Source organism: Sarcophilus harrisii, chromosome 3 (assembly GCF_902635505.1).
Source record: "Sarcophilus harrisii chromosome 3, mSarHar1.11, whole genome shotgun sequence".
NCBI lineage: Eukaryota > Metazoa > Chordata > Mammalia > Dasyuromorphia > Dasyuridae > Sarcophilus > Sarcophilus harrisii.
The window spans coordinates 534,566,544-534,638,632 of record NC_045428.1 but is presented as its reverse complement, the minus strand read 5'-3'; the positions used below and the strand labels follow the sequence as shown (position 1 = coordinate 534,638,632).

The following is a 72,089-nucleotide window of genomic DNA, read 5'->3' as shown; positions in this document are numbered from 1 at the left end:
TTTTGGTCTATTTCCCCCTAACTTTTGGTTGAATGTAGTTTTATTGCATCTTGATCTGAAAAGAAAGCATTTACTATTTCTGCTTTCTTGCATTTAATTTTGAGGTCTTTATGTCCTAATATATGGTCAATTTTTGAATAGGTTCCATTAACTGCTGAGAAGAAAGTATATTCCCTTCTATCTCCATTCAATTTTCTCCAAAGATTCAACATACCTAATTTTTCTAATATTCTATTTACTTCTTTAATTTCTTTCTTATTTGTTTTGTGGTTTGATTTGTCTAATTCTGAGAGTGCAAGGTTGAGATCTCCTACTATTACAGTTTTGTTGTCTATTTCTTCTTGCAACTCTCTTAACTTCTCCTTTAGGAAGTTGAGTGCCATACCACTTGGTGCATATATGTTTAATATTGATATTGCTTCGTTGTTTATGCTACCCTTTAGCAGGATGTAGTTTCCTTCCTTATCTCTTTTAATTAGATCAATTTTACTTTTGCTTGATCTGAGATAAGGATGGCTTCCCTAACTTTTGACTTCACCTGAAGCATAATAGATTTTGCTTCAGCCTTTTACTTTACTCTATATGCATCCCCTGCTTTAAATGTGTTTCTTGTAAACAACATATTGTAGGGTTCTGACTTTGATCCAGTCTGCTATCTGCCTCCTCTTTATGGGGGAGTTCATCCCATTTACATTTACAGTTAGAATTACTAAATCTGTATTTCCTGCCATCCTAATAACCCCAGAGTGTGCTTTACTTATTCTTGCCTCCCCCAACCCTCTTTCCCCTTTTAAACTTATGTACCCCTCTTGTATCACGATGCTTATCCTCTTTATAATCCTTCCCTCCCCCTTTGAGTCTTTCCCCTTCCTTCCCTTATTACTCTTTTTCTTTTCCCTTTTCCTCTCCCCGTTTTTAATGAGGCGAGAGAATTTTCTCTAAAACAAATGTCCATTATTTTTCTTTGAGCCAACTCTGATGAGAGTAAGATTCACACAATGTTCCTCCCCTCTCTAAATTCCCTCAGATATGATAAGTTTCCTTAGCCTCTTTGTGGGATGTGGTTTCCCTCTTTTTATCCCTCCTTCCACCTTATTCTGCCATCATCCCTTTTCCATATCTACTTCCCTTTTTACGTTATATCAGTACTATCAAATTATACATGTATTCTTTTGTATATCCACAACAGAAATACAATTCTCAAGAGTTATTTTACCTTTTCTGCATCTCTTGAGTTCTATTCTTGGAGATCAAATTTTTTGTTTAGTTCTGGTTTTCTTCAGAAACAAATGGAATTCATTTGTTTCATTAAATGTCCATCTTCTTCCCTGGAAGAAAATGCTCAGTTAGCTGGGTAGTTTATTCTTGGCTGCATCTCAAGTTCTTGTGCCTTTCGGAATATCATATTCCAGGCCCTTCTTTCCTTTAATGTAGAGGCAGCCAGATCTTGGAGTGATCCTTATTGTGGCACTTCGGTATTTAAATGGTTTTTGGCTGCTTGTAAAATTTTTCCTTAATCTTATAGTTCTGAAATTTTTGCCACAATATTCCTTGGGGTTTTTATTTTAGGGTTTCTTTCAGAAGGTGTTCGATGAATTCTTTCAATGCCTATTTTACCTTCTGATTCTATTACATCTAGGAGCAGTTCTCTTTGATGATTTCTTGTAAAATAGTATCTAGGCTCTTTTTTTCATCATAGTTTTCAGAAAGTCCAATAATCCTCAGATTATCTCTCCTAGATCTATTTTCCAAGTCTGTCGTTTTTGCAAGTAGATAATTCGTGGTTTTTCCAGTTTGTCATTTTTTGTTTTGCTTGACTGATTCTTTGCTGTCTCAATGAATCATTAGTTTCAATTTGTTCAGTTCTAATTTTTAAAGAATTATTTTCTTCAATAGCTTTTTTACTTCTTTCTGTATATGTCAATTGAGTTTTTGAATGTATTGTTTTGGTCTGTGGAATTTTTTTCCATTTCACTAATTTTTTTTAGTGAATTATTTTCTTTTCAATTCACAGATCCTACTTTCTTGCGTGTTCTTTGTCTTTTCCAATTCACGGATCCTACTTTCTTGCGAGTTCTTTGTCTTTTCAATTCACAAATCCTACTTTGTAGTGAATTCTTTATTTTTCAATTCGTATTTCAGGAAGTTGTTGCTCTCTTGTAAGGCTTCTCTTTCCTTTCCCCATTTATCTTCTAACTCTCTTTTGAGACTTTTAATGGTCTCTTCTATGAGAGCATTATGTAAGGAGGACAGTCTGATGCATTTTTGCTGTTTGAGGTCTCTTCAGGTTTGCTGACCTGCTCTTTTCTGCATAGAAGCTGTCGATTGTTCTTTTCATCTTTTTATTCATGTTTTCAAAGCCTTTAGGGTAGGTCTCCTAGGCAAGGGGTTACCAGCTTCCTCTGCAGAGCAGGGAAAGATGTAAACCGATTTCCGGCTCCGAGGTATGGCAGTGCTCTGGGTGAGAGTTTTCCCTTCCCCAGCAGGAAGTGGATTCAGCACTGGCCGAGCTATCAAACTGCTTAGTAGGCCTGAGTGGATTATCGATTGCCTCGGCTAGAAACTAAGTGGTGAAAGTGTCACTGCCCCAGGCCTGAGCCTCTTGTGGGACTGTGAGTATTAGCAGCTGACCGCAGAATGCAGACCACCACAAACTCTGCCCAGCGTCTCTGCCCGATGCAAATCGGCCCTGGAAAAGCTCTATGGCCCCAAGCCGAGCTCCCCACTGCGCAGATTGGAGGCTAACCCGGGCTGCGTCCTCCTGCCGTGCAGGATCACAACTGCCCCAAGGAGAAGCCCCGTACTGCGGGTTGGGGCTGCGCGCTTGTGCTGAGATCTGTGCTTTCACCCTCCGTTTGAGACTCTCCTCGGAACCTAATTTCTCTCCCCGTCTGTGCCGATCTCCCCCCTGGCCCCGGAACCAACCTTTTTTGGCGAGACTGCAGATTTTCTTCGGCCAGTGAGTTGTTCTACTTCTTATCTTTACGAATTGTAGCAGTCAAGACTATTTTTGAGGCTCGATATAATATTGATAAAGAGGGTAAGAGAAGAGCTTAGAAAGTCAAGTGTGTCTTCTCCACCATCTTGGCTCCGCCCCCGGATTTAATCTTCTTGATGCAGGATCATCCTGTCGGTGGTCCTTTTCTCTTCTGAAAATCACACTATTAAGGAAAATTTTTTCCTGAATAGGAAGGAAAGAAAAGGAATCATTAAACTGATATGTTCATTATATAACTTGTATCTTGTTCCTAGTCCTAACATCCAAGACAAATTGATTGTGTTTCAAAATACAAATACATCCCTGCTCATGTGGGTGTGTGCAAATAGAAATATAAGTGAATGTATGTATATAAGTATACATCTATTCATATATGTACTTAGATAAGCAAATATACATATGTGTCTGAAATATGTCTATATCTAAATGTTTATATTTCTATTTCTTAATCAAGGCATATTCCACTGTCCAAATGATTATATTTCTGTTGTTGTTTGTTTTTTTTTTAGTACTCAAAGGAAGAATTTTACACTTATTTCAATTCAGTTAAGCTTTAATTTAACTGATTTCATTTAAATTGCCACACTTTAAATGTCTTAACTGATTCCAACCATATTTCTAGTTAAACAAGAAATTTTGAAATCCAATATAATAATAATAACAAAATGACAATTATAACACTACTAGTATATATATTTAGTGCTTTAAAATTCATGAAGCATTTTATAAACATAAACTCATCTAAGCCATGTAACAACCCTGTCAGTTAAGTCTTAGGGTATTATTAGCATCATATCAATCATGAGGCAACAGATTCAGGAAAATTAAACAATTTATCAGTGCTCACATGGCTAGTAAATGACAACAGAGACTACCTGTCTCTAAGTTTAGAACTTTATTATAAGAACTAACTAATCTGAAAAAATTCATAATTTATCATTTCAAATATTTTTCCACCATTGTGGCATATGCAAATTTTATAACTGAGTCATTATATTTCCATCTAATTCATAGTTTAAAATGTTGGATTGAATAGAGTAAAAAATGTCTTTAGTCACTCCACTAAACATCTTAATTTAAAAAATAATAGCTTTTACTTTTCAAAATACATGCAAAGAAAGTTTCCAACATTCACTCTTGCAAAACCTTGTCTTCCAAATTTTTCTCCCTCTCATTCTTCTCTCCATCTCCTCTCTCCTAGACAGTTAGCAATCCAATATAAGTTAAACATATTCAGTTCTTCTAAACATATTTCCACATTTATCATGAAAAATCTCATCTTTAGCTTAATGCAGATCCATTAGTCATACTTTGGGCGAAGTAAGAATATGAAGGAAGTAAAACTCCTAAGAGTGAAATTCCGAAAACAAATAAGGAAGAATCTTCCAACAAGAGTAAAAAAAAAGATTATCTAAAGTTTTTGATGTCTAAAAAGAAAATCTGCATCAGGAAATCAATAATCAACTTATTAAATTCATGCATAATAGATGTAAGGAAATAAGTGATAGTAGATAAACAAAAAACCAGGATATGGTGCTAGAAGAATACAATCAAAAGATCTAAAAGGTATAGTGAGATAGCTGAAGCTAGAAAGAAATGCTAAGAACAGCTAAGTGGTGGAGAAAAAGATAGATAGATAAAGAGATGAATAGAGATTAAATAGCTGTTAAAACTAGATTGGATGATGATGACTATTAACAAACAAAAATGTCTCTGTTTAAGTATTATATTATGTTCATTTGCTCTGCCAAAGAGTATTATCTTTGGATAAGAAAGGAGTGAACAAATATGGATAAAAAAGAACGAAAGAGTATCTAACTATCTGACTCAGAAAATGATGAATTAATTATTAATTTGGTTCTGAATGAATGAATAAATATAATTGCTATGTCCATGCCAGTAGGTGATTTTTGAAAGTTAACTATAAATGAAAGATATAAAAATGATAAAACTAGGTAAATTGCTCAATTTTCAAAATCAGAATCCATATATGATGCATTGAGTTTGATTTTCATTTTTGGCAAATTTTTAAATTGTATTAATTAAAAAATGGTCAAGGAACATCTAGAAAAAGAAGCATCAATAAAAAAATAACCAGTATGTTCTTTCTCAAGAAAGAGTCACACTAAGAGCATCAGCCTTGAAGTCAGGAGGACCTGAGTTCAAATCCGGTCTCAGACTCTTAACACTTCTTAGCTATGTCACCCTGGGCAAGTCACTTAACCCCAATTGCCTCAGAGGGAAAAAATAAATAAAAAAGTAAGAATCACACTAAACTAATAATATTAGTCTTTGTTTTTTGACTCGATTACGAAACAGAGGGATAGGGGGATTGCAATATATATAATTAATTCAGATTTTAACAAACATTTAAGTTTTTTCTTCTAATTTTGGAAAGATTGAAAAAAATATGGATCACCCAATCTCATAACTAGATAAGGTACATTGATTAACTTGAATTAGGAAGACTCAAGTTGAAAGGGCTTCTACACTGGAGTAAGCCAGGTAATTGAACTAAATGTTCTACCATTTAATAATTTTATGTAGAGAGAAAATTGAGATTCAAGAATGTGATTTTTTTTTTCCTGGAGGGAAATAGTATAAAAGTCTTATTTTTAGTCTTCTCCAACTTGCATAAGCATTGATATTTGGAAAGAAGGACCATAATGGATAAGGTAAAAAGCAATTGCTTAACATTTTCATCCAGATTTTATAATAAGTGTGTATGAAAAGGTCTAAGGACTAAGAAGAATTAGTCAGACTGGAGCAGAACTGAGGAAGTCAAAAGAAATAGTAGAAGAAAAAGGAGTTCAAAAAATAGGATGTGGCCTTAGTGTGTTTATCTATTACATTTTCCCTAGCAAATTGCTTAAGAAGAGTATTAATAGCTGTTGGCTATAAGAAATTATTAAAGAGATATGTATTCTTTCTCTCAGTGGAGAGAGGATTATTAACTATAACAATTCCATAGTGGATAAGTAGAGAGAGAAGTAAGTGGTACTCAAAATCTCAGTGCAGTTAAAGATTGTAGTTTAGGTACAGTAAGAAACTAAAAGATCTTATAGAAAAGAATTGAAACTCTTCCCTGAAGGGTAGAAATATCTTAAAATCATAAACTTAAAAACAGAACTCCTCAGTGAATGAAGGAAGTGATTGGAACTAGTTGACAAATGGATCTATCGTTTTTCTCCCAAGAGAGTGGTGGAAATTGGATGATATGTTAGACAAACCTGAAAATAATAGGATAGCTGAGTAGCAACTATAGTCATAATGTGATATCCAATAAGAACAACAGAGAGGGAGCATACTAGCAATCAATAGAAGATCTTAATCAGTTGCTTTGCAATGTGAGAAATAAGAATTTTCTATCCATTCATATGCTTAGCGCTTCTCTCTGTATACCCTTACTACCTCCTTATGGCTTTCCAGGGCATCTATTTTACTCTCTTCTCAGTAGATGCATCTATATTTGTGAAAGCATGAGGTCATGGCTGATAAGAAATAGTTTCTTTTATTTTATTACTATAATATCTCATCAAATAACTGTTTTATTCTCTGAGCTGAAGGGAATATATAATTATCTGGCCTCTCTCAAAGAGATTACCTTGACAATTGCCCTGCGGATTTGTTGGGTCTTAATGCTGTAGATGACAGGATTCATTAGTGGTGGGAAGAGGATGTACACATTTCCCATCACAATGTGTATTATGGGTGAGGAATACTTAGCAAACCGGTGCACGATGGACAGGCCCAGGACCGGGACATAGAAACATAGGACAGCCAGGATGTGAGACACACATGTGTTAAGGGCCTTGAGCTGTTCCTTATGGGAAGCAATGGCCAAAACTGAGCAAAAGATCATGGCATAGGAGAGCAGAATGAAGAGGAAGTCTGAGCCCATGGAGAGTAAGATCACGGTCAAGGCATACAAACTGTTGAATTTTGTATTGGAACAGGAAAGGCGGATCATATCCTGATGCAAGCAGTAAGAGTGGGAAAGGGTATTATGGTGGCAGTAGGAGAACCAGAGCAATCGTAGGCCTGGAGGTACGGTAACTATGATGCTCCGGAACCCTAGTACTCCTATGATCTTCACCACCCAGGAGCTGATGAGCTTGGTGGAATACCTCAGTGGGTTGGTGATGGCAACAAAATGGTCATAGGCCATGGCAAAGAGCATGGATGATTCCATGAAGGAGAAGGAGTGGACAACATAGAGCTGGAAGACACAGGCATAGAGGTGGATGCCACGGAAATCAAGCCACAGAACCCCCAGCACCGTGGGCATGGTAGACACACACAGGCCCAGGTCTGTACTTGCCAGCATTGCCAGGAAGTACTACATTGGCTGGTGCAGGGAGGGGTCAGTGCGGACAATGTGGAGTATTGTGACATTGCCCAATATGGCAGCCAGGTAACTGAGAAGACTGGGATAGAGATCCAGTGGTGGGCCCACTCCAGGCCAGGAAAACCTGTCAGCAGAAAGTTAGAACTCGAATTGATAGCCAATGCAATGGACATGATGTCAGGTTTGTAGAGGAAATGAGCATATATCCACTCAATAACAAAACGTAAAATAATTCAAAATTAAAGGTACTTCAGAGGTCATTCAACCTCTTGCACTATAGTAAGGATGATTTCTATTGTATAGGTGACAAATGACTGTCCAACCTCTTATAGAACCCTCAGGAGAACCTACCACTCTTTGAAGCAATTTCTTCCATCTTTAGATGATCTTTCTTGCTAGCCAATTCATCCTGTGTCAAAATGAAACCTGTCTCTCTGCAATTTCTGTTCTTAGCTCCTTGTTCTAACCTCTGAGCTTAGGAAGAATAAATCCAATGTTTATACCCATTACAATCCTTCAAATACTTGAAGGTAAATGAACATTTTTTTCAAAGAATGATTTCTCTGACTTAATACTTCTAATAGAAGTGAAATAAAGTAGAGGAGAAGTAAAAGTGCTTAAAAAATTAAATGCCTGGAATCCTGAAGGCAAAGTTCCTGATACTAAAATGAAGATGTAAAGTTAACTCTGCTACAGATACTGGTTGTTCTCATCTTCATCTTCCTGCTCCCTGCAGATGTCCCTGAGACTACAGTGGTATGAAGGCAGTCATCACAGCTACATGAAAACTAGGAATTATGCAGATATTGGTGTAGTACACTGACTGGAATGGATATAAAATAGTTGGGGCTATAGACTTTGGCTATTTATGCCTATTCATGAAATTGCCAGTCAGAGTCACATTACAACAAAGTAATATTGTTGTTTCTTTCTCTTTGGTCTTTTTTTTTTTTTTTTTTTTTTTTAATACAAGACTCAAAGTTAAATCTCTTTGTCCATAGAGTAATAATGCAGTTCCATTAGTCCACAGATCCCAAGGGAAGAATTTAAGCATGAAAATGAGTCATGAAAGAAATCTTAGTCACAGAATCCATGAAGTTTCTTGAAAGAAGATTGGGAGAAAATTTAAACTAGGAAGTCATGAAGAGAAGCATTTCTACAGTCACTGTCTTGATGACTTGAAGGACAGGACACGCAGCTCTGATAGAAAATTCATCCAATAACACCCTCTTCTAATTGGAGTTTATCAGTTATGCCTTCTCAGATAGCTCCTGTTGGTAGAGAGAGAGATTTGTACTTTTATTTTTGCAAAACATTAGCTTATGCCCTCTTCTGTTGTCTTACATGAAGTAAATTCTGTTTCTAACAAGCCCTTCTTTACCTTATTACCATTATGAAAAATCAATTAATCCTTAGCAATTAAGCTTAATTTTACTAATCCCCTTCAGAAACATTCTATGGAGCCAAGATGGCTGAGTAAAGGTAAGAACTTGACTTAGTTTTCCCAAATTCTCTTCCAGATAACTTTTAAATAAAGCATTGAAACTAATTCTAGAGAGTCTAAACTCACAATAGGATTGAATGAAACAATTTTTAAGCCTAGGGCATCTTAAAACATAGGTAGGAAAAATCTGTCCCACTAGAGAGTAGTAGAGCACAACTCAGTATAGACTGTGTCATAACAGCTCTAGCAGCAAACCAGCAGCAGAAATTGGGGATGATTGAATCAGAAACTGCATCTTGGTTTCCAAAGCTCTCAGCTCACAGATGGATTCCAACTACTGGTCACAAGGAGATTACAAGGGTCCATTTGCTAGTATTGGGTGAAGGACTTTGTTGCATTGCCTGTATGCATATATGGGTTAAAGTCTTGGCTTAACCTCCCAGGAGGAATGGCCAAATGAAAAAGGATATACAAAAGCTCATTGAAGAAAAGGACCCTTTAATAAGTCAAATGGGCCAAAAGGAAAAGGAGGTACAAAAGCTCAGTAATGAAATACATTTGTAAACTATTATTCTATGAGATATACTGAGCAGTAAGATTTTGGAAAAAACTAGAAACACTTATATGAACTGATGCTAAATGAAATGAACAGAATCAGGAGAATATTTTCCACAGTAACAGGAAAGATTATGGGATGATCAACTATAACAGACTTAACTCTTTTCAACAATACAGTGATCCAATGCTATTCCAATAGACTTGTGATGGAAAATGTCATCCACATTCAGTGAAATATGGAGACTAAATTCAGATGAAGACATACTACTTTCATTTTATTCTTGTAGTTTTTTCTTTAGTTCTTATTTTTCTTTCACAACATGAGTGATATGGAAATATGTTTAAAGTGATAGTACATGTATAAGCTGCATCAGATTACTTGTTTTCTTGCAGAGGAAGGAGGTAATGGTACTAGGGAGAAGAAAATTTGGAACTCAAAATACAAAAATGAATGTTTAAAACTATGTTAACATGCAATTGGGAAAAATAAAATACTATAAAGTGGGGAGGGGGAATAAAATTGAGTTACCCACGATACATTTGCCACCGGCTTCAGGGAAAGACTGTCTTCAGAAAAAAGCTTCAAATGGTAAATGTGTAATTTGTGATTATTTTTAGGGGATACACTCACAAATTCCAATTAACTAATCAAATATCCTGAAGTAGTAGAATTTTATTCAAAGTAATGTTAACTGTTAAAATCTGGAGAAAAAAATAATATAAATGTGGGTACTTGATTTACTCTTCCATGGTCTGGAATAGGAAAAATGATATAGTATAAAGTATATCAAATGAGACATTAAGAAACTTGGGAGTTTAAAACCCAAGATTAAGAGGAAGAGAGTAAAGGAGCAGCATCTCACTAGGACAAGACCAGTTACATCCTAGAATGCGGAAATGGTTGAAAATTCTGGAAAACAATGAAGAAGTTTTCAACTGGAATGAAAAAAAAAACTGGAAGGGATTGAACAAATATGGATACAAATGAGATGACTTTTCAGATAAATAAAAAGAGTGAGAGATTATCTAGCTATCTTATACTAGAAATAGTATATATATGTGTGTGTATGTATAATTTTTGTCCTTACTAAATAAATACAAATGCTATGTGACTGTCAGTGCTTTTTTAAAAGCTGATTATAAATGGGAGGTGTAAAAATGATTGAATTTGGCAAATTACTTCATTTTCAAAATCAGAATCCACGTTCCATGCATCAGTGATCTTGACTGTGATTTTTGGCAAAATTCTAAAACATATTAATAAAAGAATGGTTAGTGAACATCTAGAAAAGTAAGCAAGAACCATCTTTAATGGTCCTGATCTATATCTGGCCACTGGTCTCAGATTGCTCTGGAAGGGAAAGTAAGATGGGTAATCTTGTATATCCTTTCTCACTTAAATCCAAATCACTTGCAAGTCATGGTATCCCTTCCCTAATGACATGATCCTCTTTAAGAATGAAAGATAAATAAGAAAAACAACAACAGCAGCAGCAGTAACAGCAGCAACAAGAAAACAAAACATTAATCAAAAATAACTAGTGTCTCTCAAGAAAGGGCCATAAAAGATTAGCAATGTAAATCTTTGTTTTTTGATCAGGTTTCAAAATTGAGGGATTAGAGGATTGCTGTAGATGTAGCTAATCCAAATTTTAACAAAGCATTTAATAGTTTTTCCTAATAGTTTTGGGAAGATGGGGAAAAAAAGTGGGTCATACAATCAGAAAACTATATAAGATATAGAACTAGTTGACTAGCTGGAATTAGGAGGAATGAACTTAAAAGGATTTTTACATTGGAATGATGTCCTTATTATTCCGCTGCTTAACAGTTTTATGTAGAGATACCATTGAAAGAGACCAGACTATGATTGATTGACTGATTTTTAGGGGGTAGGGAAACAGGATAAAAGTCTTCTTTTTAATATTCTACAACTTGTATAAGTCTTACCATTTGGAATGAAAACAGGACTCAGATAAAAAAGTAGATGCCAAAAAGATCAAACCACAGAACTCCCAGAACTGCAGTCATGGTAGATATATACAGAACTAGGTTAGCACTTGCCAACACCAGTATTCTGTAGAGAATTTTGGAATCATATTCAAAGGGCAATAAAATCCTTTTGACCAAAAAACATCAATACTAGATATGCCAAAAACATTTAAAATAGTGAGGAACAGAGAAAGAGAGAGAAAAAGACAAAGAGACACACAGAGAGGTGTCAATTTTTTTTTTTACATTCAATTATGGAAAAAATGAAAATTTAAACACATTTAGAGAGGGCAAAAAGAAACATTCAGCACACTACTGTGTTCCCAGACTTGTTATTAGCTATTCTTTTGGAGTGTTTTTTGTCCAGTCTGCAATTATCTTGCTGCTTTCTTCTTTGAACCACCTTCAAAAATCCACTTTTCATCAAATTTCCATACTTGACCCTTAAGCCTCAGTGTAGTAGGCTTTTAGTGCCTGAAACAAAGACAGAGAAAGGCAAGAGAGGTACCTAAAGAGAGAATAATGATGAAAGGCAGCTAATTAAAGTGGAATTGCTTTTTAAAAAATACTAACTATTCAGAAAACTCACTGAGATTCCTGGACAGCATCTTTTCCTGCTTTGTGCTTAGAATGGAAGAGATGTCTATCTGAAGAGCAACAGGGACTATTTATATAAAAGTTCTCTGAGACTAGTGTTGCTCCCAGGAGAAAACTTTCATCACAGGCACTGAATTTCTAGAATATAAGGGTGTCAAGGGAGAATTTGAGGAGTGGTTCTGATCTCTGATTCTCTCAGTGGTCCACATTGCTTGTTTTTCTTCTTTCCTAAACAATGGCCACCTTTTAAAGCATGATGCCAAGAGGGCAACCCACTGATTCCCACTAGAATGCATTTTTGGCTGAGTTTCTTTGACCTGGCTTAGTTTGTAACTATCAAAAGGCAACTGGGTGATTTAGTGAATAGGTCCTAGCTTAGACCTTAATTAGGAAGCCCTGCATTAAAATTCTTTCCCAGACTCTTACTAGCTGAACCATCTTAGACAAGTTACTTAACTACTCTCATCCTGTGTTACCTCATTTGTAAAATGTAGATAATTGTGGGCCTGCCTCATTGGACTATTTTGAGGATAAAATAAGAAAATATATATTTTACCTTGCAAACTTTAAAATCCTGTATAAATGTTATCCATGTCACTAGGTAGGGACAAGGTGAGGAATGAAGTAGAGAGAGACCTAAAGTAATTTCCAATTTATTTATTCCCATCACCACCCTCTTCTCCCCATGACTTTCCCACCCAGTCATTGTCTCAGCTGTTACAGAATTCCCTATATTATTTGGGGAACAGGAAGAGTTGAAGGAAAATGTTCATCTTTATCAAACAGATTGAGCTTATAAACCTGAAAGGTTCACCTAGACTTTCACAACAAGGAAATTCATTGAAGTTTCTAACTTCAGTCTCTCCTGCTGTTACATAAATGCATGTTCTAGTGGACACAGAGTGACTGTTCATGCTTTGTACAACAACTATTCTTCAAAGTTTTTAGGTCACAACCAGCCTTCCATTCTCTGTACTTAATTCTAGTTGTTTATGAACTCACCTAAATAAAGAAGTTTGTTTCTCTCGTTAGTGGATTGTCTTCATTGCTCAGACTATATACTTGTATGTGTGTAAGTAAGTGTGTATTGTGAGAAGAGCAAGTCTCATTAGCCTTAGAGGGCCTATCAGAGATAGGGGAGAGAAAAGAGGGTTGTTGTGAGGACCAAAAAGAGATAGCATATGGTATCACTTTGCTTTAATCTAAAAGTACTATGTAATTATTAATGAAAATCATGACAATGGGAGTGATGGCGATGATGATGATGTAAGTAATAGGGATGACCTAAATCTAAGAAGGCAAACTTCAGGTTAAGAGGATAAGGATATGATTTAGGAATTTGTCTGTGTCAGGGGTTGGATGCGGAAGGCTGACCAAGACTTCCAAACTTGTCTTAGTTATCTTTTTTTTGTTGTTCCAGGTATTCCATTTATAAACCTGGAAGGTGCACTTAGACTAGATGCTCTAAGGTGCCATGAAGTTTCAGTGAACCATGAGCTCTACAGAATCACAAAATACTATATTTGGAAGGGAACTTAAAAGTCATATAGATATTGAACAGGAGTTACCTGATAGAGACCACAAGTGATTATTCTCCCTTGGGTTAATTCTTTGAGGGATATCTCTAAAACAGACAATGCTCTTTTTTTTCCCAGAGCTGTGGAAGAAAGATCTAATTGTTAGGTGTAACAAAAATCTTTAATTCTGCATTTCCTGTCTACTGTTTCTCTATCTATTCTCAGAGCTAAGCAAGATAAATCTAATTCTTCTTTTCTCCTTCTTATACCTAAGGAAAATTTATCTTATTCTCCCAATTCTTGTCTCTAGGATTAGTACCCTGTCTCCTCGACAAATGCTCATATGGCATAGACTCAAGTCCCCTTGTCCAGTTTCCAAGTTCTACTCCACAGCTTATCCACATTCTTCATAAAATTTGGTGTCTAGGATTGAACAAAACACTCCAGGTGTTGTTAAACCAATTCAGTGCAGCTGTGTTGTAAAGAACATCCTCAGTTCCTTAGAGATGATGCCTTGGAAGCTCTATACCACCCCCTTATGGTCAAGGTCTGACACTGAATAGTGTTCATTCAAATTTCAGATATGCAAGGAAATGATTAAATTGAAGATTCATAATTGTTGAGGGAGATTAAGTACTCACATTCCCTCTCTATAAGATAATCCTATCACATGTTTTGCCAATAGTTTTAAGGCCTTAGGGAAAATTTGAAGCTTACTGAAGTTATCATCACATTGGGGAAGGAGGCAGTGAGGGAAGACAAGTGATTTGCCCACAATCACATAACTAGTTAAATACCAAATACTGAAGGTTACATTTGAACTCAGGTTCTCCTGACTCAGGACTGGTATTATATCCACTGTGCTACCTAGCTATTGCCACATTAGCATACTTTTTCCCCCCCTGAAGCAATTGGAGTTATGTGACTTGCCCATGGTCACACAGCCAGAAAGTGTTAAGTGTCTGAGGTCAGATTTGAATTCAGGTCCTCCTGACTTCACAGCTAGTTCACTATCCACTAGTGAACTTCTAGCTGCTCCCATAACAGCTTAATATTAAATGAACTATAAATAACAATTTTAAAATTTCATATATAAAATGATGAAATTGTCATTTGTGCATTATAATGTTTATTTTTTGTTATTGGTCATTAAATATACATTTTTAAAATAAAAAAGGAAATGGAAAACTAAGCCATTATTGTCATTTCCACTAGAAATTTTACTCCAGAAAAGGGAAAACTTTTATGTGACTAAGAACTTGAAAGCTGCCTACTTGTATTTAAAGAGGAGGACCATGGGCATTAAGAGAGGACATCAGGCACTTCACAGATATGCAAAGGGGCTACATAGTCTTGTAGTAAAGAAAAAGTAGGTGGGGAGAATTATTGAGACAAAAATATGAAGATCCAAAAGTAGTGATCACTTTTACTTTATGCAATAACAATTTTTGACAATCTAGGCATTATGACACTCACCTATGAATCCCAGTTCTACTACTACCATGTAATCAACGCTATAATGTTGAACAAATCTGTTGTTTTTTGGAGCTTTGTTCTGCTTGTTTTGTAAAATGAAGTAAAGTTATTGTAATGGAAGCCTGGTTAAGGAGTCCTTAAAGCATGCTTAAATCTTCCCTTTCCTAGTGGGTTAAATAGAGCATATGTAAATATTTCTTTTTTTTTCCTTTCCCTTTTTTATTATAGTTTTTTATTGACAAAACATATGCATGGGTAATTTTCCAACATTGACCCTTGCAAAAACTTCTGTTCCAACGTTTCCCCTCCTTCCCTCTACCCCTTCCCCTAGAAGGCAGGTAGTCCTATACATGTTAAATATGTCAAAGTATATGTTAAATACAACATATGATTCATATTTATACACTAATCTTGCTGCCCCCAAAAAATTGGATTTAGAAAGGTTAAAAAAAAACCCTGAGAATAAAAATAAAAATGCAAACAAACAACAACAGAAAGAGAGAAATGCAATGTTATGGTCCACACTCATTTCCCAGTGTTCTTTTGCTGGGGTTAGCTGGTTCTGTTCATCACTGATCAGTAGGAACTGATCTGCATCCTCTCATTGTTGAAGATATCTACTTCCATCAGAATTGATCCTCATATAGTAAATATTGTTTTAGTGTATAATGATCTCCTGGTTACGCTCATTTCACTTAGCATCAGTTCATTTAAATCTTTCCAAGCCTCTGTGCATTCATCTTGCTGGTAATTTTTTTACAGAACAATACTATTCCATGACATTCATATGCCAGAATTTACTCAGCCATTCTCCAATTGATGGGCATCCATTCAATTTCCAGTTTCTAGCTACTACGAAAAGGGCTGCTTTTTGCACATACAGGTCCCTTTCCCTTCATTAATATTTCTTGGAGATATAAGCCAGTAGTAACATTTCTGGATCAAAGGATATGCATAATTTGATAACTTTTTAACTGTAGTTCAGAATTCCTTTCCAGAATGTTGGATCCGTTCACAACTCCACCAATGATGCATCAGTGTTCCAGTTTTTCCACATCACCTCCAAGATTCGTCATCTTTTCCTGTTATCTTAGCCAATCTGATAGATGTGTAGTGGTATCTCAAAGTTGTCTTGATTTGCATTTCACTACAAATTTTGATTTTGAACAGCTTTTCATATGAGTAGAAATAGTTTCAATTACTTAATCTGAAAATTGTCTCTTCATATCCTTTGATCATTTATCAATTGGAGAATGGCTTGATTTCTTATAAATTAAAGTCAATTCTCTATGTATTTTGGAAATGAGGCCTTTATCAGAATCTTTTAACTGTAAAAATGTTTTCCCAGTTTATTGATTCCCTTCTAATCTTGCCTGCATTAATTTTGTTTGTACAAAAGCTTTTTAACATGATATAATCAAAATTTTCTATTTTGTGATCAATAATAATTTCTAGTTTTCTTTGGTCATAAATTCCTTCCTCCTCCACAGGTCTGAGTGGTAAACTATCCTATGTTCTTCTAATTTATTTATAATCTCAATCTTTATGCCTAGATCATGAACCCATTTTGGTCTTATCTTGGTGTACAGTGTTAAGTGTGGGTCAAGGCCTAGTTTCTGCCATACTAATTTCGAATTTTCCCAACAGTTTTTGTCAAATAGTAAATTCTTATCCCAAAAGTTGGGGTCTTTGGGTTTGTCAAACACTAGATTGCTATAGTTATTGACTATTTTGTCTTGTGAACCTAACCTATGATCAACTAGTCTATTTCATAGCCAATACCAAATGGTTTTGGTGACTGCTACTTTATAATACAATTTTAGATCAAATACAGCTAGGCCACCTTCATTCGATTTTTTTTTTCATTAATTCCTTTGAAATTCTTGATCTTTTGTTCTTCCAGATGAATTTTGTTATTATGTTTTCTAGGTTATTAATTAGTTTCTTGGAAGTTTGATTGGTATAGCACTAAATAAATAGATTAGTTTAGTTAGTATTGTACTCTTTACTATATTCCCTTGACCTATCCAGGAGCACTTAATATTTTTCCAGTTGTTTAGATTTGACCTTATTTGTGTAGAAAGTGTTTTGTAGTTTTGCTCATATAGTTGCTGACTTTCCTTTGGTAGATAGATTCAAATTTGATGAGAATAAGGTTCATACAATGTTCCTCCCCCGTCTTAATTCCCTCAGATATGTTAAGTTTCCTTTGTCTCTTTGTGAGATGTAATTTCCTTCTTTTTACCTCCATTTGTCACTTTTTTCTGATACAATCCCCTTTCCACTTCTAATTCCCTTTTTTTGTATTATAACAGTAAAATTAAATTATACACACACTCTTTATATATACCTGTAACAGAAATACAGTTCTTGAGAATTCTTTTTACCTCTTTATGCTTCTCTTGAGTCCTATATTTGGAGGTCATTTTTTTTAAACTGTGGCTTTTTCATCAGAAATAAATGGAATTCACCTATTTTGTTGAATGTCCATCTTCTTTCCTGGAAGAAAATGCTCAGCTTAGCTAGGTATTTTATTCTTGGCTGAATTCCAAGTATTTTGCCTTTCAGAATATCAGATTCTAGATTCTCCAGTCCTTTAATGGGAAGCTGCTAGATCCTTAGTGATCCTTATTGTGGCTCCTCGGTATTTGTATTTTTTTTCCTGACTCCTTTTAATATTTTTTCCTTAGTCTGATAGTTCTGAAATTTAGCCACAATATTCCTTGGAGTTTTTATTTTGGGGTTTTTTAGATGGTGTTCCATAATTCTTTCAATGCCTATTTTACCTTCTGATTCTATTACATCTGGGCAGTTCTCTTTGATGATTTCCTGAAAAATAGTGTCTAGGCTTTTTTTTTCATCATGGTTTTTGGGGAGCCCAATAATCCTTAGATTATCTCTTCTACATCTGTTTTCCAAGTCTGTTGTTTTTCCAAGTAGATATTTAACATTTTTTTTTCTAATTTTTCATTTTTTTTTTTTTAGTTTTGCTTGACTGATTCTTGATGTTTCAACAAATCATTCATTTCCATTTGTTCCATTTTGATTTTAATGAATTATTTTCTTCATTAACTTTTTTTTAACTTCTTTTTATATATGTCCAATTGAGGTTTTATATGAGTTGTTTTGTTCTATGGAATTTTTCTTCCATTTCACTAATTTTTTAAAATGAGTTATTTTCTTTTTCCAATTCACAAATCTTATTTTCCTGGGAATTTTTTATCTTTTCCAATTCACATTTCAGAGAGTTGTCTTCTTTTTCAAATCTTTCTTTCAGTGAATTTTATGCCTTTTCCATTAAAGGCATTCCACTCTCTTGCAGAGCTTCTCTTTCCTTCCCTCATTTTTCTTCTAGCTTTCTTTTAAGATCTTTTATAATTACTTCTACGAAAGCCTTGTGTGAGGAGACCAGGTTATATCCCCTTTTGTGGTTTTTGTCTGGAGACTGTCTACTATTAGTCTCCTCAGGGTTGGAAATTGCTTTATTTCTGTACAGAAGCTATCTATAGTTAGAGCTCACTTTGCTTTTTTTTGCTCATTTTTATAAAAGCCATTGTGGCTTGCCTTCAGGGCAAGGAGGTTTCCAGCTTCCTTTACAGAACAGGGACAGATGGACAGTAGCTGTCCTGTGAATGGGCTGCAAAGAGAGGATGAGCTGCAGAAGTGCTGCTACCCTGGGAAGATCCCTTTCATGCTGAAGTGTGACTGTGCTGGTCAGAACCCTGTGCTACAGAATGGCTGTGCAACTGTACTGTGAAAGTGCTGAATCACTCCCGGTGCTGGGAATGGCCAGATCCTGTAAAACGCTGGTGTTTTGGGATACACTCTACCTTTGGTGTTTGTGTAACTTCTCTGCTGATCTACTGCTTTGCATGCAAAGCAGAGTAGCCAACCTGTGGTAGAGTCCTCCCTTCAAATTCTCCACCAGTGGAGACCACACCCTGCCCCCCTCACCCCCTCTGCTCAGCCTGAGCTCAGCCAGCACAAGCAGGGAGGCAGAAAATGGAGGCTAGCTCAGGCTGAGCCTCCTCCCACTGATCAACACAGACCTTTTCTGGCAATCTTCCAAGTTATCTTTGGCTGGTAATTTGTTGTGCTCCCAATATTCATGGATTCTACCAGTCAAGCACTATTTCAGAGGCCGAATTTGGTAATCAGTAGGGAGAGTAGAAGGGAGCCCAGAATGAAGTGTGTGTCCTCTCTGCCATCTTGGCTCCACCCCACTAAATTTTTTCTTAGGGAATTGATTAATATCTTGTTCTATTTCTTTTTCTAAAATGGGATTATTTAACCAATTTACTTCTTCCTCTGTTAATCTAGGCAAGCTATATTTTTGAAGGTATTCATCCATTTCATTTAAATTATCAAATTTTCTGGCATAAAGTTGGGCAAAGTAACTCCTAATTATTGCTCTATTTTCCTCTAATTTCCTCTTCATTAGTGGAAAGTTCTCCCTTTTTATTTTTAAGACTAATAATTTGATTTTCCTCTTTCCTTTTTCTAATCAAATTTACCAAGAGTTTACCTATTTTGTTGGTTTTTTTCATAGAACCAACTCTTAGTTTTATTTATTAATTCAAAAGCTTTTTTATTACTTTTCATTCTATTAATCTTTCTTTTAATTTTTAGAATTTCAAGTTTAGTGTTTGATTGGGGGTTCTTAATTTGCTCTTTTTCTAGGTTTTTTAGTTGCAAGCTTAATTCATTGATTTTCTCTTTCTCTATAATGCAAGTAGGCTTCTAGAGATACAAAATTTCCCCTTATTACCACTTTGGCTGAATCCCACACAGTTTGGTATATCATCTAATCATTGTTATTCTTTTGGGTGAAATTATTAATTGTGTCTATGATTTACTTTTTCACCCATTCATTCTTTAGGATGAGATTATATAGTTTCCAATTACTTTTTGGTCTATTTTCCCTTGGCTTTTTATTGAATGTAATTTTTATTGCATTGTGATCTGAAAAGGATGCATTTACTATTTCTGCTTTTCTGCATTTGAATTTGAGGTCTTTATGTCCTAATATGTGGTCAAATTTTGTATAGATTTCATGAACTGCCAAGAAGAAAGTGTACTCCTTTCTGTCTCCATTTAGTTTTCCAAAGATCTATCATACCTAACTTTTCTAGTGTTCTATTTACCTCTTTAACTTCTTATTTATTTGTGGTTTGCTTTACCTAGTTCTGAGAGTGCAAGCTTGAGATCTTCCACTATTATAGTTTTGCTGTTTATTTCTTCTTACAGATCTCTTAACTTCTCCTTTAGAAATTTAGATGATATACCACTTGGTACATATATGTTTAGTATTGATATTGCTTCATTATGTATGCTACCATTTAGCAAGATATAATGCCTTTCCTTATCTCTTTTAATTAGATTAATTTTTGCTTGATCTGAGATCAGGATAGTTACCTTTGATTTTTTGATTTCACCTGAAACATTGTAGATTCTGTGCCAGCCTTTTACTTTTACTGTGTATGTATCACCCTGCTTCAAGTGTGTTTCCTGTAAACAACATATTGTAGGATTCTGGTTTTTAATGCAGTCTGCTATATGCCTCTACTTTATGTGAGAGGTGACACCATTATCATTTATGGTTAAAACTACTACTTCTGTATTTCCTGCCTTCTTGTTATCCCCAGATTATGCTTTTCTCTTTCCATTCTCCCTCACTCCCCTCCCCAGTATTAAACTTGTGAACACCACTTGCCTCACTCACACAGCTCTCTCTCTTTAGAATCCATCCCTCCCCTTAGAGTCCCTCCCCTTTTCTTATTTTTTTTTAATAGCCTTTTATTTACAGGTTATATGTATGGGTAACTTTGCAGCATTGACAATTGCCAAATGTCTTGTTCCAATTTTTCCCCTCCATCCCCTCACCTCCTCCCCTAGATGGAAGGATGATCAGTGGATGTTAAATATATTAAAATATAAATTAGATACACAATAAGTATACATGACCAAACCGTTATTTTGCTGTATAAAAAGAATCAGACTCTGAAATATTGTACAATTAGCCTGGGAAGGAAATCCAAAATGCAGGTGGGCAAAAATATAGGGATTGGGAATTCAATGTAATGGTTTTTAGTCATCTCCCAGAGTTCTTTTGCTGGGCGTAGCTGGTTCAATTCATTACTGCTCCATTGGAAATGATTTGGTTGATCTCATTGCTGAGGATGGCCAAGTCCATCAGAATTGGTCATCATATAGTATTGTTGTTGAAGTATATAGTGATCTCTTGGCCCTGCTTGTTTCACTCAGCATCAGTTCGTGTAAGTCTCTCTAGGCCTTTCTGAAATCATCCTGTTGGTCATTTCTTACAGAACAATAATATTCCATAATATTAATATACCACAATTTATTCAGCCATTCTCCAATTGATGGGCATCTATTCAGTTTCCATAAACTTGAAATTCTAAAAATAAAAAGAGAGATTAATAAAATTGAAATTAAAAAAAAAACTATTGAATTAATAAATAAAACTAAGAGTTGGAATATTAGTTTCTATTTGTTCATTTCTGATTTTTAATGAATTATTTTCTTCATTAGCTTTTTTTTACATCTTTCTGTATATGTCCAATTGAGTTTTTAAATGAATTGTTTTGCTCTAAGTAATTTTTTTCTATTTCACTAATTTTTCTTTTTAGTGAATTATTTTCTTTTTCCAATTCACAGATCCTACTTTCTTGTGAATTCTTTGTGTTTTCCAATTCACAAATCTTACTTTCCTGAGATTTTTTTACTTTTTTCAATTCACAAATTTTGTTTCCCTGCACTTCCTGGGAATTTTTTATCTTTTCCAATTCATATTTCAGGAAGTTGTTGCTCTCTTGTAAAGCTTCTCTTTCCTTTCCCCAATTTTTCTTCTAACTCTTTTTTGAGACTTTTAATGCTCTCTTCTATGAGAGCATTATGTAAAAGGAGACAGGTAACATTCCCCTTTGGGGTATTGTCTGGTGCCTGTTTGCTGTTAGTTTCTTCAGATTTGCAGACCTGCTCTTTTTTCTGTATAGAAGCTGTGGATCTTTCTTTTCATTTTTTAATTCATTTTTTAAAGCCTTTTGGGTATGCCTTCTAGCCAAGGGGCTTACCAGCTTCCTCTGCAGAGCAGGGAGAGATATAAACAGGCTTCTGGCTCCGAGATACGGGAGTGCTCTGGGTGAAAGTTTCCCCTTCCCCCAGCCTGAGGTGATTTAGGACTGGCCCAGCAATCGAAGTGCCCAGCTGGCTGTGTGGCTTAGCGACTGCCCTAAGACTAGAGACTAAGCCGTGAAAGTGTCACTGCCCCAGGACAGAGCCCCTTATGGGGCTGTGGGTATTAGCAGCTGACCACAGATAGCCGGCTCTACTGGAAGTCTGCCTGGAAGCCTCTGCCCCATGCAAATCACCCTGGGAAAGCTCTATTGCCCCAAGCCAAGCCCCACACTGTGCATATTAGAGGCTAACCTGGGCTGTGCCCTCCTGTTGTGCAGTTTCGCAACTGCCCAAAGGAAAAGCCCTGTACTGTGGGTTGGGGCTGCGGGCTTGTGCTGCGATCTGTGCTCTCACTTCCAGTTTGGGGCTCTGCTTGGAGCCTTAGTTCTCTCCCTGCCTGAGCTGATCTCCCCCCTCCCCCAGCTCCGAGGACAAACCTTTTCTGGTGAGACTCCAAAATATCTTCCGCTGGTGAGTTGTTATACTTCTAATCTTTATGAATTGTAGCAGTCAAGACTATTTTTGAGGCTTGATATAATATTGATAAAGAGGGTAAGAGAAGAGCTTAGAAAGTCGTGTGTGCCTTCTCTGCCATCTTGGCTCTGCCCCTGTTTATCTGTTTTTTATTGAATTAGCCAGTTTGCTATTCTTTCCCTCACCATGACTCTGGATTTACCTAGACCAGATTTTTACCCTGGAGGCCTGATGTCTAGGTAAAATCAGTCTCTCTTGGCTTATATGGCCACATGTCTGTTCTAAAACAGTAATTCTCATACTTTTTCATTTTAGCTTGCCTAATACTCTTAACGATTAGTGAGTTTGTCTAAATAAAGCTTTTTTAAATATGGATTAGATTTGTCAATATTATATTAGAAATTAGAGGTTATCATTTTCAATATTGTTGTTGAGATTATTTTTGTTGTTGTATTCACCTCCCAGCTCACCTGAGAGGAATTCAGAGATTTTAAGGGGTTTCCAGACTATAATTTGAGAATTGATGTTCTAGAAAATTTATGAAGAAAAATTAAGTTATAACTCCTGATTAAGATTTCATCCAAAGAAGATACTAAACTCCTCAATTGTTATAAAAGCACTCAAGTACGATCTGAGTTTCAGTTATAAGATTCTTTTTATTTTATCCACTATACAAACATTATAACATACAAAGGACAATTATGCTTACTGTGCTTCCCTTAAGAGTTAAAGACACATTATGAAATTTCTACAAATATTTTCTGTCCATGATGGACCTGTTCTGACCAAGTCTTTCACAATGATATCAGAAAAGCCTCCTTAAGGAATGAATTTACTCATCCAAATATAAGATCCTCCTATTGGTTGTCCTTTTCTTTTCTGAGGATCACTTTATTAAGGAAATCTTCCTGAATAGAACACAGGAGCATTCAGTCTCTAGAACTCTTGAATGTGGGTTTAGCTACAAGTTAAATCCAAGACTGGAAATGTTCATTTTCAAGATTGTTTTTTGATCATACTCAGAAAAGAGAACTGAAGGGGAAAAAGAAAGTTGGTAGTGCTTGGATAAAAATCTCAGGAATGTAAATCTCAGACTCATTGAAGCAAGTACAAGTTTCATGTCCTAATCTCCTACAAGTCACCCTTTTTGCTCCTGAGGTAGAAAGCACATCCTTATGTACTATGAACTAGAAGGTGAAGGTGGAAAGAATCTATTAAAGGAAATAATTCAAAAGAGGTTAGCCATTTCACAACTCACTCTGATAAACAATAGAGGGGTAATTTTTTCTGACTACTATCATTACTCAATTGCCAGTCACTGTAAATTACCAGAGACATTCTCCACTGCAACTGTATGTCTGCAATTCCATGAAATTAAAGGGGAAGTCTTCAGACTGATATTCCCATTGTATAACTTCTGCCTAATGTTTCTGATTCTGGCCTTGAAGGCAATCTAATTTTCTTTCAACATGCAAAAACATATACCTGCTCATGAGTGTGTTCATATGTGTATGAAATATGTGTATGTATGCATATATCCACACATCTATTCATATTTGTACTTACATAAGCAAATAAATACATTTGTAAAAATTATGTCTATTTCTAAACGTTTATATTTCCTATTTCTTGATCAAGGTCTATTCCACCATCAGCACCATTATTGTACTGTTGTGTTTTCTTTAACTCAAGTAAGAACTTCACATTTATTTCACATCAACCCAATTTTAATTAAACTGATTTCATTTAAATTAATAATAATAAAATAATGGCAATAATAAAAACTAATAATACTGGTATTTATTTAATACTTTAAAGTTTGTGAAGAATTTTATATACAAAATCTCATAGTCATAAAACAACTATATAAGTCATCAGGTTTTGTTAGCATCTTATTAATTATGCGACAATGGAGTCAGGAAATTTAGCAATTTTTCAATGATCATGTGGCATATAAGTTACCACCAATACACACTTGTCTCCAAGCCCAGAACTTTAGTTGTTATAAAAAATAACTTGTCATAATTTGTCATTTTAAGTGTTCTTTGAAGTATTGAAGCACCTGCATATTTTATAATCTAGTCATTATACTTCCATCTAATTCACTGTGAAAAACCTTGAGTCACTCCACTAAAGACTCATCTTTAGTTTAAAGCAGAAGCATTAGTAAAACTTTGGTGAAAGGTGGACTATAAAGAATGTATAACTTCTAAGAATGAAGAAACAAAGAGAAGTTTCCAAGAGGTTCAAAAGAAGAACAAAAGGATTATCTAACCTTTTTGATATTGAAAGAGAAAATCTGCATCAGGAAATCAATAATCAACTTATCAAAATTCATGCATAGCAAATGGAAGTAGGTGACAGTAGATAAGCACAAAAATATAATATGATGCTGAAGAATAGTATCAGATGATAGAGAGTTTATAGTGAGGTAGCTGAAGCTAGAAAGAAATGTCAAGAACAGTAAAATGGCAGGGGATAGATAAATACAGAAAGAGACAGATTAGATAGATATGTAGATAAATGGATGGATGGATGGATGATATATAGATAGATATGTAGATATAGAGATATAGATAGATAGACAGACAAACAGACAGATAGATCGACTGATAAACAGATAGATGGGATGGATGAATAGATAGATACATAGATACATAGATAGACAGACCTAAATTGAATGCTTCTAAAACTAGATTGAATGAATCTGATTATTAACAAGCCAAAATCTCTTCATTCAGATCTTGGATTGTGTCCATATTTTCTTTTTTATCAAGTAGCAATATCTTTGGCTAGGACAGGCCTGAACAAATATGGATAAAAACAAGTTGATAAATTGAGTAAGAAAAAAGAAGGAAAAAATTATTTATCTGATTCAAAATGTGCTGAATTTTATTACTTTGTTATTAATAACATTAGCCTTTGTTTTTAGAGCAAGTTACAAGATGGAGGAATTGGTGGATTGCTGTGTATATAGTTGATCTAGATTTTAATAAAACATATAAAAGCTTTTTTCTCGTAATTTTAAGATTAAAAAAATTGGGTCACATAATCACATAACTAGATAAGATACATAACTGCTTAACTAACTTGAATTAGGAAGAGTAAAAATGCAAGAGGTTCTACATTGGAGTAAACCAGGGAGTTGCTCTAAATGTTTTACTGTTTAACAGTTTTATGTAGAGAGAGTCTAGAATGTGATTTTTTTCCTGAAGGAAAAGTGTAAAATTCTTCTTATCAGTCTTCTCCAGCTTGCATAAACATTGCCATTTGGATGGAACAAAAGGAGGATAATGGGTAAGGTAAAAAGCAGTTCCTTGTTAGTTTCATCCAGATCCTTATAATAAGTATGAGAAGGTTTAATAAGTAAAAAGAGTTCCCAACAATCAGTAAGAATAGAATAGAACTGAGGAAGTCAAAGGAAACAGTAGAATAGAATTCAAGGAAGAGTTAAAAAAATAAGATGTGATCTTAGCCTGAATGTTATTAGCCATTGGCTGCAAGAAGTGATTAAAGAGGGGCAGCGAGATGGTGCACTGGATAGAACACTGGATAGAGCACCAGCCCTGAAGTAGGGAGGACCTGAGTTCAAATATGGTCTCAGACATTTAACACTTGACCAGGTGTGCCATGGTCAAGTCACTTAAACCCAAATTGACTCAGGGGGGAAAAAAAAGAAGTTATTAAAGAGATATATATTCTTTCTCTCAATGGGGGGAGGCTTATCAACCATGACATTCCATAGTTGATAAGAGGACAGAAAAGCAGGTGCTGCTTAGAATAGCATTGCAGTTAAAGACTATTGCTTAGGTATTAAGAAGAAATTTTAAGATCTAAAAGATCTTAAAGAAAAGAGTTGTGATGCTTTCTTGAAGGGCAGAAGTATGCCAAAATAATAAACAAAAAACTGGACTCCTCAGTGAATGAAGAAAGAAGTTGAAGTAGCTGATTAACAGATCCATTAACAGATTAACAATTTAACAGTTTTTTTTTTTTCTACAAAAGAGTGGCCTACTAATATCAGTAGGAATGGTAGAAATTAGATGGCATATTAGACAAACCTGAAAATGATAGTATAGTTGTAAAGCAACTATAGTCAAAATAGAAAGCAGTGACAGAGAGGGAGCACACACACATGACAGCAATTCAATGCAGTTAGTATAAGACCTCAAACAGTTGTTTTGTTATGTGGGAAATAAGAATTTTCTATCCATTCATGTGCCCAGCAATTCTCTCTGTATAACCTGACTACATCTTTGTAGCTTTGCAGGGCATTGCAGTTATTCTCTTCTCAATAAATACATCTATATTTGTGGAAAAATGAGGTCATGGTTTAGAATTATTACTGTGATATTTCACCAAATATCTGTTTTGAATGGAATTCTCTGAGCTGAAGGGAATATATATAATTATCTGGCCTGTCTCAGAGAAATAACCCTGACAATTGCCCTGCGGATTTGTTGGGTCTTGATGCTATAGATGATGGGATTCATTAGCGGTGGGAACAGGATGTACACATTTCCCATCACAATGTGTATTATGGGTGAAGAATGCTTAGCAAATCGGTGCACGATGGTCAGGCCCAACACTGGGACATAGAAACACAGGACAGCCAGGATGTGAGACACACATGTGTTAAGGACCTTAAGCTGTTCCTTTATGGGAAGCAATTGCCAAAACTGAACGAAAGATCATGGTATAAGAGAGTAGAATGAAGAGCAAGTCTGAGTCCATGGAGAGCAAGATCACAGTTAAAGCATAGAAACTATTGAATTTTGTATTGGAGCAAGAAAGGCAGATCAAATCCTGATGCAGACAATAAGAGTGGGAGAGAGTGTTTTGGCGGCAATAGGAGAACCAGAGCAATCGTACAACTGGAGGTATGATAAGCATGGTGCTCCGGAACCCTAATATTACTGTGATTTTCACCACCCGGGAGCTGGTGAGCTTGGTGGAATACCTCAATGGGTTGGTGATAGCAACAAAACGGTCATAGGCCATGGCAAAGAGCATGGATGATTCCATATAGGAGAAGGAGTGGACAACATAGAGTTGGAGGACACAGGCATGGAGGTGAATGCCACGGAGATCAAGCCAAAGAACCCCCAGCACCATGGGCATGGTAGACACACATAGGCCTAGGTCTATACTTGCCAGCATTGCTAGGAAGTAATACATTGGCTGGTGCAGGGAGGGGTCAGTGCGGATAATGTGGAGGATTGTGCAGTTGCCCATTATGGCAGCCAGGTAAACTGAGAAGACTGGGATAGAGATCCAGTGGTGGGCCCACTCCAAGCCAGGGAAACCTGTCAGAAGAAAGGTATAACTTGAATTGATAACCAGTGCAATGGACATGATGTCAGAATTGTAGAGGAAATGTGCATATATCCACTTGCTAACAAAAGGTAGAATAATTGAGAATTAAGGGTACTTCAGAAGTTATTCAACCTCTTGTATCATACTAAGGATGATTTTATTGTGTAGGTGACAAATGACTGTTCAGCCTCTTATAGAACCCTCAGATGAACCTACCACTCTCTGAAACAATTTCTTCCACATTTAGACGACTTTTCTTCCTAGCCAATTCATCCTGTGTCAAAATGAAACCTGTCTCCCTACAATTTCTATCCTTAGCTCCTTGTTCTAACCTCTGAGATCAGGAAGAATAAGTCCAATGTTTATACCCCTTAGAAGCCTTCAATTACTTGAAGGTACATGAACATTTTTTCTAAAGAATGACTTCCCTCACTTAATACTTCTAACAGAAATCAAGTAATGTAGAGGTGAAGTAAAAGTGCTTAAAAAATTAAATGCCTGGAATCCTGGAGGCAAAGTTCCTGACACCAAAATGAAGATGTAAAGTTAACTCTGCTACAGATACTGTCTGTTCTCATCTTCATCTTCCTGCTCCCTGCAGATGTCCCTGAGACTACAGTGGTATGGAGGCAGTCATCACACTACATGAAGACTAGGAATTATGGAGATATTAGTGTAGTACACTGACTGGAATGGATATAAAAGAATTGGGCCTATGGACTTTGCCTATTTATGCCTAGTCATGAAATTGCTAGTCAGAGTCACTTCACACTTGCAATGTCATATATTTCAATTCTGCAAAAAATAATATGTGTGGTCTCTTCTCTCTTCAACCTTTTTTGCACAAGATTCAAAGCTACATCTATTTGTCCATAGAGTGGTAGTGCAGTTCTATTAGTCCAGAGACCCCCAAGGGAAGAATTTAAGCATGAAAATGAGTCATAAAAGAGATTTTAGACACAGAATGCATGAAGTTTCTTGAAAGAAGATTGGGAGAAAATTTAGACTAGGAAGTGATGAAGGAAAGCATTTCTACAGCCAGTGTCTTGATGACTTGAAGGACATAACATGCAGCTCTGATATAAAATTCATCCAATAACATCCTCTTCTAATTGGAGCCTATCAGTGATGGCTTCTCAGAACAAGCTCCTGCTGGAAGAGAGATAGATTTTTACTTTTATTTTTGCAAAATCTTAGCTTATGCCCTCTTCTTTTGTCTTACATGAAGTAAATTTTGTTCCTGCCAAGCCCTTTCTTACCTTATTACCATTATGAAAAATCAATTAACCCTTAGCAAATAAGCTTAATTTTACTATTCCCTTCAGAAATATTCTTTGGGAGCCAAGATGGCTGAGTAAAGGTAAGAACTTGACTTAGTTTTCCCCAATTCTCTTCCAAATAACTTTTAAATAAAACCTTGAAAGAAATTCTAAAGAGTCCAAATTCACAATTGAATTGAATGAAACAATTTTTAAGCTTAGGGCATCTTAAAACATAGGTAGGAAAGGTCTGTCCTGCTAGAGAATAGTAGAGCACAGCTCAGCATAGGCTGAGCACCATAACAGGTTTTCTCCCAGCAAACCAGTAGAAGTCATTGGGGATGATTGAATCAGAAACTGCATCTTGGTTTCCAAAGCTCTCAGCCCTCAGATGGGCTCAGAGTACTGGTCACAAGGAGATTACAAGGGTATATTTGCTGGCATTGGGTGAAGGACTTTGTTGCATTGCCTGTATGCAGATCTGGGTCATAGGCTTGCCTTACCCTTCCAGGGGAAATGGCCAAATGAAAAAGGATATACAAAAGCTCATTGAAGAAAAGAACTCTTTAAAAAGTCGAATTAGTCAAAAGGAAAAGGAGGTACAAAAGCTTAGTAATGAAATACATTTCTAAATTATTATTGTATGAGATATACTGAGCAGTTAGATTTTGGAAAAACCTAGAAACACTTACATGAACTGATGCTGAGTGGAATGAAAAGAACCAGGAGAATATTGTACACAGTAACAGTAAGGATTGTGGGATGATCAACTATAATGGGCTTAAGTCTTTTTTGCAATACAATGATCCAATACTATTCTGAGGTCAGGAAGAATAAGTCCATTTTTTATACCCATTATAATCCTTCAATTCCTTTAAGATAAATGAACATTTTACCAAAGGAATGATTTCCCTAACTTTAATACTTCTAATAGAAGTGAAGTAAATCAGAAGTCAAGTAAAAGTTCTTAAAAAATTAAATGACTGGAATCCTGGAGGTATACTTCCTGACAACCAAATGAAGATGCAAAGTTAATTCTGCTACCGATATAGGCAGTTTTCATCTTCATTTGTGATGGAAAATGCTATCTACATTCAAAGAATGAACTGTGGAGACTGAATGCAGATCAAGGCATACTACTTTCAATAAAAAGTACTACTTTTTTTTTGTGGTTTTTTCCTTTAGTTCTAATTTTTCTTTCACAACATTAGTGATATGGAAGTATATTTAAAGTGATAGTACTTGTATAACCTACATAAGAATTCTTGCTATCTTGCAGAGGGAGGAGGTAAGGATGTTAGGGAGAAAAAATTGAAATTAAAAATATTGTAAAAATGAATGTTTAAAACTATGTTAACATGCAATTGGGAAAAATAAAATGCTATTAAGTGGAGGGCAGGAGAAAATTGAGCTTGCCATGGTACATATGCCACTGACTTCAGTGGGACAGGCTGTCTTAAGAAAAAGTTTCAAATGGGAAATATGCAATTTGTGGTTATTTTTAGTGGCTGCAATCACAAATTCTAATTAATTTCCCAGATATCCTGAAGTGGTTGAATTTCATTTGATATAACCTTAACTGTTAAAATCTGGAGGAAAAAATACCTATATGGGTACTTGATTTTCTCTGCCATGATCTAGAAGAGGAAAAATAATATAGTAGAAAGTATATCAAACCAGGCATTAAGAGACTTGGCAGTTTGAAACCTAAGATTAAGAGAAAGAGAGTAAAGGAGCACTATCTCACCAGGACAAGAAAAACTACATCCCAAGTTCTGAAGCCAAGGAAGAAATTTTCAATTGGAATAAAAAAAAACAGGAAGGGGTTGAACAAATATGGATAAAATGATATGATTTTCAGATAAATATAAAAAAGAATAAATGAGTATCTAGCTATCTGATACTGGAAATGCTATATTTTTTATTTTTGGTTCTTAATGATTGGATAAATGCAAGTGCTTTGTGACTCCCTCTCAGTGGTTTTTTAAAAGTTGATTATAAATGGGAGTTGTAAAAATGATTGAATTTGGCAAATTACTTCCTTTTCAAAATCAGAATCCATATGCCATGCATCAGTGATCTTTATTTTGATTTTTGGCAAAATTCTAAAATGTATTAATAAAAGAATGGTTAGGGAACATCTAGAAAAGTAAGCAAGAGCCATTTTCAGCTGTCCAGATCATATATGGCCACTGATCTCAGATTGCTCTGGAAGGGAAAATAAGGTGGGTAATCTTGCATAGCCTTTACTCACTTAAATCCAAATCAATTGCAAGTCATGCCATCCTTTCCCTAATGGCATGGTCCTCTTCAAGAATGAAAAATAAATAACAACAACAACAACAGCAGCAGCAGTAGTAACAGAAGCAACAGGAAAAGAAAACATTAATCAAAAATAACCAGTGTGTCTATCACAAGAAAGGGCCATACCAGATTAATAATGTAAGTCTTTGTTTTGTGACCAGGTTTCAAAATTGAGGGATTAGAGGACTACTGTAAACATAGCTAATTCAGATTTTGACAAAGCATTTAATACTTTTTCCTAATAGTTTTGGGAAGATGGGAAAAAAAGTGGGTCATACAATCACAAAACTGGATAAGATATAGAACTAGTTGACTAGCTGGAACTAGAAAGAATGGACTTGGAAAGACTTTTAAATTGGAATGACCTAGGGAATTGTCTTTATTATTCTGCTGCTTAACAGTTTTATGTAGAGAGACCATTGAAAGACACCAGACTGTGACTGATTGATTAATTGATTCATTTTTAGAGGGGCAGGAAACAGGATAAAAGTCTGCTTTTTAGTCTTCTCCAACTTGCATAAGCATTACCATTTGGAATGAAAACAGGATTGAAAGAAGGAGATTCTAAAAAGATCAAACCACAGAACTCCCAGAATTACAGACATGGTAGACATACACAGATCTAGGTTAACACTTGCCATCCTCACTCTTCCGTTGAGCATTTTGGAATTATGTTCAAAGGGCAATTTATTCCCTTTGACCAAAAAATCTAAATACTAGATATCCCAAAAAAGATTTAAAATGGGTAGTATATGGTATGGTAAATCCAATTTACAAATACTCAGAGATATCTCAAATGAAGAATAGAAGTATTTATTTTTAGAATCTTCCAAGAAATGAACTTCTCCAAACTGGACTCCAAACCAGTCTAGAGAGGTTAATTTCCAGAGGTTGAAATGAGTTATATAGTCTTGGCCGCAAGAATAAAGCTTTGAAGTAACATGAATTTGTTAAATTTTTACCTGAATTTTATGATGGTCAGTTTTGCAACTTCTTATAACTGTTTACCCTATTTCATTTCCCCAGATAAATTAAATCTAAGTTATAAATTCAATCTACCTTAATTAATGATTTTATATGAAACCATATAATCCCCCACAAAGAGGAGATTTGTTTACAGGTTAAGTAGTTCATTAAACTAAAATAATTAAGGAGATTTAGTTTACCTCAGGCTTCCTCAACAAATAGAGATTAGCCAGTTTATAGATCTCTTAGAATATCTTCAGTTTATTAAATAGTTAGATTCTTCTCTAAGCAGTTAAGGTCCAGGAAATCAGATATTTCTGCTAGAAGAGCAAGTCTTTTGGTCTCCTTCCCAGAACCTTAATAATTAACAGAACTTTGAAATGGGGTCTGAAATTATCAAGTGAAAGATCATCAGTTTCCCCATTATACTCAGGGAGGAACAGAGAGAGACAAAGAGACAGAGAGAGAAATGTCAAAAAAAAATTTTATATGCAATTATGGAAAAAAATGAAAAATAACCCCATTTAGAGAGGCAAAAGGAAACATTCAGCACACCACTGTGTTCCCAGACTTATTAGCTACATTCTTTTGGAGTGTTTTTTGTCCAGTCTGCAATTATCTTGCTGCTTTCTTCTTTGAACCACCTTCAAAAATCCACTTTTCATCAAATTTGTATACTTGACCCTTAAGCTTCAGTAGGCTTTTAGTTCCTGGAACAAAGACAGAGAAAGGCAAGAGAGATACCTAAAGAGAGAATAATGATGAAAAGTAGCTAATTAAAATGGAATTGATTTTTTAAAAATACTGACTATTCAGAAAACTCACTGAGATTCCTGGGCAGCAACCTTTCCTGCTTTGTGGTTAGAATGGAAGAGATGTCTACCTGAAGAGCAACAGGGAATATTTATCGAAGAGTGCTCTGTAACTAGTGTTGCTCCCAGGAGAAAACTTTCCTTATTTTCATTACAGGCACTGAGTTTCTAGTGTATAGGGGTGTCAGGGGAGAAGTTTGAGGAGAGGTTTTGACCTCCTCTGATTCTGTCAGTGGTCCACATTTGCTTGTTTTCCCTCTTTCCTAAACAATGACCACCTTTCAAAGTGCACTGCCAAGAGAGCAACCCACTGATTCCTACCAGAATATATTTTTGGCTGGGTTTGTTTGACTTGGCTCAGTTTGAAACTATCAAAAGGCAATTGGGTGGTTTGGTGGATAGGTCCTAGCTTTGACCTTAGATAGGAAGCCCTGCATTAAAATTCTTTCCCAGACCCTTACTAGCTGAATCTTAGACAAATGACTTAACTACTCTCATCCTGAGTTATGTCATTTGTAAAATGTAGATAATTATGGCCCTATCTTATTGGATTGTTGTGAGGATAAAATAAGTGTGTGTGTGTGTGTGTGTGTGTGTGTGTGTGTATATATATATATATATATATATATATTTTTTTTTTTTTTTTTTTTTACTTTGCAAACTTTAAAATCCTGTATAAATGCTATCTATGTCACTAGGTAAGGACAAGATGAGGAATGAAGTAGAGAGAGAGACCTAAAGCAACTTCCACTTCATTTATTCCCATTATCACCCTCTTCTCCCCACGACTTTCCCACCCAGCCATTGTTTCAGCTCTTCCAGATTTGTATCATATTTGTAGACAATAAAGAGTTGAGGGAAAAGGTTCATTTTTATCAAACAGATTGCACTTATAAACATGGAAGTTTCTTCTAGACTTTCACAACTGTTGCAATAAGGAAATTCATTGAAGTTTCTAACTTCAGTCTCTTCTACTTTTACATAAATGCATGTTATAGTGGATACAGAATGATTGTTCATGCTTTGTCCCACAACTATTCCTCAAAGCTTTCAAGTCATAACCAGCCTTCCATTCTTTATTTATTCCCTTCCCTAAGTGTAGAAGTTTGTTTCTCTCACTAGCAGATTGTCTTTAGAGCTCAGCCTGTATAAATGTATGTGTGTAATATAGGTGTGTATTGTAGGAAGGGGGAGTCTCATTAGCCTTGGTGGACCTATCAGAGATAGGGGAGAGAAAAGAGTGTTGTTGTCAGGACCAAAAAGAGATAACATATGGTATCACTTAGCTTTAATCTAAAAGTGCTATATAAATATTAATGATAATCATGACAATAGGGGTTATGGGGATGGTGATGATGTTAGTGATAGGGATGACCTAAATCTAAGAAGTCAAACTTCAGGTTAAGAGGATAAGGATATGAGGTACGAATTTGTCTATGTCCGGAGTTAGATGAGGAAGGCCTTACCAAGACTTCCAAGATTGTCTTATTCGTCTTTATTTGTTCCAGGGATTCCATTTATAAACCTGTAATCTGTGCTTAGACTAGATGCTCTAAGATGCCATGAAATTTCAGTGAACTATGAGCTTGGAATCACAAAATATTAGCTTTGGAAGGGAACTTAAAAGTCATATAGATATTGAATAGGAATTACGTGATAGTAACTACAAGTGGTTACTCTCCCTCAAATTAATTCAGTGAGGGAGAAGAATTCATTAAGCTCTAACTCAGACCATGTTTCTCTCTGTCTCTGTCTCTCTCTCTCTCTCTCGCTATGGAGGGCAGCTGTAATTATTAGGTGGAACAAAAATCTTTCATTCTGCATTTCCTATCTACTGTTTCTTTATCTGCTCTCAATAGCTAAGCAAAATATATCTAATTCTTCTTCTCTCCTTCATATACCTAAGGATAACTATCTTGTTCTCCCAATTCTTGTCTCCAGGCTGAACATACTGTTTCCTCAACAAATGCTCCTATGGCATAGGCTCAATCCCCCTTATCCAGTTTCTAAGTTTTACTCCATAGCTTATGTACATCCTTAATAAAATTTGGTGTCTAAGACTGAACAAAACACTCCAGATGTTGTTAAACCAACACAATGAAGCTATGTTATTAATAATGTACTCAGTTCTTTAGAGATGATGCCTTGGAAGCTTCACACCATCCCCTTGTGGTGAAGGTCTGACACTGAATAGTGTTCATTCTAATTTCAGAAGTGCAACTAAATTATTAAATGAAAGATTCATAATTGTTCAGGGAGATTAAGTACTCTTATTCCCTCTCTATATGACAAACTTATAACATGACTTACCAATAGTTTTTAAGGCCTTAGGGAAAATTTGAACTTTACTAAATTTATCATCATATTGGGAAAGGGGGCAGTGAAGGAAGACAATTTCACTGAAGGGTTTTGCTCATAGTCACACAGCTAGTTAAGTGTCAAATGCTGAAGGCCACATTTGAAAGCAGGTTCTCCTGACTCTGACTTCAGGACTACACACACACATACACACACACACACAGAGAGAGAGAGAGAGAGAGAGAGAGATGAAATTCTCTGTGCATTATAATGTTTATTTTGTTATTGGTCATTAAGTTTAAATAAATAATAAATTTTTAAATAAAATAAAATAAAATTTTATTTATTTTTTTAAAATAAAAAAGGAAATAGAAAACTAAGACCTCATTGTCATTTCCACTTGAGATCTTATGCCATTAAAGGGAAGACTTTTAGGTGGGTAAGAGTCCTGAAAGCTGCTTACCCATATTTTAAGAGAAGAACCATGGTCATTGAGAGAGGATCCCAGGCACTTCACAGACATGCAAAGGGGTTACATAGTCTTGTCCTAAAGGGAATGTAGGTGGGTAGACTATTGAATAGAGAAAATTATGAAGATTCAAAAGTACAGATCACTATCACTTTATGCAATAACAAGTTTTGACAATCTAGACATCATGACACTTAATTATGAATTCTAGCTTTGCTACCAGGCGATTAACTCTATAATATTGAACAAATTTGTTGCCTTTTTTGAGCTTTGTTCTGCTTGTTTTGTAAAATGAAGTAAAGTAATTGTAATGGAGGCCTGGGTAATGATTCCTTAGAGCATGCTCAAATCTTCTCTTTCCTGGTGGGTTATTCAGAACATATGTAAATATTTTCAACCTTCAAGAACTCTAACATGTGCAATGGCTTAGGAGAACTACTTCCAATCATGAGTGACTAAATGGTTGCTACCAGAAGGTGACAAATATCTTTTTTGGCTGTGATACTGATGAATTTTGAGTTTCTGAGTGGGATAATTAAGTATACATAAGAAAGAGTGATCTGTCTTTTCCAGTAGACCTTTGTTTCTTTTCCTTCCGGGTGGTGAGAAAGAATTGCTTTAAGCTGCTGATGGTAGATAGGGAATCAAGTTTTCTCCCAACCAGTTGCCATGTCTTTGCATAGCTCTAGGGCATGGATTTTTTTCTACCATACAAAGTAGAAAAAAAAAAAAAAAGGTTTCATTTAGATTGTCTCCAAAGTTGATTTTGTGCTCTAAAATTCTGTCATTAATTTTCACATAGCTCTCCAAATACTTTCAGAGTCCTTCCATTCACTTTCCTTTGTTGCCTTCTTTTCAAAGTACTTTATATACTCTTTTCCTTGTTTTTTATTCTTTCCAACTTCTCTGCCCCTCCTTCATTTCTCCTTCTCCCCTTATTAAGTTCTTTTTCTCTTTAATTTTGATTTTTCTGTCTCATTAAGTCTCTGTTTCCTTCTCTTCCCTTTTCCTCTGTTTCCCTAATTTCCCTTTACCTGGCTAGGTCATTAGATTTATCAGGTTCTTTAGTTTATTCTTTAATTCTTCATCTCTCCCCATTAGAATTGATGAGATTCTCAAAAGCTTCACTGACCTTTGCTAAAGGATGCAGAATAAAGGCAGGTATGGGGGGAGAGTAATATGAAAACTTATGGAGAGATAAGGATACCTCTGAATAGTCTAATGCTGGAGAACAGTAAAAAGAAAGATCAGGACCTGGTGGACAAAGAAGAATATAGGGTATTTGGTGAAGCATTGTAAAGAAAAGGACCAAGCTGTAGAATTCAAAAACCATTATTTGAACATAATCTAGGAAATAAGACTGGATACGGGTGAGTTGGAATATAGATAGGTTGTCTAGGAAGTGGCTGTTTTTTCAAAGTTTCATTGTATCTTTCTCCTTATCTCTTTTATAGCTCCTGGGAAACATCCTTTTGATCTGCCTGACTGAGCACTTTGGCAAGGATTTCACCCCTGAGATTCAGGCTGCCTGGCAGAAACTCGAAGCTGATGTGGCTAATGCCCTGGCCCACAAGTACCTCTAAGTCCCTATGCATCTGGGAGCTTTCAGCCTGCTGAGTCCACTGTGTTCCATGCTGTCCATCTTCTGCACCTGGAATTTCTGCATAACAGAGACAATGGTAGACTTAGAAGGTATCACAGAAGTCACATAGTCCATTTCATTCCTAATGTGTAAACTTCCTCTACTAAATTTCTGTCCTATGATTACACAGCTTCCATATGGCAACCATGTGTCATAGAGAATTCTTGTTTCTTCATAGTAAATTTTATCATTTTTGGAAACTGCTAATTAGTATTTTTTTCCCTTCTATATATTGATCCAAATATAGCTTCTTTGCACATAAATGATCCTACTTATACAATCTGGGACCAAGCAGAACAAATATAATCTCCTTTCTACATGTCAATGCTTCTTATAGCTAAAGAAAAGTCTTTTCTATTTTTGTCCATTTCTTCAGAATAATAATATCTATTCCCTTTATTGAAACAATTTTAAGTTCTTATTGTTATGACCTCATCTTGACACATTTAAGTTAATATCCTTCTTAAATATGGTACCCAGAAATGGTCAGCCCATTGCAAATGTAGTTTGAACAAGGAAGAATATAAAATGGCTATCAGTTCTTCCTCTCTTGATACTATCTCTTTATTTATTTAATCTCAAATCACATTTAAATTGCAGTTTCAAGAATGCTCTCTAGCATTCTAGATATTTCTCTTACTCTAAATATCATAGAATTCAAGACTCTCCTAAGTAGAACGGATCTCAGGAGCCAGCTAGTCCTGTCTTCATTGGAACAAGAATTCTTTCCATAAATATATATAACAAATGTTCTTCTATCCTTTGAATAGAAATCACAATGGTCAAAAATGCCATTTCTTCCTGAGGCAGCTTATTCTCCTTTGGGAAATCTTTAATTGTTAGTAACTTTTTTGTTTGTATAGAGAATAAATCTGCCTATCTGTTTGTACTGGATTAGCTAGTTTCCTATTTTTTTCCTCACCATGATTCTGATTTTACCTGGACCAGATTTGACCCTGGGGGCCTGATGTCAAGTAAGATCAGTCCCTCATTCCTTATATCCCTACAGGTCTGTTCTAAAATAGTAATTCTCAAACTTTTTCATTTTAGGTTGCCTACTACTTTTAAAGATTCCTGAGTATGCCTAAATAAAGCTTTTAAAATATGGATTAGATCTGTCAATATTTATTATATCAGAAATTGAAGGTTATCATTTTTATTATTATTGTTGAGGGAATTTTTGTTGTTCTTTTCACCTCCCAGCTCACCTGAGAGGAATTCAGAGATCCCAAGGGATTTCCAGACTATAATTTGAGAATGTGTTCTAGAAAATTTCTGAAACAAAATTTAGTTATAACTCCTGATTAAGATTACATCCAAAGGAGATACTAAACCCCTCAATTATTATAAAAGCACTCAAGTATGATATGAGTATCAGATATAAAACTATTTTTATTTTATACACTATACACACATTATAACATATAAAGGACAATTATACTTACTATGCTTCCCATAAGAGTTAAAGATACATTATGAAATTTCTACACAAATATTTTCCATCTATGATGGACCTGCTCTGACCAAGTTTTTTACAATGATATCAGAAAAGCCTCCTTAAGGAATGAATTTAATCTTCCACATATAGGATGCACCTATTGATTGCCCTTTTCTTTTCTGAGGATCACTCTGTTAAAACTCAGGAACTGAATCAGTCTCTGGAATTCTTGAATGTGGGATTATCTTCAAGGTAAATTCAAGACTAGAAATATTCATTCTCAAGGTTGTTAGTTTTTTGACATGCTAAGAAAAGAGAACTGGAGGGGAAAAAGAAATTTGGTAGTGATTGGATGAAAAGCTCAAGAATGTAAATCTCAGACTTAATGAAGCAAGTAAAAGTTTCATGTCCTAATCTCCTACAAGTCACTCTTTTTGTTCCTGAGGTAGGGAGCATATCCTTGTATACTATGTAAGGCAAAAATGGAAAGAATCTATGAAAGGAAAAAAATTCAAAAGATATTGACCATTTCACAGCTCATTCTGATAGACAATAGAGGAGTAGTTTTGTCCAACTACTATCCACCCTCAATTCCCAGTCACTGTAAAATGACCAGAGACATTCTCCACTGTAGCTGTATGTCCTATAATTTCAAGAATTTGAAAGAGGAAGTCATCAAATTGATATGCCCATTATATAAGTTCTGCCTCATGTTCCTGGTTCTGTCCTTCAAGACAATCTGATTTTCTTTCAAAATATAAACATATACCTGCTCATGGGTGTGTTCATATAGGAAAAAAGGGTATATGTGTAAATAAATATACTTCTATTTATATTTGTAGTTACATAAATAAATATACATATATGTAAAATGTATCTATTTTTATTTATTGATCAAGGTATATTCTACCCTCAGAACCATTATTTTGCCATTGTGTTTTCTTTAACTCAAGTGGAGAATTTCACATTTATTTCAATTCAATTCAATTTTAATTAAACCGATTTCATTTAAATTAATAATAATAAAATACTGACAATAATAAAACTAATAATAATGATATTTAATTGTTACTTTAATGTTTATGAAGAATTTTATATACAATATCTCATATGACTCATACAAAAATCCTGTTAGTTAAATAGTAGGATATTGTTAGCATCTTAATTATCATGAGACAATAGAGTCAGAAAAAATTTAGCAATTTTTCAATGGTCATGTGTTAAATGAGTGACAACAAGAGAGCACTTTTCTCTAAGCCCAGAATGTTAGTTGCTATAAAAAATGACTTGTCTGAAAAAATCCCTACTTTGTCATTTTAAGTGTTCTTTGAAGCATTGTGGCACCTGCATATTTTATAACTTAGTCATTATACTTCCATTTAATTCCCTGTTAAAATGTTAGATTGAATGGAGTAAAAAACAAAACCTCGAATTACTCCACTAAAGATTCATCTTTAGCTTAATGGAGATCCATTAACAAACTTTGGGGTAAGTTGGACTATAAGGAAAGTAAAACTGTTAAGAATGAAAAAATGAACACAGAGAAGTTTCTAAGAGGAAAAAGAAAAATGAAATGAATTATGTAAAGTTTTTGCTGTCAAAAGAGAAAATCTGCATCAGTAAATCAATAATCAATTTATTAAAATTCATGCATGGTAAATATAAGCAAATAGGTGACAATAGATAAACACAAAAATATGAAAATATGTTGGAAGAATATTATCTGAAGAACTAAAGTTTATACTGTGGTAGATGAAACTAGAAAGAAATGTTAAGAACAGCAAAATGGCAGGGGATACATAGATAGAAAAAGAGACAGACTAGCTAGATAGAGAAATAGACAGATGGATGGATGGATAGATGAGTGAATAATAGATATATGGTTTGGATGAATAAATAGAAAAATTGATAGACAAAAATTGAATGGCTTCTAAAACTAGATTGCATGAACCTGATTGTTAACAACCAAAAATCTTTTCATTGAAATATTGGATTGTGTACATATTTTTTTCAAGTAGCATTATATTTAGATAAGAAAAGACTGAACAAATATGGATAAAATCAAGTCAATAAGTTGAGTAAGAAAGGAATGAAAGAGTAACTGATTCAGAAAATTTCTATTACTATTACTATTTTTTTCCCATAATTATAACTTTTTATTGACAGAACCCATGCCTGGATAATTTTTTACCACATTATCCCTTGTACTCACTTCTGTTCTGACTTTTCCCCTCCCTCTCTCCCCTACCTCCCCCAGAGGACAAGCAGTCATATACATGTCTCAGTATATCCTAGATACAATGTATGTGTGCAGAACCGAACAGTTTTCTTGTTGCACAGGAAGAATTGGATTCAGAAGGTAAAAATAACCCCGGAAGAAAAACAAAAATGCAAACAGTTTACATTCATTTCCCAGTATTCTTTTTTTGGGTGTAGCTGCTTTTGTCCATCCTTGATCGATTGAAACTGAGTTAAATCTCTTTGTTGAAGAAATCTAATTCCATCCGAATACATCCTCATACAGTATTGTTGTTGAGGTATATAATGATCTCCTGGTTCTGCTCATTTCACTCAGCATCAGGTCATGTAAGACTCTCCAAGCCTCTCTGTATTCATCACGTGGGTCATTTCTTACAGAACAATAATATTCCATAACATTCATATACCACAATTTACCCAACTATTCTCCAATTGATGGGCATCCATTCATTTTCTAGTTTCTAGCCACTACAAACAGGGCTGCCACAAACATTTTGGCACATACAGGTCCCTTTCCCTTCTTTATAATCTCTTTGGGATATAAGCCCAGTAGAAACACTGCTGGGTCAAAGGGTATGCACAGTTTGATAACTTTTTGAGCATAGTTCCAAACTGCACTCCAGAATGGCTGGATGTGTTCACAATTCCACCAACAATGTATCAGTGTCTGTTTTCCCACATCCCCTCCAATATTCCACATTATCTTTCCCTGTCATTCTAGCCAATCTGACAGGTGTGTAGTGGTATCTCAGAATTGTCTTAATTTGCACTTCTCTGATCAATGGTGATTTGGAACACTCTTTCATATGAGTGGAAATAGTTTCAATTTCATCATCTGAAAATTGTCTGTTCATATCCTTTGACCATTTGTCAATTGGAGAATGGCTTGATTTCTTATAAATTAGAGTCAATTCTCTATATATTTTGGAAATGAGGCCTTTATCAGAACCTTTAACTGTAAAAATGTTTTCCTAGTTTATTGCTTCCCTTGTCTTGTCTGCATTAGTTTTGTTTGTACAGAAACTTTTCAATTTGACACAATCAAAATTTTCTATTTTGTAATCAATAATGATTTCTAGTTCTTCTTTGGTCATAAATTCCTTCCTCTGAGAGGTAAAGTGTCCTATGCTGTTCCAATTTATTTATAATCTCATTCTTTATTCCTAGGTCGTGGACCCATTTTTACCTTATCTTTGTGTACAGTGTTAAGTGTGGGTCAATGCCTAGTTTCTGCTATACTAAGTTCCAATTTTCCCAGCAATTTTTGTCAAATAATGCATTCTTATCCCAAAAAACTGGGGTCTTTGGGTTTGTCAAACACTAGCTTATTAAAGTTTTTGGTTGCTTTGTCCTTTGAACCTAACCTATTCCATTGATCAACTAGTCTACTTCTTAGCCAATACCAAATGGTTTTGGTGACTGCTGCTTTATAATATAATTTTAGATCTGGTACAGCTAGGCCACCTTCATTTGATTTTTTTTTTTTTCATTAATTCCCTTGAAATTCTTGACCTTTTGTTTTTGCATATGAACTTTGTTGTTATTACTATTACTATTACAGAAAATTCCTACTATTACTAATAATGTTTGCTTTGTTTTAGACCAGGATACAAGATAGAGGAATTGGGGGATTGCTATACGTATAGTTGATCTAGATTTTAATGAAACATTTAAAAGTTTTTTTCTTGTAATTTTAGGAAGATTGAAAAAAAAATTGGGTCACACAATCACATAATTAGATAAGATACAGAACTGCTTGACTAACTTCAATTAGGAAGAGTCAAATTGAAAGAGTTTCTACATTGGAGTAAGCCAGAGAATTGTTCTAAATATTTTTACTGTTTAATAGTTATATGTAGAAAGAGTCTAGAAGGTGACTTTTCTTTTTCCTGGACAGAAAAGTTCTTTTCAATCTTCTTCAACTTACATAAGCAATGCCATTTGGATGGGTGAAAAGACCATAATGGGTAAGATAAAAAGCAGTTCAAGAACTGTTTTTCTTCCAGGTCCTTATAAGTATATGGTATAATAAGGTCTAATAAGTAAAAAGAGTTCCCAACAATCAGTAAGCATGGAATAGAATTGAGGAAATCAAAGGAAACAGTAAAAAAGAATTCAAGGAAAAATTCACAAAATAGGATGTGATCTTAGTCTGAATGTTATTAGCCACTGACTTCAAAAAGTGATTAAAGAGATATTATTCTTCTCCTCAATGAGGAGAGGCTTATTAACCATAACATTCCACAGTGGATAAGAGGACAGAATAACAGATGGTGCTCAAAATCTCACTGCAGTTAAAGACTGTAGCTTAGGTACAATAAGAAACTAAAATATCTTAAAGAAAAGAATTAAAATTCTTCCTTGAAGGGCAGAAGTATGCTAAAATAACAAATAAAAAAACTGGACTCTTCAGTGAATGAAGAAAGAGGTTGAACTAGCTGATTAACAGATCCATTAACAGATTAACAATTTAACAGTTTTTTTTTCCTACAAGAGTGACCTACCAATATCAATAGTACTGGTAGAAATTAGATGGCATGTTAGACAAACCTGAAAATAATATGATAGCTGAATCGCAACTATAGTCAAAATATAAAACTGTGACAGAGAGGGAACATGCCCACAAGACAGCAATTCAATGAGATCAGCAGAAGATCTCAGTCAGTCTTTTATGGGAGAAATAAGAATTTTCTATCCATTCATGTGCCCAGCACTTCTCACTGTATACCCCTACTACCTCTTTGTAGTTTTACAGGGCTTCTATATTACTCTCTTCTCAATAAATGTATCTATATTTGTGGAAGAATGAAGTCATGGCTCATAAGAAATAGTTTCTATTATTTTATTACTATGATAATTCTCCAAATAACTGTTTTGAATGGTATTCTATGAGCTGAAGGGAATATATAATTATCTGGCCTCTCTCAAAGAAATCACCTTGACAATTGCCCTGCGGATCTGTTGGGTCTTAATGCTGTAGATGACAGGATTCATTAGTGGTGGGAAGAGGATGTACACATTTCCCATCACAATGTGTATTATGGGTGAAGAATGCTTAGCAAATCGGTGCACGATGGACAGGCCCAACACTGGGACATAGAAACACAGGACAGCCAGGATGTGAGACACACATGTGTTAAGGGCCTTGAGCTGTCCCTTATGAGAAGCAATGGCCAAAACTGAGCGAAAGATCATGGCATAGGAGAGCAGAATGAAGAGGAAGTCTGAACCCATGGAGAGTAAGATCATGGTCAAGGCATACAAACTGTTGAATTTTGTATTGGAACAGGAAAGGCGGATCATATCCTGATGCAAGCAATAAGAGTGGGAGAGGGTGTTATGGCGGCAGTAGGAGAACCAGAGCAATCGTAAAACTGGAGGTATGATAAGCATGGTACTCCGGAACCCCAATATTACTGTGATTTTCACCACCCGGGAGCTGGTGAGCTTGGTGGGATACCTCAGTGGGTTGGTGATGGCAACAAAACGGTCATAGGCCATGGCAAAGAGCATGGCTGATTCCATGAAGGAGAAGGAGTGGACAACATAGAGCTGAAGGACACAGGCATAAAGGTGAATGCCACGGAGATCAAGCCACAGAACCCCCAGCACCGTGGGCATGGTAGACACACACAGGCCTAGATCTGTACTTGCCAGCATAGCCAGGAAGTAATACATTGGCTGGTGCAGAGAGGGGTCAGTGCGGACAATGTAGAGTATTGTGACATTGCCCAATATGGCAGCCAGGTAAACTGAGAAGACTGGGATAGAGATCCAGTGGTGGGCCCACTCCAAGCCAGGGAAACCTGTCAGTAGAAAGTTAGAACTTGAATTGATAACCAGTGTAATGGACATGATGTCAGATTTGTAGAGGAAATGAGCATATACCTACTTGCTAACAAGTGTCTTAGAAGTGTCTTAGAATCAAAGAAAATCAGAATTAAAGGTACTTCAGAGGTCCAACTTTTACCCCATTAAGCCTGATTTCTATTGTGCATGGGACAAATGACTGTCCAATCTCTGATTGGGATCCTCCAGTGAATCTACTACTCCCTGAAGTAGTTTCTTCCATGTTTAGATGATGCTTTTTTTTGCTAGCAAATTAATCCTGTGTTAAAATGAAATCTCTCTCTCTGCAGTTTCTATCCTTAGCTCCTTGTTCTAACCTCTGAGGTCAGGAAAAATAAATCCAATATTTATGCCCATTATAATCCTTCTAATACTTGAAGATTAATGCATACTCTTTCAAAAGGATGATTTACCTGACAATAATTCTAGTAGACCAAAGAAGAAAAGAAGGAAAATTTGTCAAGAAATTAAGTGCCTAGATTTCTTGAGGCAATGTTTCTGACATCAAAATACAGATGTGAACTTTACTTTGGGACAGGGAGGGGCTGCTGTACTCATGTATAGCATCCAGCTTCTTGCAGCTGTTCCTGAGACTACAATGGCATGGAGATAGTAGTAATAGCTATTTTGAGATTAGGCATTATAAAGCTCTTAGTGTGTACTGACTGGCTGGAATGGGTACAAGAAAGCTGGCTCTCTCGACTTTGCCTCTTCATGATCAAGAATAATATTGACACTCAGAATCACTTCACACTTGGAATGCCATATATCTCAAGTCTATCCAAAGTAATATGCATTGTGTCTTTTCTCTTCAGCCTTGTTACACAAGTCTAAATATTTATTTGTAGAATCGCAGTGTAGTTCCATTAGCTAAGAGACTCTAAGAGAAGAAGACAATAAGGAAAATGAGCCATAAAAGAAATCTTGAATACAGAATTCATAAAGTTTCTTGAAAGAAGATTGGAAAAAAATTTAGACTAGGAAGTGATAATGTGAAGTATGTCTACGGCCAGTGTCTTGATGAATAGAAGTACAAGATAGGCATCTCTGAAAGAAGATTTGTCCAATACCACCATCCTCAAATTGAAGTCTATCAATGATTCCTTCTCAGAACAAGTTCCTGCTGAAAGAGAGATAAATATATACTTTTATTTTTGCAAAACATTAAGAGGGTATCTCTTCCATTAAGCAAGCTGAGTTTTGGCCAATTTGCATTCTTTCATTACCTTATTGTCCTTATATAAAATCAATTAATCTTTAGTAATTAAGCATTGTCTGATTGTGCCCCTTTAGAAATATTATGTGGGGCCTAGAGGGCAGAGAAAAGGCAAGAATTTGACTGAGCTCTTTGAAATTCCCTTCTAAATTTTTAAATAAGACCTTGAAACAAATTCTTGAAACAATTTTCTAGCCCAGCACAACTTAAAACCTACTAGGAAAGGTTTGTCACACCAGAGTAGGAAAGCATAGCTCAACACAGGTTTTGCCCAAACAAATCAACAGTGGCTTTGGGCATGATTGAATCAGAAGCTTCAGGTTGGCTCCCAAGGTTCTTAGCCCACAGATGGTAGTCTCAGACTACTGGTCACAAAGAGATTATAAGAATCTATTTGCTTGCAGAGAGAGAGAAAAATGCAGAACTCTTTTGCATTTTCTTTATGCAGATCTGGATCAAAGTCCTAGCTCACAGTCCCAGGACAAGGAGAAGCACTAGCACATCAGAATTTGTAACTTCAGGAGTGTAGGGACCCTGGACACAGTTCTAGGGTGAAAAAGAATGTTTGTGGCCACATTTAGATCAGAGCATATGCCAGAAAAGTAGTAAACACACCTTTTCATAGATAATATCATCATGAAAGAACTGAAAACTTACAGATTCCCTGAACTAACTGAAATAAGTTGCACAAACAAAAAAATAAAATCCTCATACTTGAGACAATATTTCCTCCACACTGAGACCAGAACCTGTGCAAGTTTACCATAAAGTTGAAAGTTATAAAATAGACTGGGAAAATGAGCAAACAACAAAAAAAAAGCATCCTTACCCTAGAAAATTACTATGGTAACGGAAGATCAAAACACAGATTCGAGAAAAGACAACAAAGTCAAACTGCTACTAAAGCCTCAGAGAAAAATATAAATTGATTTCAGACCCTAAACAATTCCTGGAAGAGCTCAAAAGAATTTTGAAAATAAAGTAATAAAAGTAGAAGAAAATAATTTTTTAAAAATGAGAGGGATATAACTAACTAACTAACTAAATAAATAAATAAATAAGTCAATAGTTTGGTAAAGTAGGTCCCAAAACACTGAAAAAAATAACAAATAAAAAACAGGATAGGCTTGATGACCAAAAAGAGGGAGGCACAAAAATCCTCCAAAGGAAAGAACTGCTCAAAAATTCAGTATTGATTGTAGTGTACACACACACACACACACACACACACACACACACACAATGAAGAGAATGCTTTGAAAAGCAGAATTCACCAAATGGTAAAGAATATACAAAAAAAATCACTGAAGAAAATAATTCCTTAAAAATTAGAATTGGGGGGCAACTAGATGTGCAATAGATAGGATACCAGCCCTGAAGTCATGAGGACTTGAGTTCAAATCCAGCCTCACACATTTAACACTTCCTTCTGAATGACTGTGGGTAAGTAATTTAATACAATTACCCCACCCCCAAATAGAATTATGCAAGTAGAAGTTAAGAACTTTATGAGATACCAAGAAACAATAAAACATTTTTTTTAAAGAAGAAAATTTGAAATGTCAGATTAGAAAAACATTATCTGAACTGATCAGAAAATTGATCTGAAAAAAAATCAGAGATAGAATTTAAAAATTATTGAACTATGATCTGAAAAGCTATGATAAAAAAAAGAGTCTAGACATCATATTTTATGAAACTGTCAAGAGAAATTGCTCTGATATCCTAAATTCAGAAGGTGAAATGATATTGAAAGAATCCACCAATTATCTCTTGAAAGAAATGCAAAAAGAAAGCTTCAGAGTTTTTGAATCAACTAGAAAATATTAGAAGCAGTCAAGGAAAAAAATAGAAAATTAAAAAACACCACAAATAAACCAATGATTCAGGAATCATGAAGCTGCAATTAAGATGATACAAGATTTAACACCTACATTAAAGGAACATATTCTAAAGGGCAAAGAAACCAATGTAACAACCAAAAATCACCTACCTAGCAAAAATGAATATAATCCTTCAGGATAACAATGCACATTTATTGAAATAGAAAATTTAAAGCATTCCTGATGAAAAGATCAGAAGTGAATAGAAAGTCTGTCTTTTAAATAGAATATTCAAGAAGCATAAAACAATTGTACAGGTTAGAAAAATCATAAAGAATTCATTGAGGTTAAGTTATTTACATCCCTACATGGGTAGCTGACACTTGTAATTCTTTTTTTTTAATGTCAATATGTACTTTTTTTTAAAAATTAAAGCTTTTTTATTTTCAAAACATTTGCATGGATAATTTTTCAACATTGATCCTTGAAAAACCTTGTGTCCAATTTCCCCTTCTTCCCCCCACCCCTGCCATAGATGGCAAGCAAGCCAATATATATTAAACATGGTAAAATATATATGTTAAATCCAATATATGCATACATATTTATACAATTATCTTGCTGTACAAAAAAAGTCAAATCAAAAAGGAAAAAAAAAATGCATGTCAACAACAATAAAAAAGTGAAAATGCTATGTTGTGATCTGCACTCAATTCCCACAGTCCTCTCTCTGGGTGTAGATGGCTCTCTTCATGGCAAGATCATTGGAACTGGCCTTAATTATCTCATTGCTGAAAAGAGCTACGTCCATCAGAATTGATCATTGTATAATCTTATTGTTATCTTGTAATGATCTGATTCTGCTCATTTCACTTAGCATCAGTTCATGTAAGTCCCTCCAGGCCTTTCTGATATCATCCTGCTGGTCATTTCTTATAGAACAATATAGATTTCATAACATATTCTTGTAACTCTAAGAATTTTCTCTTATTAGAGAAACTAGGAGTACAAATAAGTGTACAATTGTAAATAGAATGTTATGAAATGATATATAAAAAATAAAATTAAGGGATAAGAAAAAGAAATGCACTGGGAAAAGGGGAATAGGCAAGGTAGAATGCAATAGATTATCTCACAGAAAATCACCACAAAAAAGTTTTTACAGTGAAGAAGAAGAGGAAGGTGAAAAGAACACTTAATCTTTACTTTCATTGGAATTGATTCAAGAGGGATAATATAAACTCACTTTAGTATTGAAATCTATCTTACTCTACATGAAATTAGGAGAAAAGGAAAGAGAAACAGAGAGAGATGATAGGTGGAATGGTGGATTGAGAGAGGCAGTAGCCAGATGCAAAATATTTGAGAATGGATAGGAGGAAAAGAAAGGGAGAGTAAGATAAACAGGGGAAGAACAGGATAAAGGGAAATACACAGTAATCACAAGTGTGATTTTTTTTACACTGTTTCTCTTATAAAGGAATCATTTCTCAAATATATAGTGAACTGAATAAAATTTATAAATATAAGAGCTATTCTACAATTGATAAATGATCAAAGCATATAAACAGGCAGTTTTCAGATGAAGTAATTTAAAACTACATATAATTATATTTTAAAAATGCTTTAAATCACTACTGATTAGAGAAATTCAAATTAAACCATCTTAGATGTACCAACTCATACCTATCAGATGGTTAATTTGATAGAAAAGGAAAATGACAAATGAAAGGATGTAGGAAAACTGAAGCCACTGTTGCTGGAGTTTGGAAGTAACAATCATTCTGTAGAGAAATTTGGAACTATCCCTAAAGGACAAGCAAAGTGTTCATATCCTTTCATTAGGAATACCATTATTATGTCTGTATCCCAAAGAGAAGGAAAAAGAAAAGGAAAATTCCCATACATACAAAAAAGATTTGTGGCAGCTCCTTTAGTGGTGGCAAAGTATTGCAAATTGAGGGGATGCCTATCAATTAGGGAATGGCTGAACAATTTGTGGTATGTGATTGTGATAGGATACTATTATACTGTAAAAAAAGATGAGCAAGTTGCTCTTGGAAAAATCTGGGAAATTTACATGAACTGATAAGCAAAGTAAATGAGAACCAGGAGAACACTGTACACGATACTATCGATGTTGTACAATGAAGGACTGTGAATGACAGCTTTGCTCAGCAACACAATGATTCCAAACAATTTTGAAGGATTTTTGGTAAAAAAAAAAATAATTTCTATATCCAGAGAAATTGATGGAGTAGAGGTCAAAGCATTAGTAAAAAATATATACATATTATTTTTCTTTAGTTTTTTGTTTTTTTTCCAGAACATGATTAATATGGAAATACATATATATATATATATATATATATATATATATATATATATATATTCATGACTGTATATGTATAACCTATATAAATTGCTTTCCTTTTCAAAGACGGTTGAAAAGATGGAGGAAGTAAAGAGAGAGATAGAATTTATATCACTGTGTTTTCAGACTTGTTATTAGCTACATTTTTAGGAGTATTTCCCCTCTGGTTTACATCTGGCTTGCTGCTTTCTTCTTGGAATACACCTCTAAAAACCCACTCTTTATCAATTTTGTTTAGTTTACCCTTAAGCCTACCTGTAGATGGCTTTTATTGCCTTGAATAAAAACAAATAGAGAAAAACAAATGAAGTACCTAAGAAGAGTGTAATAATGAAAAGCAGCTAAATAGAGTGGAATAAATAAAGAAATGCTAATTAAGGAAGGGAGGCATAGAAAGCCTTAGGTTTCCCCTTTTGGAAAGTGAGAAAGATTAAATTAAGGAACTGTCTTTGATGGAATGCAGTCAAATGTTCAATCTTGGTCAAGTGCAATTGGAGATGGAGGAAAAGATGTGGGTTGATAGTTAGAGAAGTGTAGGCTCCATGACATTGCAAGATGTATGGGATTTGGTGGAGAGAGCTTAGATTTATAGAAAAAGGGGAAAATGTCTAGGCTATTCAGTGAGAAGGACCCCGAGAACTTCTTTTGCATCTCCTTCTGGCAATTTCAGTGATGCAGTGGATATTCTGCTGGGATAGTCAAATATATATGAGGTCATTTCCTTCCTCAAATACCTACTAGTCAAATGATTTTAGGCAAGATTTTAATTTATTTCAAAGTTTCCTCAGCTATAAAATGGGGTAATGATATTATATACTTTACACGATTATTATGACAAGTGATATGATAGAAACAAAATGTTTTGCACCCCTACAGCACTCTATGAATGTGGAGCTATCATCATCACCCTCACCACCACCACTGATGGTGACATCAGCATCATCCACAAAAGAATCAGGTTAGATTAGTGCATCACTACCTAAAGCCTGTTCAGCTTCTCTCCTAGGAAGCATAAAGGAAGGCATAAAGAGGAACCCTGTTTGGAGAGCAGAGAGGAACATGAAGCAGAGTTATAGGGAAGGGAGATAATGGAGAGAATGGGAGTTAGGTGAGTAAAATCGTTTAAGAAGGAAAGATGGGGAATTTTCAGTTAACAAGAAATGGAATAAAATTAAATATCAATAAAATGCCTGATAATGGCTCTTTCTTTATCTTTCCACACCTGCTTTCATCCTTGGAATCCTTTTTCAAAGATCAAGAAGATAAAGACTGAATATTTTAAATGTCTATATTAAGCCTCTACCCTCAACTCAAACACTTGGTAGATCTTTGATGATTAATGGGTCAAAGAATCATGGGATTATAGAACAACAGAACTGGAAAGCACCTGAAGGGTCATTTATTCAAAATATCTTTTCATAAATATTTAATCTGGGCTAGGGAAGAGCTGGGAATTACCCACACTATACATACAGCTAATAGGCAAGGGATTTTTCTGCCCCACTAGGCTTTTTTCGGGGTGGAGGGAGGGAGAGTCTTTGGGTGGGCAGCTAATTGATATTGTAGATAAAGCACTAGGCTTGCAATCAGGAAGATTTAACTTTCTGTGTTCAAATCTGGATTCTGATACTTACTAGTTGCTAATTAGTAGCTGAATGGCCTTGATTTATGCAAATTTTGTACAAATCATTTAAACTTATTTGCCTTGATTTTTTTTTTTTTCTTATTGGCAAACCATTTCAGTATTTTTGCCAAAAAAATCTCAAATGGGATCCAAATTGATGAACCCAACTGAAAAACAAGGCTCCTCCCCCTGAAGCAAAGGAACAGGGCATGGTTCAATAGTGAAGCCTTCCCCTTCTCCTCCCTCCTCACACCAAATAAGACACTAACCTTCAGCAAACAGCTTCTGGATCTAGAACCCAATATTCATTCTCAGTTACTTCTTATTTCTGCTAAGTTTAGCAATTCCTGTAGCTTAGGTAGAGTTCTTGCTGCTCAGAAAATTCACTCTCTGAGCTTCCTCAGAAACATCCTTCCCTGCTTTGCAGTTAGAATGGAAGAGATGTCTATATAGAAGCATCCAGGAGTATTTATCTAAGAGTGCTCTATTCCCAGTACTGCCCCTATGGGAAACTTTTTTCCACCCTCCCTGCTTGATTGAGTTGCTGGGAACTCTGAGGAGATGCTTTAACTGCTTGTCCCAGGGGTTCTTATTGCCCCTTCCTTCTCTTGCCTAGGGGCCTGACCACCTCTCAAAGTATATAGTCAGTGAAACAACCTATTAATCTCCTAGCAGATCCCTTTCCCTCTTAGTCTTTGGCCCAGTTTAAAAACATTAAAACACAATTAAGTGGTGTAGTAGATAGAGTTTTATACTTAGAGCCCAAAAGATCTGAGTTCCAGTTCTACCGCAGATATATACTAGTGATATGTGACTCTGGGTATATCATTTAAACTTTCTTATCCTGAGTTTTCTTATGAATAAAATAGAGATATTAATACCTCCTACTCCACAGGGTTGTTATGAAGATAGAATGAGAAAATATGTCAAGTGTTTTGCATACCTTAAAGCACTGTAGAACCATATAGAACTATAGCACCAGACATATTTGTCTGAAATAATTCACTCAGTGATTGTCTCAGATACTCCCAGATCCCATTTTGTGTGAAGCATAAAACAGACTGAAGTTACAAACATGAAAATCTTATCTGGGTCCTCAAAACTCATACAGTAAGGAATATCATTCCAATTTTTAACTTCATTTCCTTCTGCTATGGCATTCTTCATGGAGACAAAGAATGATTTCTCACCCTATTTTTTATAAATGGTTCTCTAAATCTTTAATCTATGTCCAGCCTTCTAATTCTGTACTAAATTTCTGTTAGTTAATTGTTTTAGTCATTCCAAACAAAATGATTTCTATTCTCCTCTTGCTGATCTTTTTCCTCAGACCTTATTTTGAGGTGATCTTGGTGATCTTCAGTGATCTTGGTGATACTTGTAAAAAGAAGGGATAATAAAAGAGTTGTTGTGAGGATCAAATGAAATATATTTTGCAAAACTTAAAGTGCTATAAATTCTAGAAACAACTACAATTACAACAACTACTACTACACTACTAGTACTACTACTATTATCACCACAATCATCACCATCACCAGTGATGCTACTGCTAATTCTACTACTATAACAACTACTACTACAACTACTACTACCTACTACTACTACTACTACTACTACTACTACTACTATTACTACAATTACAACTAATACTACAATTACAACTATTACTACCACCTACTACTACTACTACTACTACAACTACAACTACAACTATTACTACTACTACTACTACTACTACTACTACTACTACTACTACTACTATTACTACAACTACAAAATCCTCTTAAGGATTGAATATGCAGGTCTAACTTAAGATGTAACAACACAGGTTGGGAAAAATGGGCACATAGAGAAATCTGTTTATATAACTAGGCATGGAGTTGAGGATCAATTCACACATTATTCATCTTTGTAACAATAGCATTTACATACACACACATATTGGTATCAACATATGGACTAGACACAGTCTAAGATACCATGAAATTTCAGTGCATTATGAGATTCACAGAATCACAAATCTAGGGTATAGAAAGGACTTCAGAATCATACAGTTGATCATACAGATCAACTTGTAAATAATTAAGCTTTCCTTGTATACACATCAAATACTTACTGATAATAAATTATAATTTTGTGAAGCTCACATTCAGCTACATAACTCCATATAAGGTCACAAACCATACGTTAAGACTCTGGAAATTTTGGTCCAACCTGTATCACATCAAGAATGATCCTTGTTACATATGGGAGAAATGGTTCCATACAATCTCTAATTGGAAACTTCCAGTAATAGGAAGTTCACTAAATTCTGAAGGAGCCTCCTAGACAGTTTTTATGACTAGCAAGTTTATCTTTATGTTAGTTTGAAATCTGCCTTTATAATTTCCATCCATAGCTCCTACTTTTCCTTTCAAGATGAAGAAGAATAAGTTCAATATTTGTACAATATTACAATTCTTCAAATATTTGAAGGTGAAAAATAACAAGTGATTTTCCATATGTAATACTTCTAAAAAAACTGAAGCAGAGGACAAAAAGTGATGAGTAATGTATATCTAGAATTCTACATAGCTTTAGTTTCTGACATCAAAATGTTGATGTGAAATTCATCCTAGTATAAACAGGGACAGCCATTTTGTACACCATCTTGCTGCCTAAAGGTGACCTTGAGACTATAATGGTATAGAGGCACTAGTCACAGCTAACTGGAGGGTACAAGTTAATAGGTATTAAATGATGGGCTGGGATAGGTACAAGAAACCTCTGGCCATGGAATTTGCTTCTACATGCTCATTGATATTAATAGTCTGGGTCACTTTACACTTGAAGAGTCATATATTTCAAACAGACCTCCAGTGATATATGTGACCTCTTCACATGAGACTCAAGGTATCCTCTAAATAGCTATTTATGCACTGCTGGTGCAGCTCTAATAGTCCAGAGAACCAAAGGGAAGAAGGCAAAAAGAACAAATGAACTGGCAGAAAGGTCTTAGACAAGAAGTGTCTTGAGAGAAGGTAGGGAGAGAATCGAGATCAGGATGCTATTGACATAATCATGTCCCCAGCCAATACCTAGATGAAGTAAAGAGTGGGAGAGGCAGATCTGATAGTAGATTCATCTAATGATACCATTCCCTATACAGAGCTTCTCTGTGATGTCTTCTCAGAACAAGTTCCTCCCAGAAAAGAGACAGATGAATATTCTATGAGTTGGTTTGATTTCTACCAAAATACCAAAAAAGAATTTTTTTTTTTGCAAAATCAATTCAACCTTTTGGAAAAGTAGCATGGCCTAATTATACTCCTTTAGGGACATTTATTTGGTGGATCATTTTGATGCCAAGCTTGTTAGGTACTAGGTTCCTTATTAGTCCATTTACTCCTCATTTTTAAATTGGTTTGTTGCTTTCTTTTTGTTATTATCTCTCAAAACCCTCTCCCAGTTAATATCCTATCATTAACTCCTAAATTTGAGGAGCAAAGCCCAGTAGGAACAGACAAAAGAATAAAGGAGAGAACAGCTGAACAGTAGCTAATTAGAATGGCAGAAAAAAAAAAGACTCAAGTTGAGAGGGCACAGAGAACCTTGGATTTGCCTTTGTAGAAAATGAGACAGCTTGATTAAAGAAGTGTCCCAAATTGTTATCAGAAAAAACTCTCAGATAGGCCCAGTTCTCAGGAGGGAAACAAACTTGGCCAGGATGGGATTTCTTTTAGGGTGGGACAGTAAAGGTTGTGATTTGGATTAAGATAGTTAGAGAAAGTATAAGGGAGAGTTTGGGAATATTAAGTAAATAGAGGTAGGATTGGAACAGTGTACTAAAAAGAGTCCAGATGAACATTTTTGTCCTTTCATCTCTCCAGCTTCAGTGATACAAGAGCTGTTGGGCAGTTCCTGGCATCAAATATCCATTTTTTTCTCTCAGATTCATATTGTCAAATGACCCTGAAGCAAGTGAATTAACTTATCTCAGCCTCAGTTTCCTTAAGCTTTGAATTGACAAAAATGATAACACCTAACTCCCAAAATTAATTTTACCATCTAATGAAATAATACATATGAAGCCCTCTACAAATCTTACAACTGGTCTGTAAGTTTCAGCTCTAATTCATATCATCATCTTCATCATCATCATCATCATCATGGCAGGGCCAAATTAAATCACTGCATCATTATTAAAAAACAAACCTTTTCCTGGACAACTTATCCTCTAGGGGAATTAGGAAAGATACTGTTTTAAAAAGCAGAGAAGGACATGAAGCATTGTAAGAGGGAAGAGAAGCACAGAAGATAATAGAAGATAGAAAGAGTGATGAATAGGAATTCTTGTTTAAGGAAGCAGGGCAAAGACCTCCTCCCACCTACAAAAATGGAATAAAATTAACTCTTTTCATTATGATGCATCCCAATGGACCTTTTTTGATATTTCTATTTCATGCTTTCAGCTTTAGAAACTTCTTTCTAAGTACAGGGAATTAAATTAACATGGGGATCTCTAAATTCCTATATCAAATTACGTGAGGGACACTTTTCAGGACAGAGAATGATGATAAATTAATCAATCATAGAACCACAGAAAAACAGAATTGGAAAGCTCCTAGAAGTCAGACTCCTTTTTTTAAAATTTTACAAATATCGAAAGCAGAGTCAGAAAGAGCCTGAGAGTTGTATAAAGTGACCAGTAATTATATGATACAACCTGTTATTTTCCATTAAAATTTCCCTGGCAAAGGGGATGGGTAGTGAGACCCTCCATTCTCTCCAACATCTCCTAATAAATAAAGACACCATACTTTAAGAAAAAGTTTCTGGATCTAGGACTACACATTTATGCACTAATTTCATTAATTAATGTCTTTATCAGCAGTATCTGTAGGCCAATCTTAGTCCCTGCTAACCAAAAACTCACTCTTTTAGATTACTGGGAGACATTCTTTCCTTCTTTGCAGTTAGAAAGGAAGAGATGTCTACATGGGAGCAATAGGGAATATTTTCTCGAAGTACTCAGTGCTCAGTACTGCCCTCATAGGAAACCTTTCCTCCTTCACTTTGTCTCAGAGATTCACTGGAGGCATTGAGTTCCTGGGGTGGTAAAGAAGTCTGAGAAGAGGTTCTGATCTACTCTAATTCTCCCATTGCTTCACATCACTTCTCTTACTTGCCTAAAAGTGCTATATAAACAGTAACGATAATGATGGTGATGGTAGTGGTGGTAATGAATTTATATAAACATTAAAAAAAGGTCCAAATCTAAGAAAGAAAACTTTGGGTCAGAGAACAAAGACATCTGGCTATGTGAGGGGTTACATGATGAAGAGATGAGCAAGGCTTCCAAGATTGTCTTATTTATCTTTTGTGTTCCAGGACTTCCATTTATTTTTTTTTATTTTTTATTTTTTTTTTCAGGACTTCCATTTATAAAACTTTAAGATGCCCTTGGACTAGATGCCCTCTAAGATGCCAAGGAATTTCAGTGGATTATAAAAGTATTACAAAATCTTAGGTTTGGAAGAGATCTTAAAAGTCATATAGATCAATATGCAATTGAACAGAGTATTCTTCACAAGTGTTAACTCTGCTTCAGGTTAATTCTATGAGGAAGAATTCATTAATCTCTAACAAGCCAGAGCAAGGTTTTTTTTTTCTTTTTGCAGGGATGCTGGGTTAGATAGAACAAAAATCTTTCTGCATTTTCCATCTCTTTCTCTACTACCCTCCAAGATTAAGCAGAATAAATTTAATGTACCTCTCTTCTCTTTCATATGCTTAGAGAAAACTATCTTCTGCCAAATCTTGTCTCCAGACTGAACACCCCCATTTCCTCAAAAAATTCCCTTATATAAATGTGGAAATATGCTTAAAAGACTTGTACATGTTTAGCCTATAGTGGATTACTTGCTATCTAGGTGGGGTGGGAAGGAGATGAAGGGAGAAAATTATGGAACATAAGCTTTTGCAAGGATAAATGTTTAAAACTATAATATAACTAATATATAGGTAATATGTATATATGCTATATATACATATTATATATATATAAGATTATACTATAATATAGAATAATATGTAAAAATAAAATGCTATTTTAAAAACAAAACCAAACAAAAAGCCACAAATCCTCATATGTCATAGTCTCAAGCCCCCACCCTTATACTTCATAAAATTTGGTGTCTAGGATTGAACAAAACACTCCAGATGTTGTTAAACCAAACACAAAGCAGCTGTGCTGTAAAAAAAAAAAAAATGTCTTCAGTTCTTTAGAGATGTCTTGGAAGCTCCACACCATCCTCTTGTGGTCAAGGCTTGTCACTGAATGGTGTTCACTCATTTCAGATCTGCAACTAAATTATTCAATCAAAGATTCATAATTGCTCAGGGAAATTAGGTACTCTCATTTCCTCTCTATAAAATAATCCCATCACATATTTAACAATAGTTATGAATACCTTGGGGAAAATTTGAACCTTACTAAAGTTAGCATGCTATTTGGGGAAGGGAGGGAGATGGTGAGGGAAGGAGTCACACAGTTAGTAAATTTAAGAGGTAGGATTAAAAAACATCCAGGTCTTGGGGCAGCTAGGTGGTGCAATGGATGGAGCACCATCCCTGAAGTCAGGAGGACCTGAGTTCAAATCTGGCTTCAGACACAATACTCTTAACTGTACATCAATTTATACAAGGCAATTGGGTGGTACAATAGATAGAGAGCAATTCTTAGAATCCAAAATATCTGCATTCATATCCTGCTTCATTAGCTGTATGATCCTGAATAAATTACTTTAACTCTGAAGTGTCTAGAGGAGAGATATAATGAAAATATGGCATCCAAAATAATGAAAAATTTAAGATCATTTATTGCTAGCTAGCGACTGAACCCCATCAGAACAGGGGAGTCAGTATCAAGCAATTTCAGAGACACATATTTATAGAAAGAGACATAAAAGTCCCCTAATACATTTGTCATACTAAAGGAATTTCATCCTAGACAGGAGGCAAAGATTATCACACTAAGGGTGACATTCCCAGACAGACAATAAGACAGTATTTCTTTGTTTATTAAGTTGTCAAGATCTTAGGTTTTTTAGGGCAGCACATCTGGAGGTGTAAAAATACTACTTGCATTGGGGTGTGAAGAGATAGTAATAAACTTCTAATTACAGTTTCAGATTATGTTTCTCATGGTCTAGAGGAGTGTGCTTCCATTTCACCTCTCTGCCTTAGTTTCCTTGGTTATAAAATGGAGATAATACCATCTACTTCATAGGACTGACAAAATGATCAAATGAGTTTACATATAAAATGCTTCAATCAGTTTTTTGAGAAATATCATTGTTAAGCATACTGGAAAAACTTTAATCATGCATTTTCCTGAACATTTTGGTTTGAAAATGCTTCTTAGAGAATTTAAGGGCAAAAGTAATAATGTAGGTATGTTAAAATGTTTATTAAATGTAAATTTGTTAACTTAGTGACATTTGACTGTTGTTTGGCACTGAATTACCATTGGGTTTAATACTGTATTAAATTTTTTTGTTTATATTCTCCTGTTCTTGAGATAACAGTAGTTGGCTTTTACCTTGACAACTTACAATGCATATAATAACCACTGAAAAACAAAGCAAACCCATTGTTGCTTCATGAAGCTAAATGTACTAAGACACGAATAAGTTAAAAAAATAACTGTCATGGAAATGAGGGAATGATAAATTCAGAACGACATTTTGTGGTTACCATTGTTTAGAATTCAGAAAACAACTGCTAAAATTGAGGGACCTGGTGACATACTCATGGGATGAGAGGAGATAATTTCTTTGTTCTTGGTCCTCTGAAATCTCAATCTCAGGAACCATTCACTTAATTCAACTCTGATTTTATATAGGGGGGTAACTAAGTATATTTTAACTTTAAGCATATTTAAGCATTTCCAAGTCCCAAGAGCAGTCATTGTTTTTTCCCTTATCATAAAGGATTTTTAAATGAATAAACTGGGATCTAGGTCAGAGGTTAGAAACTTGCATCATACTCTTAGCTTGAGAACTCAGGGATGAAATATTTATCCCTGAAGACAAACACTCCTACTAGACCAGAGGGATTAAGTAGATTCTACATAAATCTTCCCTTCCTGACTATGATGATCAATAAGGAAAAGAAACTGTATTTCCCCCCACACATTTTCTCTGCTTCCCAGATGCAAAATTTGAAACTAGGGTATGTTTCTGAATTCTTATTCACATCAAAATAAAAAAAAATACCCTTGTCCAGGCACCTGGTGATGGGGCTTCTTTCTTTTGAGATATAATTTTTTTTCTGAGCACCCAGAACATCTTTCAAGAAGAATTTTATAATATTTAATGCCAAAGGTGATTTTAAATTGAAGTGAATGAAGTTTTTTCACATGGACATACTCTTTTATCCTACTTTAAAAAATACTCATGTCTACTCAACCTGGTTACAACTTCAGTACCTCTACCTTCATCCTCACAGGCTTCCCAGGCATGGAACAGTCATATGTGTGGATCGCCATCCCCTTCTCCTCCATCTATGCCATGGTTCTCCTTGGGAATTGCATGATACTCCATGTGATTCTAACTGAACAGAGTCTGCATGAACCCATGTTTTATTTCCTAGCCATGCTGGCCCTCACTGATCTATGCATGGGGCTGTCCACTGTGCACACAGTGTTGGGGATCCTATGGGGACTCAGCAATGACATCAGTTTGGATGCTTGTATTGGTCAGTCTTATTTTATTCATGGTTTGTCCTTTATGGAATCTTCTGTCCTCCTTGCCATGTCCTTTGATCGTTACATTGCAATCTGCAATCCACTGCGTTACTCCTCTATCTTGACTGATGCCAGAATAATCAAAATCGGGGTGGCCATTATAATCAGGAGCTTCCTATTTATCACTCCTGTCATCATCCGCCTAAAGTTTTTCAATTACTGTCGGCCCCATGTTCTCTCTCACTCCTTCTGTTTGCACCAGGACCTGCTCCGTTTGACCTGCTCTGACATCCTCTTTAACAGCTTCTATGCATTGGGGTTAGTGATTTGCACTCTGTTGTTAGACTCTGTCCTTATCCTTGTCTCTTATGTTCTAATTCTCAAATCTGTCTTAGCAATTGCATCTCAGGATGAAAGACTCAAATCTTTCCAGACTTGTATCTCCCACATCTGTGCTGTCCTAGTCTTTTACATCCCCATTATCAGCCTGACTATGGTGCATCGTTTTGGCAAGCACCTGTCCCCTATAGTACATGTTCTTATGGGTAATATTTATATTCTCTTTCCACCTTTAATGAACCCAGTTATCTACAGTATCAAGACACAGCAGATTCGTAGCAGAATACAGAGGCTCTTTTCAAGGCAAGGACTCTGAGCCACCCCAGTGTTGGGTGAAGATAAGACTTCATAAAAATAAATTGTAGTAGTAGTAATAGTAGTAGTAGTATCAGTAGTACTCATAAAATGATTGTCATGATCTTTTAGTTCTTCCTTTAGCATTGTCTATGGCACTTGAATAATGAATAGAAGACAAAATATGCTCCAAAAGGATTTCCCATCATAGAGTGACTGTTAAGACATCCAATACTGGTAAGTTAATATTCGGGGCTAAATGCATCATAGTATAATTAGTGATTATATAGGTTACTAAAATAAAGCTGACCACAAGCATAAATGACTACAGAAATATTTTAAGGATGTTCTTTTTCCAATTTTCAATAATGTTGCAGATGATATCTATATCTAGAAAAAGAAGTGATAAATAGAAGCATATATAAAACAATTTTACACACACACACATACACACACACACACACAAACACATTGCTATTTGTGTCTAATCATAGTCATCTCTAGGGCTTGGGGGAGAAGAAGAAAAGAAAAGAAAAGAACAAAAGAAATTTATTTGATAACTTGCAAATTTGGAGAGAATATCAAGTTGTACATGGTAAATTTGCAGTTTCATGTGCATTTTTTATTGTAATATATTATGGAAATGCTTGGGTTTTTTCCCATAAATTGAAAATAACAAAAATTTGTTAAACATAAAACATTGACAACAATCCACTGTATCATGACCATCCTGACACCTAATGACCCCTGTGGATAACCTAACAAGGAAGAGGATAAAAACCACAATTTGACATAGCCTAGGGCATAATAGCATACACTTAGCAAAAATTTGTTTAACATAATTGAATCTCAAAGTATACTTAGTTTTTGAAAATGGTTCAAAGATATGCAAATCATTTACAACCCTCATTCATAAATATCAGTGCTATGTACTGATGTGCTCCATCATCTATGGTGACAAGCCCCAGCGAGTCTTCAGCAGAATAAAAAGGTGATGGTTTTCTCTTGGGAAGGAAAAAGAAGAAGAAGAAAAAGAAGAAGAAAGGAGAAGAAAAGAAGAAGAAAGGAGAAGGAAGCAGAAGAAAAAGAACAACAACAAGAAGAAGCTATTCCCAATATGGCTTTGTCTATCAAATAAGACCCATCTTCTGCTTTTCAGAATCAAAAAGATAAGGGAGCTATATAAGTTAGCAAATAGCATACTGGCCCTAGATTCAGGAAAACTTGATTTATGAGAGAATGTGGGAACTGAATGAACTACATTGAATCCATCTTGTAACTCAATTCTGAAGCTAATTCAGTTCCTTTTTTATTCAGTTATAGGTCTATTCCAATTTCTGTCTTGTAAGAATTTTTTTTTTAATTATGGGAATTATAAAAATAATTTTATTGCATTATTTAAATCTAGCCCTGCAAACTAAGATGCAGAACTACCTTTATCTTTTCTTTAGGGACTCTTAACAAAGGACTCTTAATTGGTCAGATCTGAATATTAATGTGAATTTTCTTACAATTATATGTCTCAAGCAACTCATATATCTTACTTATAAACTGGTCATGTACTCATCAATCATTATTGTTTCCATGATCCTGAATTCAAACCCTTGAGTAGGGGGGTGGTACACCTGTTCCCTCTCAACCTAAAAATTTTGACAGTGCCTGATGTTTACTACAATTAGAAATCAAACTACCTAATTTTGTATCATATTTTGTACCTGTTCAATGTTTTCTTTTAATTAATTGATCTTATTTGGTTAACTGTTTTTAGTACATAAAAATCTGTCTTCTACTGTATTTGGGGTTCAATATCAAAGCTAAGGAGGCCTGGTCCTTATATGTTATATAATTATATGCATGCTTAATAAATCAATAAGTTTAGAAGCTCAAACCTTTGTTTCTCAGTCATTTTATCTTCCATCTGACATAGTTATTAGTTCTATGATCCTGGGCAAGTCATAAAAACCTCTATGTGCCTTAGTTTCTTCAACTGTAAAATCACAATAATAGTTACATTTACCTCACTGCATTGTTGTGAAGATCAAGTGAGATAATATTTGTAACCTGCTTAGCACAAAGCCTGGAACATAGAAGGTACTTCATAATAGTTTGTTCCATTTTTCCATTCTGAGAGCTTGGCAGCCTAAATAAAAGTATTTTAGAAGGCTTCAATCCAATGTTTGGTAAACATCAGTGTTAGGAAGAATACATGTGAAGTGGAAAAACTTTAATCATGCATCTCTCCAAACATCTGGGCTTGAAAATATTTTTGAGGGGGCTTAAAAACTAAAGTAATAATAATGACAAATGTCAATTAAAGGTCACTTTCTTAAATGGAAGACATTTGGTTACTCCTTTGTATCTAATTATCATTGAGTAAAATATTGTATTAATTTCTTTTTTTGTAAACTATAAATTGTAATGTTAACTTTTCCAATTTCTTGAATGTAAATTGTTCTGTTTTTGAATAGTACTATTAGTAAAACTCAGCCCTATAACAACTAACTTTTAAATAATTTTTCTTGTTTTGATTTTCTTTATTTTTAGGGAGAAGGAATATGTATGAGTTCTTTATATCACTAGAATCAAGGATCTAATCTTCATCTTTATCTTTGTATTTATCTCTTGTGGTATAGATAGATATTGTGGTGAGAATATGGGATACCTGAATATCCCATCTGCTCCCCTAGAATCTTCATAGTATTTATAAGGAGGTCCCCTTTTGGTGAACTGGTGGGAGGATGGAAAAGTAAACGAACAGGCATAGATATGTTGAGGGGTGAGAGATATTTTAGCAGGGACGGGAGTCCCCAAACCTGTGTCACAGGTTTTGCAGAAGAATACTCAGTCCAGATCTCCAAGTGAGATTTTTGGCAAAATGGGTTTATTACACTGAGAAACTCTTTCCCTCAGTGGGCTGCTTCCTGATTAGGAAGGTAGCAAAGGTTTCTGTACAACTATCATAACGGGCAAAAACATCTGAATTGATGAGATCACAGGTTCAATTGATTATATGAAATATACATTATCTCAATACAGACATTCCTTGAGATATTGTAGGTACAGTTTCAGACTGCCACAATAAAATGAATTTCACAATAAAGTAAGTTACATGATTATTTTGGTTTCCTAGTGCATATAAAAATTATGTTTATATTAAACTGTAATTTATCATGTTTATCATAGTATTTTGTGTAAAAAGTACATAGTTTAATTAAAAATATTTCATTGGTTTAAAAAATTATTTGTACTACCCTGTCTTTGAGAAATAGAAACAGAACAATAGCTGCGCTATTGTGAATATAATAATTACTGAAAAACAAACAAGAAAACTATTGCTCCTTAGAATTAGATGTATTAAGAAATTAATTTGTTGGAAAAATTGCTTGTCATAGAAATGAGGGAATAATGAATTTTCAAAGAAATCTTGTGGTTAGTTCTTTATGGAATTTAAGAAAAACTTCTAGAATTGAGAGACATGGAAAATAATGAGCACAAGAGTAACAGAAACAGAATAGTAGATCACCTTTACTGAATACTTCAGTATTCCTTGAATTTATATCTAATGCATAAATGAATTTTCCAATAATCAAAAGAAACTTTCAAGGTTTATTACCACCACTTCTTCCAAACCAATCCCAGTGATACTTTCTTGAGACTTAGAAAACACTTGGATTCGAGAGTTAGGAGATCTTATTTCTGCCTCTACCATTAACTCACTGGCTAATCTTGGGGCAAGGTACAACCTCTCTGGACTTCAATTTCTTAATCTATAAAATAAAGATGAAATGACAGATACTCATCAAACATTTATTTGATACATTTGAAGCTGAAATTCATACCATGAGTTCTGTGTCTAGGATCTGGAAAACTTGAGTTATAGTAATGCTTCATAAACTTACTGAGGTGAATCCTATTCTTTTTTTAAGATAATCAGGTCAACCTCCTAAACTTTATAGTTACCATTTTTTAAGATAATCACAACAACTGTTTGGGAACTTCCCAGTCTTGAGAAGAATAGAATGATGAAAAGTTGGAATCCATCACATTGTTAGTATTTCAGCCTTGATAGAAAATTCAGGTTTCTCAGATTTATCTTGGAACAGTCTCTGAATCTTAATATGCATTTTTGTCTCTCCCAAGATCCTGCCTTTATTTGCTCAACTGTTCCCTGGTTCCTCTTTCTTACTCCATAGATCTTGCCCCCCTTTTTTGTTCCCCTAAAACTTTAAAAGATTGTATTTTCTGAAACCAAATTGCTCATTCAGCATGACTACCTTCTTTATAATAAATTTTTTGAGTCCATGGAGCTACATATTAACTAAATAGCAAACCTTTGTAACCTATAATGGATGTCTTGTTATGGTTGCTCCATGTCATGAACCAAATCTTTATTATATAGACTATTTTTGCAACCTAGTGCTCTCCCTAATCTGTTTCTATTTGCAACCTCTGGTGTCCATTTTACCTCTTTATAAACATGTGATTTTGAGTAAGTCACTTTATCTGGCTTGATTTCAAATTTGTCATCTGTAAATGGCACCTATTTCCCACAGTTTTTGTGAGGATCAAATGAGATAATAACTATAAAGCACTTAGCAGAGTTACTGGTATAGAATATGCACTAGAAAAACGGTAGTTTATTATTATTATTATTATATTATTATTACTGGAAAAATTAGAAAAGTTTGGCAAAAAAAAGATGTAGAGCAATATCTTACATGATAAACCATAATAAGTTCCATATAGATATGTACTTAATACAATGGGAAAATTTTCTTTATTTTTTTCTTTTATATAGGATAAACTTATGAATACTTTTTATAAATATGGATAGGAAACACTTCTTAAGCAAATTAGGAAGAAAGGTGAGTAAAAAAATAAAGACAATTTCAGTTGAATTTTTTTTTTGATTTTTAAATTTATTTTAACACACATTGCTTTGTAAATCATGTTGGGAGAGAAAAATCAGAACAAAAGGGAAAACCATGGAAGAGATTTAAAAAAAAAAACATAAAAAAGAAATGAACATAGCATGTGTTGATTTATCTTTAGTATCCTTAGTTTTTTTTGTGGATGCAGATGGCATTCCAAAATCTATTGGGATTGCTTTGAATCACTGAACCATTGAGGAAAACCAAGTCTTTCATACTTGATCATCTCACATTTTTGCTGTTGTCGTGTAAAACATATTACTCATTATGCTTGTTTCACTCAGTATCAGTTTATGTAAATATTTCCAGGCTTTCCTAAAATCAGCCTATTCATCATTTTTATAGAATAACATTCCATTACCTTCATATATCACAACTTGTTTAGTCATTCCCCAATTGATGGGCATTTACTCATTTTCCAATTTTTTGCTATCACAAAATAGCTGGTACAAGCATTTTTGCACATATGGGTCCTTTTTCTTCCTTTATGATTTCCTTAGCATATAGACCCAGTAATGGCACTGCTGGGTTAAAGGGTATGCACAATTTCAGAGCCCTTTGGGCCTAGTTCCAAAATGTTCTCCAAAATGATCGTATCATTTCACAACTCCACCAACAATGCATTAATGTCCCAGTTTTCCAACATCTCCTCCAACATTTATCAGTATCTTGAAAATATATTTTTTAAATCTTTTATGTAAATTAATATAGATAGAATAAGAAGGGAAATTATCTCATAGGAAAAAAAATCTTCACAGAAAATATATCTGATAATGGGCAGCTCTTTAAAATATTTGTGTTATTTATGTGAAAATAAAAGAATTAGGGCTGTTTCCCAAAGATAAGTGACCAAAAGGTATCTGTTTGCAAAAAAACAAACAAACAAACAAAAAAACCAAAAACCATTATCAACAATAGCAGGAAAAAATACTCTAAAGCACTTATAAAAAATTCAAGTTAAAACAACTATGATTTGACCTTGAACATATCACAGATTTTGAAAGGTCATTGGAAAGGTAAGTCCACTAACATTAGTAGAGTTTTAACTGAGTCCAATATTCTGGAAATTACCTTGGAACAATAACTATGCTAGGAAAAAAGTCACTAAATGTATTTAACTTAGCAACACCAATACTGATCCTATTTTTAGGAAGTTAAAAATAGAGTGTGTTATGAGCCAGAACTCTGAACTTGAAACAAAGGATTCTTACAACGTACTAAGTCGATGGAATTGATAGAGAAAATAGTTTTCTAACTTAGCATGGTTCAGTATGATTGATTTAATTCTACAAAATGTTATGGGCCAGAACTTGAAACAAGGTACTAAGTGGAACTGAGGAGACAATGGTTAAATCTAGTTTAGCATTGATTTAATCCTACAACAAATAATGGTTTCCTGCTGATAAAATGATTGGTGTATACTCAATGTGGGGAGCTTCAAGATACTCTCAGGGCCAGAAAGACAAGTGCACTAGAAGCTCTTGGAGCCTCATCCAGGATTTAGTCAGGGAGATTCAGAAGCCAGAGAAGGCAGGCGGGAACTCAAACTCTCAGAACCAAGGCCAGACTGAAGTCTCTCCAGAAAGCTGCCCAGTCCCCCAGGAAGGAGATCATAAAGGATCTGGACTATAAGAAAGCTAACTGGCCCCAGGAAAGGAGACAAGATTTATTTGGACTTTAATCCCTGGCTGCACTTGTGGTGATTACTGAACTGAAAGGAAGACTGCCTCCAGAGACCCCAAGACAAACTCAACAGAGAAGATTACATTTTAGAGAGAATATTACAAGAGTGGATAGTCATAGTTCCTAAAATATTTATCACAGAACTTTGTGAAAGTAGCAAAAATCTGCAAACTAATAGAGTGCCCATTAATAGTGAAATAAGTGAAAAAAAAAACTGATGAATGTATTAGATTATAGCTATGGTAGAAGAAATGATGAATATTAGGAAATCAAAGAATATTAGGAAGACTATGAAAATATGCAGAACAATGTAAGTTAATTAAATGCCTATACAATAACTCAATAACCAAAATCACATCTACATGAAAGAAAAATAACAGATTCTGAGTAGTACTGTCCAAAAGTAAACTATACCTCTAATTTCCAATCAATAACATAAATGACGAATCAAATGTGTGTAAAACAAATATACATAAAGGGAAATGAAGTCACTCTGTAAATATTTTTGCTGTTTTATAAACAAAAAATATATAAATTTAAACATGAAAATCAACTTTATTTTATTACACAAAAAATGTATTTCTAGAGATAAATTTAGAGTGCATGTTATACATGGTATAAAAATGGATCCTTCCATGCTTAGTCTTTGCAGAAAATGCTTAATCTTTTTCTTTGTATCAATGGGTTTTTCCCTTTAAAAAAAAAAAAAAAACTTTTTTGCAAATCTATCCTGACTGCCTCACTAGTAATACTTTAACAATCATTTGGACAATAAATGAAAGATTTTAGTGATGATTTCAGGATTCATGGTTGTAGAATTGTATATCTCAGAGACTATCACTTAATTCAACAACCTGATTTTTTATAGATGAGTAAACTAAAGAACACAGAAGTTAAAAAAGTTTCCTAAGATTACATAGGTGGTAAGTGACAAAGATAGGATTTCAATCCAAGTTCTCTGACATCACAGTCATTGCTTTTTCCCTTATCATGCTAATTGTCTAAATCAATGAGCTGAAATTCAGGACAGGGACTAGGGAGTTACATCATACCCTTAGCTTCAGAATCTCAGAGATGAGATATTTTATCCCAGGAGACAGCTCCTCCTGCTAGAGTCCAGTGGCTAATGAGATCCTACATAAATCCTCCCCCTCTGCCATCCTGACCATGAAGAGGAAAAAGAAAAATAACCTGGAGACTAAGATTTTTGGAATAGGAGAGACTAGGAGTATTTGGGGTGAGTTAAACAATATGACTTTGGGGAGCACAGAAGAAATGAGAAAGATTCTGGAGTAGGAAAACAAACCACTCAGAAGGGAGAAGGAAGCCCTTCTTAAGGCTGACATCCTAGTGTTGTCACATATTACAGGTAAGTTTAAAAGACTGAGGACTCTTTTCATGTAGCCCAGTTCCATCTTCAAAACTATTCCATTCTATTTAGGATTAGTAAAATCATCACTGATCCCAGGACCTCTCTACATAGCTGCTCTATCCCAGATAACTTTTTTCACCTTTTATTTGCTTTTTCCTAGGAAGAAAATCTGAGGCCAGTATGCTGACACAATTCTTGGCAACATCAAATGCAACAATACCCTAGTCCAGTCAGTTGGTGAAGTGTCCACTCTCTCCTATGAAATAAAATATTTTTCTTTGAAGCAGCTTAATTATGTCACCCATATTATCTTTCAGAAGGAAGTGTGTATACTATTCCAAAATTAAAGGCAACATGTTTTAAATTGAGGTTTTTTGACATGAACATATTCCTTGATCTTTCTTAAGAAGGGCATTCTATATTCATGTATGCTTCATCTGGATACAACTTCAGTGCCTCTACCTTCCTCCTCACAGGCTTCCCAGGCATGGAACAGTCATATGTGTGGATCGCTATCCCCTTCTCCTCCATCTATGTCATGATTCTCCTTGGGAACTGCATGATACTCCATGTGATCCGCACTGAACAGAGTCTGCATGAACCCATGTTTTATTTCCTAGCTATGCTGGCTCTCACTGATCTGTGCATGGGGCTGTCCACTGTGCACACAGTATTGGGGATCCTATGGGGACTCAGCAATAACATCAGTTTGGATGCCTGTATTGGTCAGTCTTATTTTATTCATGGTCTGTCCTTTATGGAATCTTCTGTCCTCCTTGCCATGTCCTTTGATCGTTACATTGCAATCTGCAATCCACTGCGATACTCCTCTATCTTGACTGAGGCCAGAATAATAAAAATTGGGGTGATCATTATAATCAGGAGCTTCCTATTTATCACTCCTGCCATCATCCGCCTAAAGTTTTTCAATTACTGTCGGCCCCATGTTCTCTCTCACTCCTTCTGTTTGCACCAGGACCTGCTCCGTTTGACCTGCTCTGACATCCGCTTTAACAGCTTCTATGCATTGGGGTTAGTGATTTGCACTCTGTTGTTAGACTCTGTCCTTATCCTTGTCTCTTATGTTCTAATTCTCAAATCTGTCTTAGCAATTGCATCTCAGGATGAAAGACTCAAATCTTTCCAGACTTGTATCTCCCACATCTGTGCTGTCCTAGTCTTTTACATCCCCATTATCAGCCTGACTATGGTGCATCGTTTTGGCAAGCACCTGTCCCCTATAGTACATGTTCTTATGGGTAATATTTATATTCTCTTTCCACCCTTTATGAACCCAATTATATACAGTGTCAAGACCCAGCAGATTCGAAGCAGGATACATAGGCTCTTTTCATGGCAAAAATACTGAGTCACCCCAGTGTTGTATGAAGATAAGGTTTTTAAAAAATTTTGATTTTTATAATTTTCTAGTGATAATGTCATCATGTTCATTTAGCTCTTCCATTAGCACTGCTTATGGGGCAACTTGAATGCTAAATTGCTAGAGAGAATGTGCTCCAACAGGATCACCTATTTGGCAAGTTTCCAATCAGAGAGTGACTACTAAGACTGTAATATTGCTGAATTAATTCTCTGGGAAAAATGTGTAACTATAAAGTCAGAGGTTATGTGGATAATTGAAATGTAATGATCACAGTCAGGAATGGCTGCAGAAATGTTTTTAGAATGCTCATGTTGCATGACAGCCAAATGATTCTTATGTAGAACTTTTAAAGAAAGGGGATAATAAAGACAACTTGACATAGTTCAGTGTGTAATAGCATACATTCAACAGTTTTTCATATAATTGAATCTTTAAGTAAACTAAGTTCTTGAAATGTAAATCAAGTATTCCCCTTGTTCCTCCACTACTTTTGTGAGACATTACATTGTTTTTCAGCTGTACCATATCATCAGTCATAAGGGCAATGCTACCCAATAATATTCTCTACTTCTGAGTCTGAGGTCTCCAGTAGGCACAAAAGGGAATTTCATGGGATAAAGAGTTTGAATGCAAAGAAATCTTGATTTTGTCTTTTATAGAGAGAATACAGTAAGGGCTCATTTAAAAAAAAAATTATTTTAGCTTTTTTATTTACTATATATATATATATACATTTTACATTATATATATATATGTATATTATATATATATATATGTATATTATATATGTATATTATATATATATATATATGTATATATGTATATTATATATATATATGTATATGTACATTATATATATATATAATGTATATATATATATATACATTTTACATTAAAGATGTTTACTTAAGTATTCAAATGCAATTTTTGAAAATATTACTATTATAAGGAGAAACCAATGCTGGAACAAATGGGTTAATCTTAGCCAACAGAGCATTTATAGTAACAAGTGTGAAAGAACACTTTTTTTATTTCAACAAGGCCAATATGGAAAATTGCTTTGCTCACCTATGTATGGTCTTTAAAAAAAATAAGAGTTTTGATT

General features: G+C 34.9%; 6 protein-coding genes across 6 annotated transcripts; 3 read left to right on the top strand and 3 right to left on the bottom strand.

The window, feature by feature from the left end:
• Positions 1-6,575: 6,575 nt before the first annotated feature.
• LOC100925509 (olfactory receptor 51V1-like) lies at positions 6,576-7,589 on the bottom strand. The gene is given in 2 exon segments (XM_031957278.1): positions 6,576-7,420; positions 7,423-7,589. Coding segments are annotated over 2 exon segments (942 nt in total). The 5' UTR covers positions 7,520-7,589.
• Positions 7,590-22,142: 14,553 nt separating this feature from the next.
• Positions 22,143-38,779, top strand: LOC116422769 (hemoglobin subunit gamma-1-like). The gene is made up of 2 exons (XM_031962060.1): positions 22,143-22,598; positions 37,480-38,779. Exons 1-2 carry the CDS (start codon positions 22,311-22,313, stop codon positions 37,606-37,608), a joined length of 417 nt encoding a protein of 138 aa, XP_031817920.1. The 5' UTR covers positions 22,143-22,310; the 3' UTR covers positions 37,609-38,779.
• Positions 26,987-27,956, bottom strand: LOC100925254 (olfactory receptor 51V1-like). Its single transcript, XM_031962059.1, is given in 2 exon segments — positions 26,987-27,259; positions 27,261-27,956. Coding segments are annotated over 2 exon segments (945 nt in total). The 3' UTR covers positions 26,987-27,010.
• Positions 38,780-44,274: 5,495 nt separating the features above from the next.
• LOC100924997 (olfactory receptor 51V1-like) lies at positions 44,275-45,219 on the bottom strand. The gene has a single exon (XM_012545425.1). The coding sequence runs from the start codon at positions 45,217-45,219 to the stop codon at positions 44,275-44,277; it is 945 nt and encodes a 314-aa protein (XP_012400879.1).
• A 15,472-nt stretch (positions 45,220-60,691) lies between these two features.
• On the top strand, positions 60,692-61,636 carry LOC100924738 (olfactory receptor 51V1-like). The gene has a single exon (XM_003764834.2). It carries the CDS (start codon positions 60,692-60,694, stop codon positions 61,634-61,636), a length of 945 nt encoding a protein of 314 aa, XP_003764882.2.
• Positions 61,637-70,021: 8,385 nt separating this feature from the next.
• LOC100932437 (olfactory receptor 51V1-like) lies at positions 70,022-70,969 on the top strand. The gene has a single exon (XM_003764785.3). The coding sequence runs from the start codon at positions 70,025-70,027 to the stop codon at positions 70,967-70,969; it is 945 nt and encodes a 314-aa protein (XP_003764833.2). The 5' UTR covers positions 70,022-70,024.
• The last annotated feature ends 1,120 nt before the right edge of the window (positions 70,970-72,089 follow it).

Excerpts from the sequence above, each read along its gene's own strand:
- LOC116422769 (XM_031962060.1), top strand. The coding sequence starts at position 22,311 with ATGCAAATCACCCTGGGAAAGCTCTATTGCCCCAAGCCAAGCCCCACA. Across the intron at positions 22,599-37,479 it reads CTCCAAAATATCTTCCGCTG|CTCCTGGGAAACATCCTTTT; the intron begins GTGAGTTGTTAT and ends TCTCTTTTATAG.
- LOC100924997 (XM_012545425.1), bottom strand. The coding sequence starts at position 45,219 with ATGTCCATTACACTGGTTATCAATTCAAGTTCTAACTTTCTACTGACA.
- LOC100924738 (XM_003764834.2), top strand. The coding sequence starts at position 60,692 with ATGTCTACTCAACCTGGTTACAACTTCAGTACCTCTACCTTCATCCTC.
- LOC100932437 (XM_003764785.3), top strand. The coding sequence starts at position 70,025 with ATGTATGCTTCATCTGGATACAACTTCAGTGCCTCTACCTTCCTCCTC.